The sequence below is a fragment of the Sciurus vulgaris genome (assembly GCF_902686455.1).
Source record: "Sciurus vulgaris genome assembly, chromosome: 17".
Taxonomy (NCBI): domain Eukaryota; kingdom Metazoa; phylum Chordata; class Mammalia; order Rodentia; family Sciuridae; genus Sciurus; species Sciurus vulgaris.
The window spans coordinates 10,247,682-10,319,770 of record NC_136478.1 but is presented as its reverse complement, the minus strand read 5'-3'; positions in this window follow the sequence as shown (position 1 = coordinate 10,319,770).

Here is a 72,089-nt window from a genome sequence, read left to right as displayed (position 1 = left end):
AATACCCCTTCATTATATATACATACCTGATTTTATATATCACCGCAAGCTCAAATTCTTTTATTCCCATATGCATTGTCTTTAATCATAGCACGTTAGTCCCATGGACATGAATTCTAGCTCCATTTTTTGCATCTGTTTTTCTCATGAGCAGAATAACGGGTCCCCATTTCAGGATGAGATCTGCTTATGGGGAGAGGACATGACTGGACTGGTGAATAAGCAAAGGAGAAATTGAAGGTTCTTTGGGACAAAATTTCCATCTCTTTTCTTAGACACTCTTTCTCCATTTCTTGGTTTTCATCTCAACCCATGCCAGACTTCTGGAGTCAGTGAATCATCACACTTTGGGGTACAAGATTTGACTTTCTAGGTGTCCTGCCAGACATCTGGAGGGCATTAGGTCCTCAAAAAGTGAAATTTAACCAACACAGAATGGGAGGCAGAAGGGAGCCAGGCAGAAAAATTCCCCCTCTTCTCTCCAAGTTGAGATTCCACCTAGCAATGCTTCTGGAGGAACCCAAGTCCCTAGTCCACATGCCTGTGCCCTGCTGTGGCCCTTAAGGGATCAGAGTGAAGCAGGGTCCATCATGTAGCACACATCTTTCTTTGATGTACATTATTTCCTCTCACTCTCTGCTCTGGACTTGGGACACCCAAATAAAATGTTGACACCTGAATGCTTTCCTTGGGCTCTGTTTTCTCAAGTTCCTAAACTAGGTCAATTTTGTTATAGAAGCATAACAATTTTGTTATGTAAAGCACAGATTCCCCAAGATAGGTTTTAGGATTTGGATTGCTCACCCATGTGGAAATAATAGTGACTATGAGCTGGTGGGCAGGTGATCCTGAGTACACAGTGGCTGAGTTTACTTGGAAGGAGGTACTAACGCATGGCCATGTCCCGGGAGACTAAGAAAATCTTGCTGTACATCAGGATAAGGGAGTAGGATGACTTTTGACGAAACTTGAGCAAGAGATGACCCTTTCAGGGCAGTCAACTACCCATTTAAGACATGATCTGAAAGTCAGAGTCTCCTTGAGGGAGACTCTCTCGAACCTCAAAGAGCAGTATGCTGAAAATCAGAATCAGGCTCTGACTTTAAAACAACTGAAAAATCTAACAAAATTAAATGCACAACTCTAAATAGATTTCCCATGTCAATGTCAGGATGGAGATATATAAACAATAAGTCCCTCAGACTTGCCTAGGTAAATAAAGGTTATAGATAAACTCCAGACCCTTTGATCCCCAGAGTTCCCTGAGTCTCTCCTTGCTAGAGGAGATTAGTTTTTCCTTGCCTGGGGTCCAAGTGAAGACCTTACTGGATACAGGCGCCACTCAGGATAAAACTTGTTCTGTCCCTACTGTGCCTCATTGCCTGCCAGTCAATAACCAGGGTCAGTGCTTGCTTGATATATCTTGAATGAGGAAATGCAAGCCCTGCCCAGGGAAAGCACAAACAAGGAAAAATGGATTCAAGACATTGCTAACAAGTCAGTCCAGTCCAGGGGTGCCTGGGTGAGGATGAATTTTGAGGAGGTTAGGCAGGTGTGTTGTGTACACACGTGCAGTACAAAATGGAATATGGCAGGATTCATTGACAGGAGCACACGCTGCCATAATTCAGAAGTTAACATTTTAGTAAAAACACCTGGAGCTGATCGTAATGGCTTTCTTTGATGACCCCATGAAGCCTAGATCAAACATTAGTCTACCAAATAAATGAAGTGAAAATGCCTTTGTGTAAAGAAGAAGAAATTGGAAGACTCAGGGAGGCAGGCATGTTAAAATGATTTATGATGTACAGCCTAGGACTCTACCATCTGATGTAATTGACCTGCCTCTCTCTTTGAGGAGTTTTCTTTCTTTGAAAGGTTTGAAAAAGGAAACCAGCAAAAGATAGTTGATGAATTTCATCCAAAAGGCAAATAGTAATGGTATATTAGATACATTAAAGATTCTTTTTATAATTTTTCTCTCATACATTTTGTCCTTGTAATGTGCTTAGAAGTCAATTCTGCATTCTCTGGTGACATAATTTGGAGGTGGGCTATGAATGAGAGAAGATGGAAGTCACCAAGACTAACGTCAATTAGCAATTATTGACAAACATTGAAAATTGAAAAATGTTATAAAATTAGAATATATAAATACTTGGTTTTCTTGAAATGGGTTTATGACTGAGTCTCTACATTCAATTTCTAATGTTGGTTTGTCATTACAAATTTAAGTGATTTGAGGCAACTTGCTTCACTTGACTTGTTTGTAAGATGAGTTCCGAAGAAACTATTGAATATACTTATGAACTACATTCATGTCGAACTTACCCAGGTGGGTTGAAAATGTTGCCAACAAAGGTAAATTAGGACTTCAGAAGCATGTCAGACAACTAAATGGCTTCTAAGATCTCCGAGGGGGGCTAAGATTATGTAGTTCTCGAAGTATATTTACATAGTCAAGTAAATACACTTTGAAATATTAAATCTATAGATTGAGTCATTGGATGCTTTTATCAATAAATCTGGGTTGTTCCTCAAGGACAAAGGGCTACCTTTCATGCTATTATTAATCTCTTAGGATAAATGTTATCAAAATCTATTTCCACCAGTGAAAGAAACCACATATGGTATTAAATAAACTTTAATAATATGATTAACTTTGAATTTAAACAACTCCTATATAAATTATGTACTACACAGGGCATGGTATATTCTAATAGTTTTAGTAAGCCTAGTACTAACTGACCAAGTATGCTTAGTTTATGCAGTTATAGATAAGAATATTTAAGAATATTGCTATCATCAGCTAAAATGAAGTTCTTATGATTTCTAATTATAGGAATAGAGTTAAAATGCCCCTCTGCATGAAGTGATCAATTATTTCCTGAATCTTGCATCTATAATTATAAATACAATTATAATAATTAAATGAATGACAAATTCTGTTGATAGGATTTGTAAAAAAAATATTTTCTAGAGATATTAAGACTAATTGAGTTTACTTTGATGATTGGCATTCTATACATAATGTGAAATTATATCAATATTTTATTTTTGGCTGTTGTTGAAAGTAACTTCATTGAAATTTATTCTTTTCTGTGTAATTATATAGCAAATTTGATTCATAGTGGGTAATTTTTATTTATATCCATTTTATTGATTACTGTTACTGACCTTGTGGGTTTCACTGTGGAGGTTTCAATCCAACTCAAATTATGTAGGGCGAAATTTTTCAGTTATTTCCAGCTGAATGTATATGGACCAATGAATCCTTAACTCTTATGTACCACATGTCTAACTATCTGCTCCCTCTCACATTTCTTTTAAAACCTGCTGATTGAAGACAAGTAGAATTTTCCAGTAAGACCCAGTTACATTAGCAGGATTTTTTTTTTTTTTTGACATACTAGCGATTACTTCTATACACAAATAATTGTGCTGTTTTCTGTGAAAATAATGCTTCAACATTCACATAAGCCAATAATGCGCCTGAAGTATTTCTTGTCAGAGGCCCGGCAAGCCTGATGAGTTCAGTTTTAGAATCAGAAATAATAGAACGGAAATGGGGAAAGTTATTATTCTAAAATTGAAAATTCTTTTCTAACATTTGATCTGTTTTTAATCTTGCTGAAATTGTACTGAGGATTTAGCAATAATTTATACAATTATTTCTAGGAAATTATGATATGGTTATAAAAGACCAGGATAAAATTACTTATTTTTTTGAAACAATTTATTTGTTATTATTTAATCTTTTCTCCAACAAAATTTTGTGATTAGTAGATGTCTTGTTTTATTTGGCATGCTATAACAAAATAGCTTATATTAGGTCATTTGAAAACAACAGAACTGTCCTTTTTTATAGGGACACTAATTCCATTCATGAGGACAGAGTTCTCATGACCTAAGAATTTCCTAAAGGTACCACTGATTACACTGAGGACTAAGTTTCAACATATGAATTTGCAAAGAACACAAGCACTCAGACCCTAACAGTCAGTGGTATTGTTATCCTTGTAGTTAGAGTTTTAAAGAGACCAACCAACTTGGGCTTTGTACAGAATGGTAGGGCCTTCATAGCCACCTGGGATCCTCATTCCTTCATTCAACCATGGACTCGAACACTGTTCATTGAAATGCAGTGGTAAGTGGCAGGGATGTGGTCATCTGCCACACTGATGTCTCTCTTGCCTTCAATGGGTCTTGCGATTTAAGAGAAATGGGACATAGTGTGGTGAGTTCTAGGACTCGGAGTCTGTGCGCTCTAGAATATCTAGCGCAAGCTGAAGAGGATGTGATTCGAAACAGAGGAGCACAGGCTGCTCTAGACCTGTCTGAGGGCCTTCCTGTCCCAGACAGCATTCTCCTGGGTCCAGCTGACAATTACTGAAACACAGACCCTGGGTATATAAAATGAAACTCCAAGTAAATGGTTTATCAGGAAGACCCACATTTTTATAAGCAGACCCTGGTGTCCATTCACAAGGATGCCCTTTTCCTGCCAGCAAGCTCAACGCTAAACACAAATTTTCATCCAACTGCCAATAACTCATATTTGTTGGAAGTGATAACAAAATCATGGTGAACTCTGAAAAATTACCCAGATGTTTTTATATCAATTATTTTACCACTTTGATTTTTTTTTCCTTTCATTTACTTAGTTCAGGGTATATTTTGTCAAATTTAAAAGTAGTCTACCACCCTTGATCTATTTAGATATTCTTCCTTCTCACGTTACAATGCACTAAGATGGTCTGTGACCATACTCAACTTGGACATGAGCACATTTCTGCATCACTACATTGTGAGCATGAGAGAGAGCATGAATAAAAACTGGGTTCACATCTCTGTTCTGCCAACACGTTCACCATGTGACGTCATCAAAAGTGATGAGCCCATTTTAAATTTGACAAGTGCATAAAAAGTCAGGAAGTTTCAAATTGACCTCTGACATAGGCGACAAAGCAGCAGACAGTTGCAACTGACCATCACTGTGCTGCTTATACCATCTCATTTCTATCACCACTACCAGGTTCTCACAATGTGCTGATTTTCCACACATTTGCTCTCATTGACAAACCTGTTTCCAACTTCTTACAGACAATCTGCATCTAGATGATTTTTGGTTATTAATAAAAGGAAGAAGTAGGTGAACATTTTGTAAAAAGCATGATAAAGTTGGGTGTGGTGCTGCACTACTGTAATCCTAGTGACTTGGGAGGCTGAGGCAGGAAGGTCAAAAGTATGAGGTCAGCCTCAGCATCTTAACAAGGCCCTAAGCAATTCAGTGAGACCCATCTCAAAAAAAAAAAAAAAAAAAAAAAAAAAAGACTGGAATTTAAGAACCCCTAGGATCAAACTCTGTTACAAACAAATAATAAATAAATAATAAATAAAAACTATAAGATAGACAACACAAGAGTTAAAGTGGGACTGAGAAAAAAAAAATACAACTTTCAGAAAGTAAAACCTATAGGTGGACAGATAATTCAACAAGGTGAGACAGAAATGAAGAGAGTAGTCTTCTGTTGAGGTAATTTTCATATTCGTTCAGACAAACTTAACCCAAAATATCTTTCTAGAAGGAGCTCTAATTTAAGCACATTTTGCAATTTGCTCTCTTCAGTAGGCCCACCTGGTAACAAATAGAAAAGGAATGGGAAATGGGGAGGGGAGAATAAAGGAAAAAACTGTCCTGATTTGTCACTTTTGCCGATTTCCACGACAGAAACACTCCCACCGTGGACAATTGCAAGCTACCAACTTGATGCATCGACTTACTCAGGAGCTGGCACAAGCTGGTTCCAGCACATGTCTGCTGTAAACCTTGTCAAGAAAGAAAGTGATGGCCCATGGCCTTGCATTTTTAATGGTGACCGCAAAACGAGTCTTGATCCACATGCAAGGACTCTAAGTGGACTCAATATGCACAGCGTTGCTGTCTCTTTATGGGCTTTAAGGTTGCATTTTAGGGATTGTTCATTTCCTCCTGAGTTCCCTGGCTTCAATTACGGTTAATTGTGACCATAAAACGATTAATCATTTGGCAAAGGCTACTTCGGTGTGTGGGGAAATCAAGAGAGTAGATTAACACATTAGGCAGGTAATAATGGCTTTTCCATCATAAAAATTTTATTAGAAATTGCAAAACATAGCACAGCTATCAACTGTTATTATTTATATTAACATTAAGCAAATTTTTAAAAACACAAGCATAGAGTTGCCCAGTTCAGCTCCAGCTGTTTTCATCCGATTAACCTATAAATGTGACTGTTATCTCTCCTGCCTCTAACTAGAGCCCCCGTGATGTGTTTTAAAGAGATTTATTTTCCTCTTCAATGTCCATTCTAGGTGCATCGGTGAGAAGACCAGAGGATGTATAGGAAGTGGGGAGGGAGCTGGGGGCAAGGGTGCTCCTGCAAGAGGATACCGACATGTCTGGCACATGGCTCTGATCAGACCAATACAAAGTGCCCTGTCATCTACCTCAGGCCAGTGGCGAAGGGCTGAGCCTGCCTGGCTGGTCCAAGGCGCCTGCCTCTTACCACAGGGCCCAGAACACCAGGCAGCAGTGGTGACTGGCTGCTTTACTCCCGCTGTGCACCGTGCTGGTTCCCTGGAGGGCCTATAAGAACATGGGCCAGGTTCACTTAGAAGTCTTTTTGTGAGAAAATTCCAACATAGAAATGTGCCTCTTATTTGTGAAGCCTTGTGCGCTGCCCTCTGGAGCTGATATTGACAGGTTAATAGAGAATTATTGATCCTCTTAGAAGCCAAACACTTTTTTTTTTTTTTTTTTTTCTTTTGGGTAAACATGGGGCACTGGGTTCCCCAGAGGATCTGTACCATTAGAGGCTCTGAGAGTTGAAGGAGTTGCAGGGAGGTGAGCTGAGCATGGCTGTCACCAGAAGTGCCTTTGGTGGCACACGGGCAGTCCTTCGGGGAGGAAGTTCATGGTTGCCCAGAAATCTCATGGGACAGTGGTGGTATTCCCATCCTCCCTCAGTGTAAGGGCCATCTGCCCTCATTTAACATTTAACATCCCTGTGAATGTTGCCACCGTCAAGCTAACTGCACATCCAACACCTCAGAGTTATTTTTTTACTTTTTTTTTTTAAATGGTAGATTAACTGTTTTTTTTAATTGATTCTTTTAAGTTATCCATGCCAGTAGAATCCATTTTGATATAATTATATAAGCAATAGGCCAGTTCCAAAAAGCCAAAGACCAAATATTTTCGCTAATATGTGGAATGAAACCTTTATTATTTTCTTGAGAACATTTGAGATCTTGCTTAGCAAATTTCTAGCATACCATGCTCTAGAACTTAAAACCAAAAGTTTGTGACCTTTGACTAACATCTTCTCTTTTCCTCAGCCTCAGTCCCTGGTAACTGGCCGCCTTCTCTGTGAGTCTGGTTTTTGTTTTTTTTTTTTTTTTTTTTTTAGATTCTACATATAAGTATCATCGTGCTCTTTCTTAAGTTTAGGTAAAAACTATTTAAAGTTAGGAATCCTGGGAGGTCTGATTTCTGCAACAAACTGTAAGGATTCTGCTCAATCAGTAGATCAAAGTAGGTGACTCAGCTGTAGGGACCCTGAGTTGTAGGAACCAGTGCTTCAGTACCCTAGAGAGCTATCAGCCTCCTCTAGGATTTGGGTTCAGACACCAGAAAGTCCAGTACCAGGAATGTTCACACATATTTGGAAAGAAGAATTATGACATCATGCTTTTATTTCCAGGTGTTTTACTTAGAAATCAAAAGTCACTGTCCTGTTCAGGTGCCATCATCACGAGGAGACAGAACCATTCTGCCCCAAGTAAATGTGGGAAAACTCTGTCTGAGCGAATGGGAGTTGTGCCCAAGACTTAGAGTTAGGGAGCGACTTGAACTCACTTATGTGAGATACCTAAGAGGCGAATGTTGTACTGTCCCTAGTATTGAACATGTTTATATATGTTAGACATTTGAGGAAATTACCAAACGGCTTACTTAGAGCCTGCAAAATTTATTGGGTTTTTCTATTTTACTTTTGTTTCTAATGCAGCCCAGCTGTGGTTATCAGATGATTCTGGAGTAGAAGTTTCACATTCATGATAAAGTAAAAACAGGAAGAAATTATTATCTGAGCAGAGTAGACCTATTGATTATTTTCCTGTTAAGTACTTGACTATTTGAAACTAATTATTAACATTTTTGTTGTTTTTGTTTGCTTTGGCTTTGCTTGTGTCTTTTTGTCAGGTGGGTTATTTATTAGATGCGAAGGGGAAATTCAGTTTTTAAATTCTGTGATATGTGGGCTGAGCAGATGCTTTGACATCTCCTGGTCCTCAAGGGAAGAAGTGGGGACAGGACAGGCCGGCGCTAGTGAAGGGGTTTAAATGGAAACTGGTCTGCGAGTAAGTGTATATTTATGGTTTAATATCCTGGAAAACCAGTTGGAAGAGCTGATTTAGCATTCTACCATCACTGAGAGAATTGGTTCTCTTGTCCTTGCCTGAAGTCAGATGTAGTTAGATGAGATGAAACTGATATTATTTGTCTGCAGACTCACACGAGCCAAATGTTAACCAGCTATTAAAAACTGAAATAATGTTATCTCTTTCCTGTTTTTTTAAATGACAGCCAGAGCGGAGACACTCAACATCACTCAGGCCTTCTCTGCCTGTGGAGTGTTTACTTAATGTATTTCATTTTAAAGATGTATTTTCTACTGTAAGAACCTATAAAAAGAATTCTCATAATTGTTTTTGCCTATGGAAAAATATCAAGAATGCTCAAGCTAGTGTGGTCCAGTTACTCTTGAGACTTGCAAACACAGCAGTTCCTTTTTACATTTGACTACGCAGCTATTTCCATAAAGTCCTTACAATTATATAAATTCTTGTACCACATAATGAATATTTTTATTTCTTGATTCAATTTTATGGTAGGAAGATCATTATGGCACTAAAAAATGTAGAAAATTCCTCTTCTTTTCAATGCCATCTGGGTGTCTATCATATATGCCAAATAGATAAATTCTAGGAATTATATAAAATTGCTTACTTAATTTCAATCTAATGATCTTTAGAAGGATTTGATGTGTAATTAGCAGATCCATTCTATTTCACTTTACTGGTAACTTTTCAATATTTGTTTTTGAAAAATCTAAAAACATTTAAAGTTCCCATTGAAGAAAATCTCCTATTATTTTTAATGATAAATGCATAAAATTCAGGTGACAAAAATAAATAGTGGACTTACAAAAAGACATTTCCCTAAACATCACCATCCAAAAGTAATCATTGTTTACAACTGGTGACACTTACTGTACTCAGCTTCAAAAGCACCTAAACAAAAATCAGGAGAGCTAGTAAGTGCAGAGAAAAACATATTCTAGAATAAATTATCTTCTATCTTTTAAAATACTTTTATTGAAAACAAATGCATTCCAGTGATAGAAAGTTTATTCTGTAGAGTATAGTTTATCATCTTGTCACCAGAATAAGATGACTAGCAAATGTCTGAGCTGGTAATCAAAAAACAAGACTATTCAAGATGAACAGTAGTACTGTGTATTTGTACCTATATACAAGATAAAAGATTTTAATCAATGGTGGACACATTTGTGTTGTAGAACAATGACTGAAAGTTGTTTTTAGATTAGAAGAGATGAATGGTAGAAGCAAAAATACAGTGATCAGGCTATCTTAATTCTTTTAGTGAGGTATGATAGGATCCTTTGTTTTATCAATAGTCTTTGTTTTTCCTTAGAAAACACATAACATAAACAATTCAGGGCAACAGTTAGCTGTAACATGAAAAATGATACTTCCTAGAATGAAGAGCAGTGTGATTACATAGAAGAAAGTTTCTATAGAAGGAATCTCTATTTTCAACGTGAAAAGTAAGGAAAATAATGTGAGTGTTTATAAGCAATCACAACTTAAGAAATAAAAGTGTCTTGTCCAGAACACAGGTAATTGGCTATAGTGTTTCTACATCAGGGAAAATTTTAGATCTTGATAACATGTTGAAACTCTCAAAGACATTTTTTGTCAATGAAATAGGTGAAGCATATTCTTCAGATGGTTTCTTCATCTGAAGTACTAGAAGAGAATTGATGTACAACAGAAATAATTTGAGGACTATAGCCATGAGAGTAACTTTGCAGCCATGTAAAATCAATGGTAGCCTGTGATACACAATGATGCTCTTAGCCAGTTGTTTGACCAGGATAGGTGACTGGGGCATATTTAACCTAGCATGGAAATCAATATCTTCTTTGTTGTCTTCATCCTCATTATCAACATCACCATGAATTGAGACCAAGCCCTTAAACACATTTGACCCTATGACTCCCAAGAGATGTAGTGGTAATCAAAGACCATGTATGTGCCTCTGTCTGTGTGTGTGTTAGAAGATTTTCATCAATGATGGAAGCATTTGTGTTGTAGCATGATGATTGACAGTGGTCATCACTATTAAAACATTACATCCCCTTCTGTTTCTCTCCTCAAACCCATGAGAAAACATGGTAGCAAGTGATTTAGGTTACTAGCCCCAGTAAATTCCCAAGTTCCAACCCAATGTATCTGGTTCAAATATGTGAAGTTAATTGAAGTAAGGTCCTGATGAAGCATCTTTGCTGCCTGATTCCAAGGGATGGAATTGGACAGGGAGAAGGACGGCCAAAGAGTTGGATTTGGTCTCATTAGAAGAAAAACATCAACAATCAGTGCTGAAGAAATATACATAGACTCCCCAGAGGTGACCCAGCTAAGACCAGGTATTGATTACAAGAAGGGAGGTAGGGCCAGTGGGAACCAGAGAGGGTTCTAAACATTTTACATGCAGTAACTCATCTAATCTTAGAATGCTTTGGGGAGGTCCTGTTGCTCTCATTTCCATTTTACACATGAGGAAGGTGAAATACTGATATAGGTTAATAACTGACCCCTGGCCAAAAAGCAAAAGCTGGGGTTACAACCCATGCAGCAAGCTCCAGAGTCACCCTCTCTCTGGAGATGTCTCAAGCACGAGAACATATGGTTGAACTAAGTGAGTTTTAAGTTCCCTTCTGACCTTGAGACTTGATGATCATAAGCACTCGGTTGACTGACACTCCTCTGGAATATACACACGGCAGCTCTTTGATAGTGCACTTCCTGTCACATTTGGAGATTCTTGAAAAGAACTATCTCTGAAAGTCACGCTTGGGCAAGTGCTATAATGTGAAAGGAATTGAAATCCTAATTTGAAGAAATGCTCCATTTGCATCTACATACAGCTTTATGATTTATGACAAGGAGAGCTTTCAGCAAAGACAGAAAGTTTTACAATCCGGGCAATTTTTCATTTTACAACCTCAACAGGAACTTGGGAATCAAAAGAAAAAAATAATCAAAACTTACTTTTATTGGAAAGAGTAAGTCAAGATAATATTTCCAAAGTTTTCTTATTGCACATACTAGTTTCCTTATCTTGAGTTGTAATTCCATTGCATTAGGTAAGTGACGCTCTAAAAATGACAATATGAAAAAATTATGGCATATCATGTGCAATGTAGTTTGCCCATTCTGAGAATTCCTGTGAATACTTGTAGGCTACTTAGCAACTTGGAGAAACGTCACAAACCTTTCTGGAATTTGATTCTCATTACATAAGTTTCAAAATTCTTTTTCTGTCTTGTTCCCCAATTATTGTGTGGGGAAATACCATTAATGAAATCAAACAGTCAACGAAGTGCGCTATCCACATCTCTACCTTTTGCAACAAAATACGCGATCATTCAGGAATAAACTCATCACTATACATAAATATTTAAATTATTCTTCTTCTAGCAGATTCTTATCTTAATTTAATAAATATGAGATATTCTGCCACTCTTGTGGAATAACATTTTTTTATCTTCTTTTCCCCTCAGTAAGCAGAGAATAGCAGTAGTTACTGAAATGAAGGCAGTGAGATATGGGTGTGAGGGATAATGCCTGATGTGGTTCGTCTAAATAGGTTAGGAAATTTCATTTTCACTATATAATCACTCCTGGAGAGTTGACTTTCTATCTGAGCTGAAAGTTCTCCCTGTCATAAATCATCAAGCTGCATGTAAATGTAAATGGAGCATTTCTTCAAATTAGGGTTTCAATTCCTTTGGAAGGAATCAAATGGAAGTTTTCTGATTTTATTTCCATAGGTCAGCACAACTTGTCAGATTTAGTTATAATCAGTGTTAATAACATACCTACTTACATTAAGCTCATCCAAACTACACAGCTTTCCAGTGGGAAAGTTTTGCTTGAATAAAAGAGAAGTTTAGTGAACCACTGAGTGTTTCATGATTGCAACCAAGTCCTTACAATATAAAGATGGTTAAGCAATAATCAGCTGTAGAGAAACAGTAGCCAACTTCTAATTTTGAAATGATGCCTAAATACATAGGTATTTGTAATTATTCATGAGAAATTTTAAGAATCTGATAATTTTTTTTATGAAACAAAGATATTCCCAAAACAGAATTATCATAAAGTGGAATTTTTGAAGCTGGATCTCTTTATGGCTCAAGTAATTATTTTAAGAGTTAAAGGGACATATGGACGCAGTCAGTTGATCACATTAAGAGGCAGGGTTTCCATGTAATGTATTTCGCTGTACCATATTCTAGTATATTCAAAAATTATTAAAACTATCCCACCAGATTTCATCCACTTTAAAGTAGCACTTGTGGGTAATTTTCTAAGGTTCTTTTCCTTTTTAAACTTCAGGTTGAACCATGTGAAGAATATGAAGGGATAAGAAATTCCAAATTGGCACATCTTCAAGAGAAATATCTGTGCTAAATACCTGAAATAACAGTAGATCAACTAGTGGTAGCTAGAAAAAAACCCACACACAACAGTTTAATTTTTAAAAAATTTCTATTGTTTTATTATTTTTTATTTTTTTATAGACTGCATTTTGATTCATTGAACACAAATGAGGTGCATCATTTCATTCCTCTGGTTGCACATGATGTAGATTCATACCATTCATGTAATCATACATGTACATAGGCTAATGATGTCTGTCTCATTCCACCATTTTTCATCCCCCCTCCCTCTCATTTCCCTCTACATAATCTAAAGTTCCTCCATTCTTCTCTCACTCCCCACCCCCCGCACCCCAACAGTTTCATTTTTAATATATGGGTTTGTCTAAAGTTTAGTGTTCTTCTTGCATCATTCCAATCTCAAGTTCCATTTTTAAAAGTAAGTTTCCTGTTTTGAAATACTATCAACACTATTAATAACCTAATAAAAATGACCTGGAACTTTAATTATTTTTTTGGGGTGGTGGGGTTCCAGGAATTGAACTCAGGGACACCTGACCACTGAGCCACATTACCAGTCCTACTTTGTATTTTATTTAGAGACAGGGTCTCACTGAGTTGCTTAGCATCTCGCTTTTGCTGAGACTGGTTTTGAACTTGAGATCTTCCTGCCTCAGCCTCCCGAGCTACTGGGATTATAGGTGGACACCATCATGTCCAGCTTGGAACTTTAATTTTAGTTTCATGAAGGAGATGATTTATTGTGGATTTTAATTGGTTTCATAGTGCACTTTAGATGCCTAGAATATTTCATAAAAATATTATGTATATATGTGTGTGTGTGTGTATATATATATATATATATATATATACACAAATGTTTTATACTATAGGCATACATATAGCCCAGCTACTTAAAGATTTTCCCATTTAATGAATGGTGTTACTAAATAAAAGCAAATTATTTGCACTGATATTGAATTCTATCTACTGAAACAACTGCAACAAGGAAAGGTTAACAATCATATTTCAATAGTTGCATTAGATCCAAAATCCCTATGGCCAGCAGTTTTATATTTGTCTCTCTGAGTTTCCAGATGGATGCTGGGTTCAATAAAATTGTGTTTTACAGTGGCAATTAGTTTATTCTTAGGATAATTTTTCAATAGTAAGAAGTATGTACACGAAGAAAGATATTCATTTTATTTTGCTGTGTGACCGAGTAATGGCAGTTCTTTGGTAGTTGGCCATTCAGTCCAAAGTGCCAGCTGGCAAATAAATCAAGACAAGTTTTGTTTCTTTTCTTGGCAAGTTGCCTATATGTTGAATGCAAGTGATGCTTTTTAAATTATAGGACTAAATAGAACCTTGGGCCCTAGCCTAGAGATTTATTAATGGTTATTGAGATATCAGATCACAACAGGGTGTGTGTGGTTAAATTCCAGCAACAGGTGTCTAATTTCTCTTTCTTCTGGTGGTTACTCTTTAAAAATATAACTATCAGTTATATCTTAGATGGAGAAAAACCAGATTTGAATATGAGTCTTTGTATAAAATTATGATTATATTATACAGATTTGGGTGAAGAGTATCAAGGAAATATCCATGCCTTATTAAAAATGTGTCCTCATACTTGGGGAAAATGGAGATAGTAAGAATGAGGTTAATTTTAAAGATAGGGCTGTTGAGATGAACACATTTGCACTCCTTAAATTAGAGCTCTTTGTGTGGCTTAAATTGAAGTTAAATTCCTGTCTATGTGGTGGTGTCATGGGTGAGACCAGGACCAGTCATGGTCCATAGGTGAGGGGCAGGCCAGTCCATTCCCCTAAGTGTTTGTGCCCTCATCTATAACCAAGGCTCAGTTGTACTGGCCATAGGGAAATTAAGAGTTGGTTGCTTGTGCTTAGGAAACAGCTCATCCATTGCCCGGCCCACGGTATGAGCTGTTGTGCTTATATGCATATGTGGGAAATTTCTTTTAAAAATGGAATAAATTCTCTGAATGGCCAGGCATCAGACATGGTCAATGGTAAGCAATTATAAACATTTGCTTGTCTAATCCACATGCCAATTCCATAGACAGATACCATAACAACCACCACCACCAATGCCCAGTCTCCAAAATGTTAAATAGCATGCTCAAGTTCACACAGCTACACAGGTGTTGGGTGGCGAATCTAGGATTCCAACGTTTGTTGCTTTTCAAACTTCACATTCTCAGTCAGTGCTTTTCTAGCTAATCATAAATATCATCCATAGGGTCAGATGTAAATATATAAATATCATATATAAAGAAAAAAATATATATATATAGAGAGAGAGACAGCAAGTGGATTTGTGGTAAATTCATTTATTTCTCTTTATAATTTTTTACAGCAGCTGAGCATAATGATGTATACCTATAATTCTAGTTACTTGGGAGGCCGAGACAGGAGGATCGCTAGATTAAAGGCTAACCTTGGCAACATAGAGGGACTGTCTGAATAATTAAGAAAGAAAAGGGCTGGGGTTGCAGCTCAGTAGTAGATGCTCCTGGCTTCAATCTATAGTACTGCGTTTTTTTTTTTTTTTCTTATAGCATATGTAGCTTCAAATATAGATAGGTATAAATATATAACAGAAATTGCATGTATATGTGAGTGTGTGTGTGTGTGTGTGTGTGTGTGTGTGTGTGTGTGAGAGAGAGAGAGAGAGAGAGCGAGAGAGAGAGAGAGAGAGAGAGAGAGAGAGAGAGAGAGAGAGAGAGAGAATTGCCTTATTTTTCTTATTTTCTGTAGAATTTGTAATGTCAGTATTCCCCAGGCTTCAGTACTCATTTCTTGGAAACCATACTGTGTTTTGGAAAGGTCACTGGTCATTGGACTGGGAGTAAGAGGGTCAGAGTTGTAGCTTTACTTTCTTCATTTAGGAAAGAGTTACATCCCGGATCGTGCAAGTTCTCAGGTGGCCTGCTCCTCTGCAGGTCCTAATGCTTTTCTAGTACTGTACCCTGGTGGAGAAGAAAGGAGATGCGTATCGACAGACATTTCAAGAAACATTACCATCTGCCATGACTTTTACAACAATTCAAAAAGAACAATAACAACCGCAAAATTCCTGATCAAAGCCGTGGCTGAATTTATGAATTTGATTTTCATGCAAATTCAGCTCTGAACATGAAGTGAGTCGTGAAATGGAATTTGAAGGGGTCGTGCTCCAGGCTCATGACTGACTGAAAGACCCATCTGCCCAACTCCACCCAGGCCCCATCCTCACACACGACCGTCATTCCGCCTGATGTTTATCAGCTGCTGTAAAATGGAGGTAATCATTTGAGAATAGAAAAATGAAGTTGTTTTTACACTCGTAATGAAATTCCTATTTGTTTTAGAGACTTCTCCTCCGCTGGGAACATTAAAATATTGCAAAATCTTACCTATTAAAAGCTGTATGCAAGAATATTTTAGGAATCTGCTTGAATGCCTAGTACTATAGAAAAATTACTAAAGATTCTAATTTTTCTGCAAAAGTTGTCATAAAAGTTTATGAAAAATAATAAAAGAAACAAAAGGGAAGCAATGTTAGTGTAGAAATTCAACATCTTTTATTTTAATAATAAAGGTGGCAAAACAGAAAACATCTATAATACATGTGTTTGTGATTTTATTCCTGACTTTAATGCATGGAACTTTTAATGATTTAGTAAAGCTGAGTTTTCAAGGGTAGGGAAGGATTTCGGTTTCAAATGAACTGCTTGTTCAGATTAATAATTTTCATATCCTACATCCAAAGGACAGTCTTCAGTGTTCCAGTTCAGTCCAGTCTCCAGTTAAGGTGAGCATAACTCTCAAATTGGAAGAGGCTAATTAATGCTATAACCTATAGCACTTGTTATTTCTGTTTTATATTTCATCTTATATTTTGTGATTGGTTGAGACATTTCAAAGAAGGGCATTTATTCTGAAAGTATTATCATTTTGTCCTGAAAATTCAAAAACAATTTATTATTGTGTATAATTGCAAGCCAAAAATGTTCTATTTTCTGGCTTCGATAGCTTTCATTCATAAATGTATGCTGTTGAATCTCTAGAAAAAGATCAAGAAGTGAAAAACATGAAATACGCGTAAAAGTAACTCCAAGGTTCTAAAACTGAAATTGGTGTCATCGCTCTTTTACATCTAGATACCTGAGATAAAATTCCATCCCTGAGTACTAAGTAATCTCACAGTTACAAGGACAGCACCCATATTTTAAATGTGATTTGTAAAACATGGATTCTCATGGCTCCTCTGTGTTTCTTTTCCCATTCAAACAGAGTAGTGTTTCTGTTCCTGTCAACCTAATAAGCAGAATAGCACTTGCAATATTGTATTTCTAGACTTTGTTTATGTTTTTAATTTTTTTCTTTACCATAGTTGTGTTAACATTATTTAATCATAGGCCTGGATGTTTGCTTTTCTGACAACAGGGTATTATTTATTCAGAACACATACTTTTTGTATTAGCCAAGGCTTTCGGAAATCATTGTAGTGTGTCAGTTGAATGTATAATTAGGCATTTTTCTAAATACACAATAATTACCTAGCAGAAAGTGCTACCATTTCTATTTCTTAGATTTAACACACTCAGTGGTTAGTAACAACAACAACAAAATATAAGACTCCATCCCTCTTTATCTGGTTTTTGAAATAAACTTCATATTGAGGCATAACCTGCATAAAAGATACACAGATCATAACTGTATAGTTGAGTGAATTTCCATAAAATCAAGCATTCAGGTGGCTGCCCCACCACATCACCACTCTAGTTTTTTGTAGCAACTATCCATCCACATGCAACCTGCATTGTGAACTCCTATCATGGGCATTAAATGAATGAGATTTCCAGGTAAGGGCTATTTTGGTTTGGAATTGTTTCACTAGACAAGGAAACATTATCTATCTGAGATCCATCCATGTTGTTGCAGATGACATGGATTCACCTTCATTTGCACTGTATCGTATTCATATCTGTGGAAGAGAACACCACCCTACCAGTGATGGAATAGGACGCTCACCATGATGTTTAAGCAACTAAATGGTATAGCTCATTGCTGTGACATCTCCATCTGTGTGATGTGTTGGGAATGGACAGGAGTGAGTCTCACAAAGTATACTTGGCAGAAGTGGGCATGAGATGAGGAAAACTTGTAACTGGCTTTAGGGCGAAGACAATTGAGCAATTAAAAATACTTTCCATGGCGACTCTGGGTTTTTCTGGTTAGGCATGGGGAAATGGAATGAGGAAACTCTGGAGTCTCACTTTCCCCCCTTGACCAACTAGGTGGATGGAATTTCTTTTAATTGAGATTAGTATCAGAATATCAAAAACATAAAAGTGTCAGTCCTAGGCAGGTGAAGTCTGAGGTCTCTGTGAGGGATCTAATTCTAATTGGCGACCAGGCATTTAACTGAAAAAAGTTGGAGCTCACCAAGGTTAGGAATCTAAAATTGGGAGCCGTTTCCATAGTATTTAAAGCCATGAGAATGGTTGCAACCATCCAGGAAGGGAATAGAGAGTGAAAAGAAGAGATTAAGAGTTAAAAGGAATTCAGTATTTAAGGCAATGTGTGAAAAGAGAAACTTGAAAGAGACATACTGAAATGTATTTCAGGTTACATGAGAAATGATAGGGAGGTGACCAAAGTCAAGAACATTTCAGGAGGAGAATGGAAGAAAGTGAAGCAAATGTTGAGACGATTGATAAAATGAGGACTGAAAAATGCCAGCTGGATTTTGCAAAATGGATCAGTGATTTTGGCAGTCAGGTTGGATGATATGTGATTGACAAGGAAATGGAGACACCATGTGTAACTATCCTCTTTAGAGATCACCCATAAAAGGAAGCAGAGGATGGAGTGTCAATTGGAGAGGTGTGGGGTTAAAGGATTTCTTTTTAGTTAGAAATGGTGAAGTGCATTGGCAAGGTAGGTACAATTTAGTTGAAAGAGATACATGATGCTAAATGGACAGATGCTCAAAAGCCTGAGAAAACTTCCTGTCCATTTGAACATCCAGAACCTACTTTCAAGTTTCCAAATACAGTTAAGGGATTATGTTCCCTAGTGTGTGGCTTAAAGTTTTCTCAAGGAGCCTTTTGACCACCTGTGTACCCTAAGGTCACCTGAGATAGCAGGTGGTAGAGTGGTCTTTACCAAGGAAAGCATTGGTAATCACAGTGCCAGGACAGCAATTAATGAACACCTGAACACTGTGCTTCATCCCTTGCCCCAGGGAAGAGTCCAATTATCCATCATAAATCACACCAGTGATGAACTTTGTTCCAAAGCTTATCCTTCAGGTCTCAAAAGAGAGACAATTTATTTTGCCAACTTTTGTGGAGACTAAAAAGGCCTAAAGATGAAGTACTAGAAGAACCAATATTGATTCAATAAATATTTATGAAACATATCTTCAAGATGTTAGGGCACTTCATGATACCTAACACATGGTAAGTATATATGAGAAAATTCATAAAATAAACTAATGAATTTTGAATGAACAAAGTCTAATAGACGAAGTAATTAGAGTTGCGTTTCACTGTAATTATCTTTTGGGGGCACTTTTAAAAATACCCCTGAACATTGTTGAGTACTGTTTTATCATAGGGTTACTTACTTTTAAAAAAATTATACACTTCTACAAAACATCAAGTCTGTAAGTGGGATTATGTGGACATTTAAAATACCATTTTATTTAATAAATCTTTCAAACATATTAAGCTTTTTAATGCAGTAAGCTGATTTTTCCCTAATCCCATATGATATGCCAATTTAAGAGCATATAAGAATAATCATAGACTATTGAATTGTGGAGTATGCATTCAAACAAAACCTACAATGACCAATTAGCATTTAAACTTGTGCAACAATGAAGGAACCCCATCTTAATGCTTTAAATAATGTTCCAACTAGAATTTCTTAAAATTTACTTATAGTTGTACATATAGGTACAATTCAAGATGGTCACGAAATGATCAAATTAGGCACCCATATATATTTTTCTCTTTTCTTGCAATTAGGTCTAAGATTGTGTGACATCCGAAGGCAGATATCTTGAGTCTTATTTACCACCATCAACTTTTTTATTTAAGAAAAAGCACAATGCAACTCTCCTTCCCTGTTGTACAATCTCAGAAGAGAGTCCAGTGGGTGCCAGTTTTGGTTACACTATGAAACACTTTCCCCATACTTCAATTTGTGTGTGGTTTGAGAACAGAAACCATGCTCCATTCTTGTTCTCTGCCCAGTATTTAGAAAAGCATTAGGTCTTTAAGAGAAGTGTATTATTTGTATTAAATGAATGAATTCAGGAGTATGTGAAGTTCTCCCAGCATCAATACATCAGCAGTAGGTTAAAAGGTGAAGTAATGACCCAGGGTTCATAACCAGGGCCTTCTGCTCTTATCCTTTGGGAAGTAGTGCATTTGGCTGAAAGAGGTTGTGTGGAATTTGCAAGTATTTCCCTTCCAAGGACATGTAAGGGTGGTCTAACATCAGGCCAGCTGCTGGGCTTGTTCACCTTCGCTTCCAACATGCCACTGCTCTCCTCTGTCCGATTGTGGTTTGGCCTCCACATTACGGCAGGGCCCAGGCAGAACCGCCAATCCTAGTGGTGGAATGAGTTCTAGTGCCCCCGCCCCTCCTCCATGCTATCCTGAGATTGGGAACACTTTCAAGTGTCAGGCTCACACTTAACAGAAGATCTTGGATCTAAACCACTCTTTCGAATACAGAGAAAAGGTGGGCTTGGAATGGCATTTAGGAATACACAGCAAGCCTGCATCTCCACTCCAACTTTTCTCCGTGAATTGATAGTGACCTGCACAGTGCCAGATAGGAGGGTTGTATTTCTGACCTAGTTTTAATCCAACCAAGTCACTGTACCACTTTTCTAAGGACCAACTTGTCTTCTGTTAGCCATTCACTTATTCTTTGATCAGATATTCGTGAATGCTGACTCTATGCCAGCCAGTGTTCAAACACACGTGGTATGGAAATAAAAAAAGCAAACCCTCTACACTTGTGTGGCTTCTATTCTGAGATGGGAAACTGAGAGAAGGGGAAAAGCATGCATACACACACACACACACACAAGTACATGAAAGAACAGGGAGTAATATGAACTTTAGAGAAAAATGAAAGGGGTAAGAAGGGTAAAGGATCAGAGATCTGAGCTAGGATCTCTTTTTTTATTCATAGGTATCAGAAAATAAGAGTCGGGTTTGATGTATCTTGGAAGAAGGCAAATCTGGATCAAGCAGAGTAAACAAGGGTGGTAGGAAGTGATATAAGTCAGCAGGTGACCAGGTACATTGGTCCTGGTGGCCATGATAAGGGTTTTGATTTTCTTTCCCTGAAATGACTTAGAATACAAAAAATATCACCCTGGATGCTGTATGGAAAACAGACCTAAGGGGATGAGGAATGGAGGGAGGGTGAACCATTAGCACACTGTTGTCAAAATGCAGTGAGGGGTGGATCAAGAAAGTAACTATGGAAGTATCTACCAGTGGTTGGATTCTGAATGTATATTAAGTGGACAGCTCCAAAGTGCTATTGATGGATTGATTGCAGTTTGTGACAGAAAAATCAAAATGAGAATAAAGAGAATTATAGACGATAATTGAAAACTTTGGCCAAAGCACATGGAAGGATAGCAGTATCATGACTATATTGGGCAAGGCTGAAAAATCAGATTTTGCGTTGGAGGACAAAATGCCTGCAAGAATCCTCACCTGAATACCTAAACAATCTAAAACGTGGGCCACGTTCATGTTTGTGTTTCTCAAAATACCATTGCAAAACTTAATTTTAATTAACACTATCTTTAGAAATAATATATGCAAATGTGTGTAAATAAAATATACCAAACAACAAAAAGCAGTTAGAGAAGTTGACTATTACTCAGCCATAAAGAATAATAAAATTATGGCATTTGCAGGCAGATGGATGAAATTGGAGAATATCATGCTAAGTGAGATAAGCCAATCTCAAAAAAACAAAGGACAAATGATCTTGCTGATAAGCGGATGATGATACATAATGGGAGGTGGAAGGGAGGCAAAAATGGAGGAAGAAGGGACTGTATAGAGGGAAAAGAGGGGTGGGAGGAGTGGGGGGAAGGGAAAAATAACAGAATGAATCAAACACCATTACCCTATCTAAATGTATGATTACACAAATGGTATGCCTCTACTTCATGTACAGAGAACCAAGTTGTACCCCATTTGTTTACAATTAAGAAAAAAAAAAAATAGATGGCTACTCCCCTGATCTAATTTGAGACCCTGATTGTGGTGCTTGGGATGCAATGTCGTTCAGATTCTTCTGATGTATGGCATGAAAATCCTGAATATATGGATAAGAACCAAAAATATATTTTGCTTCCTTAACATTTTTCTCTTGGCTGGAGTTTTCTAAGGGAAAACAACCAAGCTGCAAATAGCAGCTGCATTCTCCCTGCTGAACTGTCAACAGACTAAGAGAAAGTGTAGCAAATTAGAGGAGAGAATATTCTTGCTCCAGTGGTTACAAAGGGATGGTCCCACAGGGCTGAGGCTACAGGTGAGCTCAATGCCTGCTCATCAGACCTGGGAGGAAGGATGTGATTCTCCCCATTCTTAGATATGGACTCAATGAATGTCCAGACTTCTTGACAGTTTTCCCCAGATTGTTCTCTTGCTTTGAGAGTCAGAGTAAGGCCAAACAGAATGAGCGTATCAACACTAGAACACCTTTAATTTAGTCCATTTTATCTTTCCATTGTGATTCCTCTTAATACTTTTACCCTGCCTCCACCAATTATAGTGGTTTATGATATATAATCAATAGACTGTGAAACACAAAGTAGGAATGTTGTCATTCAATATCTTGGGTATAGAAAATAAATTTTTAAAATTGCAGTATGAATATTTAAAGTCATGTGAATAACATCTAGAATAATTGAAATTATAAATAATTAAAATAGGTGGAACTAACAGTGAGAAATGAAATCTTAGAAGAATTTTGCTTTACATGATAAGCTTTTTGAAATTGTATATATTTTTAGAAATGTATGGATTACTTTGGGAATATATATTTTAAGCAAATAAAAAGAATTTTAAAATTTGATAATTTCAATTAAGAACTCTAAGGAATGAATAGCTCTACATAAAGTCGGGAATTTAACAAGTCACTCTCATAGTGTCAACAGACCATGAACAACTGCAAAAAGACCTACATGGTACACTTTAATGGAAATGTCTATATGCAATTACCTGCTGTTCCTTGATCTTTTCTTCTTAGAGACTGAACTAAGAAAAATAGGTCAATAAATGCCTATAGATTAAAAGAGTCAAAAGGGTTTGCAACTAAGATTCAATCTTCATTAGGGACTCATTGAGAGGGGGTGATTCAATGTTGGAAAGACAGGAAATTTTTGTTTAAATTACAAAATTTATTTTCATAAGCGGATGCATTTAAAACCATGCTATGTTTAGTGTTCTAGCATAATTTCCTTATTTTAAAAACATGTATTTCCAACTCCCAATCTGCTGCCAATCTTACTATCTGTTGTTATATACCAAGAAGCCATATCTCTTGAGGACTTTTTAGGGAGAATTGTCAATAAAAATATCATCCAGAATCTCAACATCCTTCTTATGTGGGGCCTAGTGAAGATCAAGGGCCTATGTCCACAACTGCAAGCCTTATTCTCTAACCATGTAGGCACTTTTGTAGGTTATCAGATGCTGTTGATGCTCTTCATTGTATTTTTAATTTTATTCACTGTATTCTCCAGCTTTGAAATTTTGTTTGGTTCTTTTTTATGATACCTATTACTTCACTGAATTCCTCAATTGTTCATGTGTTATTCTGATTTGTTGAGTTGTTTGTGTTCTCTTATGGCTTGCTGAGTGTCCTTCAAAAAATTATTTTGAATTCTTTTGTCCAACAATTTGGAGATCTTCATTTCTTTGGGGATGGTTAATAAAATAATTTTGTGTTCCTTTGGTGGTGACACATATCTTAATTTTTTTTTGCATTCCATGATGCCTTGCATTGTTCTCTTCCAAATTGAGGAAGCAGTAGTCTCTTCCAGTCTTTACTGATTGATTTCAGGAGAGAAACACCTTCACCAAACAGTTTAGCTAGAGATTTTGATGCTCTCTCAAACCTTTTGGTTAGATATGCCTTTTCCATATGCCTCATTCTCTCTGAGAGGGATTCTTAAGATTGTATGCCTTCTCATGATCCTATAATGGCAGATTGGTGCTGAATTCCTATTGTTTATTTGTAGGATGATGCCCTTAAATGTTAAAGTTTGTGCATTTTCTTCCAATCCTGTAGAGCTGAATTAATTACCTGTGCTAAATTCTTGCACTTACTATCCATTGGGGCATGCTTGGGAAGCTGACTTGGGATGGATGTTGAGGTACAAGGAATATTTGAGATGTCCATGGACCAGTTGGGAGAGCCTATAGGCAAGGAATACCACATGGTGTGTGAGTTCCTGATGAAGTCCATAGAGTGATTAGAAGAGTCTGCAGGCTCTCTTCTCTGCATCTAGCCTTTTAAAATCTCAGCCATGTTAATCACCTCAACATCCTAGATTAGGTGAGATAGAAGTGGGCCTCGGGCTGGAGTTGTGCCTGGCATGTGTGAGGCACTGGGTTCAAGTCTCAGCACTGCATACAAATAAATAGATAAAATAAAGGTCCATCAACAACTAAAAAGAAAGGGCCTCTTGGGCATTTCTCACTGGAGGTGTTGGTCATTCATACACTATCTTCTCACCTTCCCATATGCAAGAAATAGCAGGTCAATGGAATCTCTACTGGGACTGAGTTGTGCTCAGTTGTGTACAATGCAAGTCAAGTGAAATTACCCTTGCCCTTTTCATGCATATATTGTTGGATTTTCTTATTAAAGCGGTATGCTATCTCTTCTCACTGGGCTTCCACAAAGGTATCCTCATTCATGAGTAGTCATCAAAATTGATGTTTCTGCAAAAGGTTGATGGTAGAAAGTTCTTCTTCCACCATCTTGCTGACATCTGCAGCTCCACAGATGCCTCTTAGCCATTGCACAAAAGTTTAATGATGTATAGGTATCAATCTCAGGAAACAAATGTATAAAATGTATATGAGGCTCATTTTTGAAGGAGTATATTTTTAAAGTATATTATTGATGGTCTTGTATATTCCTTCAAAAAATATTATCTGCTATGTTTGTTTTCATCTTGAATCAAACATTCAGGAATTATGAGAATAAAATATACACATAAACCCTGTTCTCAATAAAACGAAATGTGTTTCTTTTAGCTAGTTACATGAAATATATAAATCTGGGGCATAACATGAATTATACTGAAAAATTTTTAGCCTTTGGAAAGTATTTAAAGAATATGGTTGAAATGATCATATTGTGGTATAGGAAATGCCAGTGTGCTACCAGACAAAAATGAATGTTGAGAAGCAACAGTGAGAGTGAAGTGTAGTAAGAACAGAGGGAAGTTGGTGGAGTCAAAGGTGGGAGAGCAGTATTTGAACCAGGACTTAAGAATATGAACTAAGAGATCCAGAAGTATTGTAGAAATACTTGTAATGAGAACTTGCTTAGTTTAGTGATCAGACAGAGTGGAGACAAGAAAGAAGAAAGGGATGAGAACTATTTACAACAAACTGAATAACTTGGGTACCCAAGTTGAGCACATGGCTAACTTTTCATATATAGCCTCAATACATTCTAGAGTGAGAAACTTCCACTTGCCCATATGTGTGTGGTCATAAAGAATCAACTGATGCTATTGCATCACGATTTAACATGTAGTACCTTGAGAAAATATGAAGTAACCGCTTAAATTAAGAAACTCAGCGTTCACAAATAAAAGGTTGTGAAATCCAGTGTATTAGTTAGCCTTTACTTAGCACCATACACATTTATTCTCCATTTCTTGTGTCAGGAGTCCAGGCAAGGTTTCATGGGTCCCCTTTCAAGGGTCGAACAAAGATAAATCCAATCTGTCATCCAGGGGATCAGTCTCATCTGAGGTTCAACCTGAGCAGGATCCCCGTTAAGCTTGTGTGTGGTTATTGGCAGGTTGTAGTCCTCTTGCAGGCTATTGGACGGAGGGTGGCAGTAGTTTGCTGGCTGTTGGACAGAGGCCTCCTGCTGTAGCTTATGGGGTGGCCCTCTCCATCGGCAACTCATGATATGGCCACTGGTTCCTTCAAAGCTGGCAAGGGAAATGGCAGCCCCTAGCAAGCCACGTGTTATAATCCAGTATAACGCAGAACAAGTGATGTTTGCTGTGTTCTATAGATAAGGATTTAGTCATAAGTCTGTCCTACACTAAAGGGGAGGACATTTTGTAAGAGTGAGAACATGAAGTGTGGATCACAGGACCATCTTGGAGTCTGCTACAGAAAAATGAACTCAGTTCCCAGGAGCCCCTAGATTATGTTTTTCCTATCTAGTCTCTAATGCTTAAGGATAAGTAATACTTAGATTGAAATGATAGAATCTTATAAACATAACTTTATTTTGTCTTCACCTATCTTATATGTTTGATTTTCAATAGATCAAAAGTTTTGTCTGTAAACTTCAACTGAGTCATTATCTAAACCTAGTTGACTCATAAAAATACAACATCATTTTCCAAAGCAGTGAAAATTATGCTGCTGTAACTCAGGGAATGTCATTGCTAGCAAAGAAAATAGAAGCTTAGAGAAAAAAATGTCTTAGTAACAGGGTGTCTAGTAATTCAATTCAAGTTCTCCAAGCCTCTCTCTATTCTAATATCCTTTGCTATAATCCCTGATGAGTAGTCTGTGTGTGCGGTAACACAAACAGGCTTCAATTTGGAACAATTTGAATACTGACTGGTAAGAAATTTATAGAGGAGATCACAGAGCTGTTCCTACTGTTGCTTGTTTATCTTTTCTACAAAGCCGTATTGAGCAGAGTGAGAGGAAAATAATAACTCCTAGTATTTTTAATACCACAATCACATTAGCAATGAATGTACAAGATGTGTTTTGCTTCCACACATTTCATCATTCATAAAATTTATCTCCAACAACAACTGTGTCATGGCCCAGCTAGCAAATGTCACCATACATTTCCTGTGTAAGGATTCCCATGCTCAATCCGTGGCTGGCCATGTCCTTGCCTAGCTTAGACACAATTGCAACAGATAGCCTCCTTTAATTTTTGCTCCTGCTTTTTCCCTCAGACATACTTTAGGTAGGTAGAGTTAGCTACTGCCAAGTGTTCTGGTAATTATTTAGCTCAAAACCTAGAGTATGTGAAGCTGCAAAATCCTACACTTTTGTTCAGTTGCTTATTTCATTATATACAGAAAAGAATCATAGGACTTAGCAACAGTATGTCATCTTACTAGCATGAATTCTCCAAGATTGATTGGATCTTACTATTGCCACTAAAGGACATCCAGCCAGTTCTTAAGAAGTTGAGAGGAGTTGAGGTTGCAGCTCAGTGGTAGAGTGTATGCTCAGCATGTACAAGGCCCTGTGTTTAGTTTCCAGTGTCAAAATCAAGACGGTGACAGAAGTCTTTTAAAACCCTGTGTTATGTTTTCAGTTCTGTGATGATCATGATTAGCAAAAGAACAATGATAAAGCTAATAAGAGTCACGTGCCAGGCTCTATATAGGGTTTTTACATGGATTATCTAACTTAAAATTGATCCCATTCTGTGCAGACAGGTCAATTATACTAATTTTGTATTGCTGCCTTAACAAATTAACACACACTTAGTGACTTTAAAGCACCAGAGATTCACTGTTTTATAGTTCTGTAGATCAAAGGTCCAGTACAGACTTCACAAAGCCAAAATTAAGCATTGGGCAGGACTGTGTTCCTCTCTGGAGACTCTGGGCCACAGTGGGGTTCTTTGCTCAGTCAGATTGAGAACAACATTCAGTTCTGTGTGGCTATAGGATTGAGGTTCCATTTCCTTGCTGGTTGTTAATCAACAGTCACTCTTGGCTCCCAGAGGCTGCACAGGATGTAGTATAAGGACTTCTTCCATCTTTAAACGCAAGTCAAGTCCTTCTCGTTTTGCATCTGGTGCACATACCCATCTGCCTTGTTCTACTGTTGGGAATCCATCACTAAACTGGGTACAGAGTCATCATTCGGGATAGTCATCCCATCTCAGAGTTCTTGTCCTTCCTTGTATCTGCAGTTCCTTTTGCTGTATAAGGCAATATATTCATAGGAGGTTGGGGTGTGGACATCATTGGTGGCCATTTTTCTGCTAATGCTTCTGGCATTATAGTCATTTAGAAGACGAGGATAGCCATTTCCTATCTGGAATGTAAAAGGGATGGACTTTCACCCCAGGCTATTGAAACTGCTTCCAGATAGAACTTAGGAAACCCTGCATGCTGAGTGGAATGGAGACCCGGAGGTAGGTCTCCATGTTGAAGAGGTTGCCTACATTCATTCCATTTTAGTGATCACCATTTCTTGGCAGTCAGAGTGATGGAAACTGGACTGTGGGATACAGACATGTGAAATGACCTGTCTTCATATCCAGACCCACCCCTACCTCAGGCTTAGGCACAGCAGGAGTTATTTTAGTTAACCCAGACAGAACCAACGAGACTCTTTTTTTTCCCACTACCTGTTAACTTTGTTCCTCTTCTTTTCCTTCCCTTGTCCTTCCATTTATATAGGCTGAATTATTTATGTGCTTTTCAAGAACCAATAAGTACCTTTCAAAACTTCTTATGCTACATGTAGTTGTCACTCTCATTACATGTTTTAATTAAATACCAAAGACTATGATTAAATATGAGTTTAAAGTACAGAAAGTTGGTGGTTCAATTTAAACTAAATTAAAAGCTTGAGAGAGACTCACGAAGAGTTGCTTTAAAATAGCTGTCAAATTAGGTGTTGATGAGGTAACTACAAAAGACCAGAAAAATATTTAGACAGATTCTGCCCTCAGAATGATCTAAAAAATGTCTTTAATTTCTCACTCAATTTGAAATAATGTAAAACTAGGATTCTAAAAGGATGCATTAAGGGTGTGGATTACCAGAAAATTACACAGGAAGACAATCATCGAATCACATTCATGGAAAGGCCTTGTTCCCTTTTTGAAATATTAGGGAATTAATGCACATTTATTTATTTATGAACTTGAAGTTAATAAGTTGGTCCTGTTATTATGATTCAAATTTTAGTTCCATATTTTCTTTTGAGATAGTATATAGCTTTGCTGACCCAGAGTGGTCTGGAACTCCTGGGCTCAAGTGATTCTCCCACTTCAACTTCCAAGGGTTGGGAATATAGGCATATACCACCATGCCTGGCCTAGGTACTTTTATATTTTATTGACATTTATCATTCAAATACCATAAAGGTCACCTTTTAAAGCAGTTTTTAATAGTCACTGGGATGAGTGATGAATAGTCGTGGTGAGAACTGATGTACTCATTTGTTCCTGATATTGAGGGAAAGCTGTCAGTCACTCATCATTAAGAACAGGATGGCAATGAACTTTTCCTTAGATCCACCATAGATACCCCTTTTCATTGCTGATAGGTTTTTCTTTTTAAACTCATAAAAAGGTTCAGGTTTTGTCAAGTGCCTTTTTTGATGTTTATTGGAATGATTATGTATCGCTTTATCCTTTATATACATATACATATATATGATGATTTTTATATAATGTGTCAACCTTACATCCCTCAGATAAATTCTCCCACTAATTCTGTATAATCTCTGACTTATTCTTGAACTTGTTGTGCTAGTATTGGTTGTTGTTGTTATGGTGGTGGTGATGCTAATGTTTTGATGAGGATTTTTGCATCAGTATTCTTGAGGGAAAATGGTACGTAGTGTGTGTAGGTGTGATGTCTTGTGTGGTTTTGTTATCGGGAAAAGACTGATCTCATTGGATGAACTATGGAAAGTTTCTCTTCTCCTAAGAGTGTGTGAAGAATTGGTGTTTGTTCTTTTTAAAATGTTCTGTAGACTTCACCAGCCACAACTTCTGTTCCTGTGTTTCTCTGTGAAGAAAGTATTTTACTTCTAATTTCTTTTCTTGTTACAGGTCCAATCAGATTTTCTATTTTTTTCTTGAGTCAATTTTTCTTTGAATCTGTCTGTGTCCTTCTTAAGATTTGTCCATTTCATTGAGGTTATGAACTTGTTGGCACATAGTTATTAATAGTATCCCGTTGTATTTCTGTGAAATCTGTAGACATAATTCTTCTTTCGCTCCTCCTTTTAGTAACTTGATTTTTTGTTTTTTTGATTCTTGGTCAGTCAGTCTTTAAGTCATTAATTTAGTTGAACTTTCCAAAGAAGAAACTTCGTTTTTTCTTTCCTATTCCTTTTTTTTATTCCTTGCTTCATACATTTTAACTCAAATCTTTATTACTTCCTTCATTCTGTTGTTTTGTTTTCCTCTTTCTATTCTAGTGGTTTTTTTTAAGGAGCAAAATTAGGTTGTTGATTTGAGTTTTGTTGTTTTTTTTTTTTTACCTTAAATAAAATGTGTTCACAGCTATGAATTTCCCTCTAAGTACTGCTTTAGCTGCATGTAGGATATTTTGAAAAGATGCATCTTCATTCATTAATCTTTACGTTTCATCATTTCCCTGTGTTTTTTTATTCTTGAACCATGGGCTGTTTAGTAATGTGTTGTTGATTTCCACATTTTCATGAATATTCTATATTTACTCCTGATAATGATCTCTAATTTAACTGTCTTGTGGCCAGAAAACATCCTTTTATGATTGGGATGCTTCTACATTTATTGGATTGGTTTAAGGGCTACTAAATGAGGTAGTCTGGAGAATGTGCTGTTGTTGAATGGAGTATTTTGTGTATGTCTGTTAGTTCTAATTGAATACCCAATGTTACTTCATATGGCTAAGACAGGATGAACCCTTGATTCTTTCCCTTTATTTGACATTTTTCATGGTAATGACTCATTTTTTATCATCCTTCAAAACTCACCAATTTTAAAAAGAAAAGTTTGCTTCATAGTTGGTAGCTATAGCTATTCCCCCACCAGCACCGTTTTAGGAACCATACATGTAGAATTGGATAAAATTGAAGTCCCTGACTGAGAATTTCCTATTTTCAGATTAAGCCATAAAGTCATTTAGAAAGAACATATCTAAAACATGAACTTTGCTTTGGCTGTATGGAAATTTTGCTCCTACTTTGCACATATCTGAGAGTTCAACACAATTTCAATAATCAAAAATAGCATTTGTACACACAAAAAAAGAAGAGATTGTAGAACTTAGAATAGGGGAAGCTCAGATAATAAGGAAACATTCTCATTTATAAATATAAAAGATCCAAATGTGTTAAGTGTTTTCAAGAAGTGAAATGTGGCACAAGGGATAAATCTAATAATGAACATTTCGTTGAAACCCACTGATGATCCTGAAGAAGGAACTTTCATATTGGGTCTGGAAGAATGAGTAGGAGCCAACCAAGCATAGAAGAGGGAACGGAATTTCAGGCCCAGAGAGCAATGTTAGTGGAAGGAGGCAAGGTGTAAATAACTTGTGAAGACCAGAGGCATCACCCGGAAATGTCAATTAACTTGACATAAAAACCACTAGGTACAGTTTCAAATGCATTAATAACATTGTTTCTTCCCAGGTTACATATTTTTTCCATGCATAAATTTGCTATTGAAAATGAGAGAAAAATTTTAAAAAGCTATACTAACAAATTCTTTGTAATAAGTTCTGGTCAAGTTGTTCCACTTGATATTGAATTTATAGCACATTTCCAAATCTCTAAGTGCAAAAATACTTGGTTGATTATCAGAGTCAGTCTGTTCTTCAATTCTCCTTCTTGAATGTCATACTAATGGATAGGCATGGACTAATTCATACCTTTAAGGTAGGGACTCTTCCTCTTGGCATCTCCAGGATAGAAGGAGTTGTTAGCCCTATCCAACCCCTTGATTTAGTGTCTACTCCTATTTCTAACCATATGATCTTAAACCAAGTTGATTGATGTATTAATTTACCTAAAATGAAATCAATTGATTTTGAATGTATTTAGGTAAGTTTTGACAAATATGCACACCAATGTGTCCATTACCATGATCAAAATATTGTAAATTTCTATTATCCCAAAATGCTACCTTATACTATTTAAAAGTCACTCTCCTCACCCCTAGGTAAGTATTGATATCGCAGACACTATACATCAAGTTTTCTTATTCTAGATTTTTATATAAATAGAATCATAAGGTAGGGACTTTTTAGTCTGCCTTCTTTTTCCCAGTATAATATTTTTTATATTGGTCCAAGTTATTATGTGTATTAATGGCCCATTTATTTTCATTTTAAAGTGGTATTCTATTGAATTGACATGCAGAAGTTTATCCATTTACAAAGTCATAGATATTTGAAGTATTTCCAATTTTGATTTATAGTGAATAAAACTCCTGTGAATTATCATGTAGAAATTTTAGGTAGTTAAGAGTTTTTATTTTGCCTGGGTAAATTCCTAGAGGAAAAAGAGGAGAGGCATATGTTTAGACATCTAGCAAACATGTGTATGAGGAATTGCTAAACTGTTTTCCACTTCATATCCTCATAAGAGATGTATGAGATTCCAGTTTCTCCATATGGTTGTGAGCACTTAATACTGCAAGACTTCCAAATTTCAACTAAGAGAAATTTTATTACATGAATATGCATTTTCTTGATGATTAAAAGTATTCATCATTTTGTTCAATTTATTAGCATTTATGAATCTTCTTTTGTGACTTGCTTATTAAAATATTTCATACATTGTTACAGATCTTAAGGAAATTTCACGTAGCCATTCACTGCTGAGTTTTGTATTTCTGTAGGTTCTTCTTAGATGAGTTTTTTTTTTTTTTTTTTTTTTTTTTTTTGCTCAACTTTTCTTTGCTGTGACCAAAATACTCAATGAGAACAACTTACAGGAGGGAAAGTTCATTGGGGACTTGCAGTTTCAGAAGTCTCCATCCATAGATGACTGACTCCATTGCTCTGTGCCTGAGATGAGGCTGTACATCCTGGGGTAGGACCCAGCAGAGGAAAGCTGCTCAGCTCATGGAAGGCATCAGGAAGTGGCCAGGGTGGGTGCAGAGGCAGAGAGAGGGAAGAGACCACAGGGAAGATGCAGCCTGCAGCTTTCCAGGGATTGCCCGTTGTCCTGCCTCTGCCAGCCATGCCCCGCATGCCTGCTATCACCACCTAGCGATTGCCTCGGAACTACAATGGACTGATTAGGTTGCAACTCTCACAGTCCTATCACTTCACCTCTGAATATTCCTGCAGAAACACAGGCACATTGGGGCACCTCACGTCTAAACCATAAAAGTGCCCTTTAACTGCTGGAGGAAATTCCCTTTTACTCCTAGCTGGCTGAGCAGTTTATCATGGCTGTTAACAAAGCTTAGATTTCCAAAGTAAAACCCAGTTGTCATGCTGCATTATAATTTATAGAGTTCTAGCTTCTCTTTTCTAAATTTCTGTCAAGAGCTTTTGATTCTGTGCATGTGAGGGATATTGGTCTATAGTCTGTTAATATACATTTTTGATTGGTGCTGGTATGAGGTTGGCATTATAAAATGTTTACACTTGGAAGAGAAAAATATTCAAATAAAAATGATTTTAAGTAGAACAATTAGTCTTTAGTGTGTAGGACAAATTCAGTATGAAAAGTCACTGGATGTGAGAATGAAAAAGCACAGAATTATTTTAATAATACAAACACTTTTCTCTACCTAGAGGGACTAAAGATTTAATTGTAGAAATAATACAGTTCCAGATATATAAGTGTAGATTGAAGTAGTATTTAGGAATATATGTATTTAACTGAACCAAATATTATAGAGTGAATTAATCTGAAAGAGATTCTAAACAGGATAATTTGGAGTCTGTGCCCTGCAAAATATAAGCTTTGTGATAATTCTCTTAGCTGGGGTATATTCCCAAGGCCCTTTCTTGAACTTAAAAGATGAAAAGTACTTAACTGTACTCAGGTTTGTTTCCAGTGAGTGATTTATTGGGTAGGCAATCCCATTTATTACTGTCTATCTTACTTTTTAATGATGAGGCCCATAACCTTTCTTTGCCTTGAGGATCTGATTATAAATTAAAAATTCCTTCAAATCAGGCAATCCAAAAAGAAATCCAGGTCCTTATCTGTTTTATAATTCCTTGAGTTTTGTTGCTGCTACTTAGGGAAATGTTGAATGATGCCTTAGATCTTAAATGTTACCTGGTGGTCAAATGCAGTAGCATTATGAATATTATTTTGTTAATACAAAAATACAACTGAAAAAAAAGTTTTCCCTGTATATCAGTTACCTGAAAACCTGAATTCTTATTTCCACCAGCCAATTTATCAAGAGTTGCTCTGTGCCTGTGTGTGTGTGTGTGTGCGTGTGCGCACGTGTGCACGCAAGTGGGTTTGTTGTTTATGCATCAGAGAGAATTCTAGCCTCATCTGTGAAGCCTAACCTAATGACTCTTTTTAAATTGATGATATTTGACAAACACTTCTTTAAAAATACCACCTCTCTTCATAGCAATGTATCTTGGGTTTTTCCTTTCCTTTACTGAATCTTTTCCCGTGACTAGGAAACTCTTTATTGATTTTTTTCCCACCACAAATGGATTCATTGATTTGATTCTGAAGTTGTAAGTTTTCACCATGTGTATAACTTAAATGCATCCCTCTTCAAGACAAATGGGTATATGTATTTTGCTGATTCTTTTGAGCCTGTCAAAATAAATTTGTGTTTATTGCATTATTTTATAAAAAGAACAAAGTATAGAAAACAAGTCCTCTCTTCCATGCCCCTAATTCTGCTGGCCAGAGGTAATGATTAGTAAGAGCTTGGTTGAGTCCTTGCAGGTAGAATGTGCTAGAAAAATAGAGGTAAAGAGATATTGCCTCTCCACATTGAATTTTAATACTACAGATACTTTTATGACTGTATATGTACTGTATGTCCATTTATGCTTCATATATATGAACAATAGGGTTATTTTCTCTGTAAAAAAACAAAACAAAACATTTTTCACCCCATGAAAGTGATACTTCCCCACTGAGAACATATGATTTACATTATTGTGTTTTTATAGATTTTATTTATAAAACATGTAAGCTAGAGTTTTGCAGTTCTGAATATGACTTGATATGAAACAGATTCATGAAAAGGAACCCTAAATAAAAGTTTTTAATAGCAATAAGTTATTACTTAATAATAAGAATGAATATATAAGTGAAACAAATAATAAAGACCCCCATTGTTGATTAGTCTTTCATACAATGGCTCTATCTAAATTAACATATCTTTTCTAACATGTTCTATTTCATGGAACAGTTTATGATGTGAGTATTAGTTTGACTTAGCCAAATGACCTATGTGGCTTTTCAGAGGGGAAACACTCTTCACAGTAACTTTGGGCTTTTCTCCTTTAATTGATTTGCAGAAAAGAATTTGAAAGAGCAGACCTGATGTAACTCTCCTCAGAAGAGCCTATGTGCAGGACTGGGCCTTGGCAGGCGTCTGGGAACTTAGCTGATGGGGAACTCCCTCTGCTGGTACACCTTGACCTGAAACAATAAGTGTGGCTCCTTGTGTCTCGTCTGCATACACAATCTGGTTTAGGTTGTACCTGCTTTCCTTCTTGGAGTCTGGAGTTTCGGTACATGTGAGGCAGAGGATGTCTGTATGACTAGTCCCAAATAAAGGTCCCCTGCACTGAGACTCTACTGAGCCTTCCTGGTTGATGTCACAACTCGGTGTGAAGAAATTCAGGACAGCTTGTGCAGCTGCACTGAAGTGGGTTCTTGGGAGTTTTTATCCCATTTCCTGCGGATTCTCCCCATGAACCTTTTGTGTTTGGGGATTGTGCTGTGTAGCCTTTCACTGTGATAGACCTGACCATCTGTCCTTTGCTCCTAATGATCACTGAAATAGGGGCTGGTCTTAAAGACCCTTAACACAGCCAGCCGGTTTAGGATTCCTATCAGTGTTGCTGCAGAATGAATTGTGTTCCCCCAAAAGATGATCCTAGGCCCCAGTATCTGTGAATGCAACCATGTGCTGAAATAGGGTCTTTACAGATGTGATCAATGAAGATGAGGTCATGATGACTTAGGATATGATGTCATTTAAAGTGACTGGTGTTTTCATAAGAAGAGAGACAGGTGCAGATGTGGAGGGAAGGTAGGAGCTGGGAGAGGCAGGGAGGATCCCCTGACTCCTGGATCTGCAGAGGCATGCAGCCCTCTGAATACCTTGATTTGGGAGAATATAAATTTCTTTGTTTAAAGCTATTCAGTTTGTGGTGTTTTTAAACAGCGGCCTGAGGAAACTAATAGAAATGTCAACTTAGGTTTTCCTTATTTTGGAAGAAAAACCACATATTTTATTTAGATTTCCACATAACCATGTTTGAAAAATCACAAAATAATTATGATTTGGAAATTGTAATAACAAAATCATAAAATAAGATCATAGTTTTGTTCATTTTTGCCTGTATAATAGAAATTCTTACAATGTTCACTATTTCTCAAGTGAAAAGAATCAGGCTAGCAATAGTCGGCTATTGATAGAAATTTGTTAAATAAATATATTCAAATGACTAACTTAACACACACGAGAGGAGACTTGTTTCTGATATGAAAGTTAAAATTATAGGAATATGTCAATAATCTGTTCTAATTTTATTATGGTTTGACATTGAAAATACACCCGTTTATAACTTTACTATGTCTTCTTCTCTGATGTTTACATCAATATTATTCCTTGATATTCTGTTTTAGTGAAGAAAATGAAGTTATTTGGACTTGCATTCAATTAACTTTAATCTAGTTTTCATGATTGGATATTAAATTTCTTTCTTCCTTTTTCAATTTATTTTTTGTTTCCCCTTGTGGCTTGAACATTTTTCAAATCTTGTTTCATCTTCTTCTTTTTTTTTTTTTTTAACTAGTTTTGCAAACATTCCTAATGATCAATCAATGTGTGTGTGTCTTAATTTTAAAATACGAGCTTACCATAACTTCAAGGTGCCTGTCTTCCACTGGAGGGATTGCCTGTGCTCGGCTGATTGCCCGGGCACAATCATTCACGTTTGCCTGTTCAAGGGTGTGCCGCCTGTTTTGCTTGATCAGTGCTCACATTTGATCTAAAATCAAAATGAGGTTCATTCCAAATAGTTGCTAAATATTTTGAATATTGCCCTGCTTGGAGTGTCTTTCTTTTCTTTCTTTTCTCCTTCCTTCCTCCCTCCCTCCCTCCCTCCCTCCCTCCCTCCCTCCCTCCCTCCCTCCCTCCCTCCTCCTTCCTTCCTTCCTTCCTTCCTTCCTTCCTTCCTTCCTTCCTTCCTTCCTTCCTTCCTTCCTCCATTCTTTCCTTTCCCTTTTAAAGAATGTTCTAGATTCACATAAAACACATCTTACCCAGTGTAAAGCTTCATTCATGATGGAGAAATGAAGTAGGTAGACAGGCACAGTTCTTAATCCATATCCATTTCTAGAAATGCTACATCTAACAGACGTCCCTGCCCAAGTCTCTTTCCTCATTGGAAAGCATTTGGTTTTATAGTAACAAAAGTAGACCAGTAGGAAAAGTTAGCAAGGGGAGGCAGCCAATTTTGGGGTCTATCAGCTTATATATATTGATTTTTATTTAACCTGAGTTTGGCTGCATGTCTATCTTCCTTATTCAGGCTACCTGAAGCCCATAAATCTTGGGTTATTTGTAAGCATTCTAGAGGAGTACGGTGGAGAAATATATTGCACAGTACCTATGTCATTTAAAACTTTCTGGTTGCACACTAAAAAAGTCTAAGGAATTGATGCATTTATGAGTTCATTTTAATAGTTTCGTTTATTTGTTGAAGTTTATCCAAAAATAATATTGTTTCAGCCTTTAACCAATATAGAACTATGAATGTGATATTTTGCATGTTTTTCGTGCTGTCTTGAAATCCTGTATGTAGTTTACACTTAGGACACATGTTGTTTGGACTGGCCCCAGTTCACATGCTCAAGGGTCATATGTAGTAGGTAGCTACCTTGTTGGACTGCTGGGTTCTAGTGATATCTTGCCACTTGTTAAGTACGTCTGATTTGGTTATTATTAAAACATTCCCTGAGTAAGAGCAGATGTTCTTTCCCAGAGTCGCTGGCAAGCTGGGTGTTTGATGAGTCTAGTAATGCAGACTCTCCCTTCTCAGGTTGCTCCATCTTCTCTCCAATCAATCGCCGGCCAGGGCCAGTCTCCTGAAACTTAGCTCCCTCTAGTGTCTGTCCGGGGTTTAGTGAGTCTTTTTCAGGATGATGTAAAACTCCTGGAAATGCCATGTCAGCAGTTTTTCTTCTCCAACCAAGGATTCACCATATGCAAAAAGGTAACCTCTGAGTTCTAAACAGCTTCATGAAATCCGATGGCTACGCCAGCTTTGGGAAGTCCAATTGGTAAATGCAGAGTCACTTTGCACAGCCAGGAGAGGATTTAAGGTTCAGACAATTAGGCAGCTGCAGCAGGGAGATCCCTGGGGTGGGGCAAGGGTTTCCCAATGGCTCCAAATGCAGTGAGAAAGTCTGGAACCCCAGGTATAGTGTACTCTGTTTTCAGAATTAATCGACACTCAGGGACCGTACATCTTTACGAGGTATAAAGTTAGTCTTGGATACACCATTTCCTTTTACCACTGAGTTCCATGGAGATGCTTTCTCAGTCTGAATGCTTTCCTCACTTCACCCAAGTCATGGCTTGTGTTTCTGATCTGGGATTATCTGCTTTTCTTGAGGTAGAAATGACGTCTCCAGTCCCCAACTACAAGCTCCCGAGTACATTTCCAAAGGGCTGTGTTGAGCAGCAGCATCAGACCACTTTCAAGCCCCAAATCTCCGCCTCCTCCACTGAGCAGCGGTATTGATTTCTGCCAAGGGCTCTAGTCTGTGTGTGTTCCAGCTGCTGACACCTCGGCAATCGTTTGTGGATTCAGGTCGGCAGGCTTCGGGGGTGCTGCCTGATTGACAGCCCTTTATAAATCTTTTATTTGCTTGTTTCTGTCAGGGCACAATTCAATCTCAGCATTCTTTCTGGTGACTTTGTGAACAGGACTAACAATATCCCCAAATGGGAGATGTGATTTTGCCATAAGTCAAAGAGTTTCTCCAGTCTCTGGGCTTAGCTTCAGAGTCAAGATCAGCTTATAAATGATTTCTTAGAGTATGAAGAAGAACTCTCATGGTTCTGGCTCACCTTCTTCTCCATGTTCTCACGGTCTGGGGTAGGTATGGAGTTTCAGCAAGGTTTCTCTGTCATGCTGTACCAGCAGGTAGATAGCCAGTCTGAATTCTCCTGTATTTCTTTGTCTGATGAGGCAGTTGTACTATCATTGCCATTATCAACTTATTCCTATTGGTTTTCAAGGTCAAGTGCAGCTTCATTAGATTGTGACGGCATAATGGTTAATTGAAATACTCTTTTTGGGCACCGTTAATGTGATCTGGAGACAGTTCCACATGAACACAAACTGATCTTAACTGACTTCTGAAATAGATGCAGAAAAGAAAGCCTAGTCGAAGTTCATATGAACACTGGTCTCCTTTGGTCTGTTGCCCTTCTTCTCAGTGCTCCATTATCTGTATCTATAAATCATCTGTTTTGCACGTTGGCTTGAAAGGGCTGTTAAAAGGAAAATTAGCAGGACTTGGATATAGCTTAGTGGTAGAGCACCTGACTAGCATGTTCCAGGCATGGGTTCAATTCCCAATATCGTAAGCGAAACAACAACAACAGCAACAAAAACCATAGAGAATGCGTGGATTTCCTTTCTCTTTAAGTCTTCATTGTATTCCATCATGTGTTTCAAATTCACTAACCCATTGATGGACAAGTAGGTTGATTCAATTTCTTGGCTCCTGAACATGGGGATGCTGATATATCTTTGCCATACTGATTTTATTTCCTTTGGATATGTCTGAAAGTGAAATTCATAAGTCCCATGATAATTCTATTTTCAACTTTTTGAGGAACCTTCACACTCTTTCCCATTATGGCTGGGCTAATAAATAATCCAGTATATACCAAAGCATCACATTGTGTACCATAAATAGGTCTATCATTTTCATTTGCTAATTTGAAACAGAGAAAATAAGTGAAGCTCAATACCCCTGCTTCAACCATTAATGCTGATATGAATATTCTCTCATACTCCTGGAATTCTGTATTATTTAGTAATTCCTACAGGGGAGCTCACGGGCAATTGCAGAGATTCTCATTTAGCATTTCAACTGAAACCGGGTAGAGGGCAGCTGTGGAACACACACAAGATAAGGATGGAGGGGTAGGTGGGGATGTGGCTCACAGGTAGTGCATTTTTCTAGCATGTGTGAGGCTCTGGCTAGTGAAAAAGGAAAAAGGAAAAGCATACAGGGGCACAGTCCTGCATTCACACGTGGCTTTGTTGGGGTGGCATCCAATCCAGTGATGCTTTTAGGGAGATGAGGGAAAGCCAGAGAACACGTGCCCTGGTCCTAGTTTCCAAATTAGAGTGCGGCTCTGACATTCCTGTCGTCCACCACAGCCTCTCCTTTGTTTAGGCCTCTTGGAAAACCTCTTCCCCATGTGGATTACGGTCGCGTGGGTGCCAAGAGTTAATGAATCCAGATATTTTAGTCATCGCTCCTAGACCATCCCACCCACACCGTTCTCTAGTTTCTGGGATTCCTCCACTGAGGGCTGGGTGAGCAAATCCCAAAATCTTATTTAACTTACCCCAAAATTGCGATTCTGAGAGATTCATTGAAGTCAGCCCTGTTGAAGTCTTTCCCATTCTAAATCGTGTCCCTTATAATTCCATCTGTGCTTATCCATGCTAAGCTATCTGCAGTGAATTTGAGGGGAATTTTTAAGGTTTGTGGCTGTCATGGCCAGAGATAATATTTTAACAATCTATTGTTTCAAAATTACGCTATGAATACCGTTTAGTGATCCTATCCATTCGCCCCTTTCCATTTTGTTCTCCAACAACAGAGACGCAATTCCAGTGGAATAGGTTGTGCATCACTCTTCGCTCCCTTTACCATCTCCTCTCTTAGTCTCACTTCTTACCTGTTTTTCCTTTTTCCCCTCAGGTACTGATGATCAAACCCATGGGCATTTTACCACTGTGCTACATCTCCAGTCCTTTTTCTTTTTAACTTATTTATTTAGAAACAGGGTCTTGCTCAGTTGTCCAGACTAGCCTCAAACTTGTGATCCTCCTGTCTGGGCCTCCCCAATAGCTGGGATTACAGGTGTGCCCCAAGTCCAGCAGTCTCACCTTCTTTTGGACAGTGTCAACATTTTCTCCCCAGTTAATTTCACTCATAGTACCTGCGGTTACTGCCTCTGAAGTACTTTCTGGACCCCTATGTAGAAATATAACTCATATGGAGTCCAAATTCGGAGAGCACCCTACATCATGACATCTACCATGGTTTGGGCCAGCACTACCAAATTATATGTGTCCATCATCTTGGTTGTGGTGGTGATTTGGAGGGATTTTGATACAAAGCTTTTCATGTGTGCACTTTATTATGTGTCGATTATATCTCAAAGCTGTCATAAAAAATGTAAAACTCTCATTGTCACTTAACCAATCTAAACTTGTCTCTACTGTTTTTCCTACTGCTCCAGAAAGATAGTTGAGCATCAGGCTTATGCATAATCATCAACAGATGTGAGACAGGAGCAATTCCATACAGAACATCTGGGAGACTCCAAACCCATGGATACAACTTCTGAACTTCCTTTTACACACCAGACACACTTGATTTTGGAGTCTGTCAAGTCCATGGGGCAAGTTAACCAGGAAGACTGCTGAGTTCTGGAATTTCACTGGGTCCATGGCCTCGTTTAGGTTAATTGTATAATGTCCATGATTCGGCACAGCCCAGGATTTGCAGACTAATTTAACATAAACAATCTAAATGAATCAGGATTTAATGCTGAAATCAGTTCTAGATAAGTAATCAGTGTATAGCACACCCTTTCCAGACCCTCATTTATCTTGTAGTTAGTATATTCCATCAGTCGATATTTGTGAAGAATTCTGGTCAGGGTCAAAACTTCTTCAGGGATCCCTAAGGATGGAAGAATAAATTACAAGGCCATGGTTACCCTTTCATATGATATCTAAAAGGCCATTATGTGAAAAGATTCTCTCTGAAATCTAATTCTTGCCTCAGCCAAGTCAATTTAGAAAAACTAGACTGGCAGTAGCCGGCTCTGTAATGCTGCCCGAAAGATAAAAGCTTGTAGTTTTGAGTAAGGCCCAGACTGTGCTTGGTGCCTCTGTAGAAACAGATGTTCTCCTGTCTGAAAACAGCCACTTGCCCACAGACAAAGCTCCCATAAGCTGGTCATGGACATGGACGTCTGTGATGTTGTTTTTTTCTATAATGTCGCTGCGGTAGGTGGCTTCTTCGATGACCTCCTGTGATTGCTCTTCCACACACAATCCCTGTGCCATCCCTCCATGAGTGCCAGCTGACAGAGTCATTTGTTTTGAACCAACAGAAAATGGCCGAGGTGATGGGCTGTCACCTCTGTGATTAGTCTACATATCATAGTAACTTCCGTCTTAGTAGTTGATGGCTTCCCCTTGCTGCCTTTGACAAGCAAGCTGCTTTGTTAGGGAGGGCTGGATAGCAAGGAACTGAGAGCAACATCTCGCAACTGGCTGGAAACTGAGACCCTCAGCCCAACAGCCCAGAGGGGATGGACTCCTGGGGCGCCCACTCTGGGAGCTCAGAAGCTGGGCCTTTTCCAGTTGAGGCCTCACAGGAGACCACATCAGTGTTGGCAGTTGATTGTAGTCTCATGGGAAACCCTGAAGGAGAGGGGCCAGTTGAGCTCTGCCCAGATTCCTGACTTATAAAACCTGTAGGATAATAAACACGTTTCTTGAGACATTAAATGTGTCATAAATTGTTATATAGCAATGAATAGCTAATACAGAGGCAGCATTCAATGAAAATGTATGGACAAAGCAAGTGCATGCTGATTTTGGCCCTCTGCCTGTCTTGATGATTATTTTCCCTGTGACTTGGAAGGTAAACGCTTTCACTGAGAAGATAATGACTCCAGATAAATAGTGAAAAATGTCCAACAGCTCGCTAGGTCAAGAAAACAAAAAAGGGACATTGTGCAGTAGCATAAGGACCCATGATGACTGTCAAATCGGCCCCCAAGTGATTAGACCATTGAATATGACCCAGGTCATGCCCGTGAAATTACGCCTTCAGTACCTGTAGCGGCTCAAGTACAGCAGGCTCTACCCCAAGTTGGCATTGGGCAGGGAGTCTGGAGACCCAGGGGTTACACTGAGACAAAAACAGGGAAGGACATTTCACCATGGTGAAAGGTGTGGGGGACCAGTGGCCCTGAGCATAAGTACAGCAGAAGCTGAATCCAGGGGGGAACGTGCACTCATTGGGAGGATTCGAGGTTTATAATTAAAAGCGTAGGTTCCATAGGCCTGGCAATTTAAAAACACCATATGTTGCATTGTGAGCAGGAGTTGATCAATTCAGAGGAGAAAAAAACAAAGTCCATTTGTTACATGAAGTAAGCAAAGAAGCATCCCTAAAGTGAATGAGGAAAACACAGCTAAGAGACAAAGATATCTGGGAAAAACAGCTGTATTTGGCATACCGGATGCATCCATATCTTATCTTTTATCAATTCTATAAGGGAAAATATAAAAATAGCAGGTTCTTGGAATACAGATAAACACATTCCTCAACAACAAAAGCATCAATATTTCGAATTACTGTCCTCACCGCTAAGTACAGATAGATAGAGATAGAATGCATGGATCACTAAATTCACCTTCCAAGCTAAGATTATTTCTATATTTAAACTTTGCATATTTTTGCTCAACCATTATCTTTTGTGGAATCTTTAAAATGATATCAAGTTAGCATGGAAATCTAATCTCCTTTCTCCTTTCTACTGCTTCTTATATTCTGATGGAAATTATGAAAATAAGTTGTGAATGGGGTCAGAATATGTGCATACTTATATGAAAGCTAATAGGAAATAAAATGACATAATTTTGAGGATTTTTCTGCTAGGTATAATAGAGACAGGAGCATTTTGAACTGAGAATGTAAGTGTAACCTAGCAACTCTCCCTCTGTTTGATGAAACCATGTCATGTCATCCTGTTAGATATAACTGGAAAGTGTTCTCTAAGATATTTAATGATTAAAAGAGAAAAGAAATTTGTAGCCTAGGGGATAGGGCAGAGTGAACCAAATGTAAACATTTCTCTTGGAGTTCTGTTTGTTATTCATATTAAGTCACCTAGGAACATCCCTAAAACACAGTAAATGCTCAATGAATATGTTAAATATGTCATACACACACACAATTTTCAGTGATTCTTGAAATTCGGGGCCCAAGAACTAAAGACCTAGCATATATTTTCTTTTCTTTTACCTTTTTTTTTTTCTTTTTTTAAACTCAGCAAGGCAAACTTTACTTTGGCAGAAATGTGTGCTAACAAACAAATCTGTCAGGCAGACACGCCTAGCCTAGCATATATTTTCTATAAAGTTAATCTTATATACATTAAGATATTTATTTTTAAACTTTGTTATAGTTTAGGTCCTTACCCAAATTCTTAACTTTTGTGCATTTGCTCTGAAGTCTTTCTAAGCTATTCCCTGGGGTACAGAGTTCTGAGGCTTTCTGAGGCTCTGATGGTGCGTGTGTGTGTGTGTTTGTGTGTGTTGGGGGAGCAGGTGGGGAAAGGGAGGGAGAGAGAAACTTGTAGGTTCTGCAGGGAGAAAGCTTTATATAACTTGTGGTTTTGTCAGGGTCTTCTCACAAAGTGAAATTCTCAGGGCCGGCTGGAAGATCAAATCATAGAAACACAGAGCACCTGCATTCCAATAATTATCAGTGAATATAATTTAATTCATTGAAACTTGCTAGTTCAATTCATTGAAATTCACTAGAAAATAATTCAAGCAAAGAGATAAAAGAGGGGATTGGGGGAGGCACCTGTTCCTGACTGCTGACATGTCCATGTGATGGGAGGTGGTGGTTTATTGGTCAGGCCTGGGCAGCAAAACTAGACTTCCAGGGGCTGTTGATCTTGGCAGTGGAGCAGGAACCTGTCTCAGCAGGGACCGTGGAACTCGGTTTATGTTCTTCCAGGAACACAGAGGAGAGTGACTCCATGATCAGCAATTGGCAGTGAGGTCCTGGTCTGAATTTTGGGTCCCGTTAGCCCCTTGGGATCCTTCTTGGTGATTCAGCTTTTCTTAATGTTTTGAAGGATTCTAGTTGAGCGAAATGACATTTAGATTGGAAGTGAATTAATCAGTCTGTCTCCCTGCAGGGTCTAACTTCTGTCTTCATATTGACTCAGAGGAGGAATAAGCCACGACCCCAGCATTCTGACACCATCATAGGATCCTTTTCCCCAAAACACTATTTTCCACCATTGTCACCACAATTTTAAGGAGTATTTGAATATACAAGGTCAAACCTACATGATGTAGCATAAGGTGTTGTTGAGAAAGTTAAGTGCTTTACATAGGGTCTGCTTTGTGACGCCCACAGAGGAGTTTCTGAGCATTGCCTTGGCATCCTTAGGATAATGCCAAGTGGGAGCCAATGTGCTGTCCCACTGCACTGATGGATGGAGAGAAGGAAGTCAGCTTCTCTGCCCCTCCCCACTATAAATGGAAGAGATTCCATCTTAAATTGCTTCTTTCTATCTTTAACTGATTCTTGCCACTTAATTTTCTCACCATTATTTCAATAAATAATAATTCTCATTAATCCCATTATACCCTCTCACTAGATATACAGTTAATCTCATACTCTTTTGAAAATTGCATAAATCATTTCTGGAAGAAAACTCAAAATAAATTATTAAATTTTCAAGTATCAGAAGTATTAATGTATATAAAATATGTTCGTGCATTAAAATATGCATTTTAAACATATATATTTTATAAATAATAAAGATCATCTGAATGTATTCTAGTACATGAATATATTAAGCACATTAATTTGTTATGAACAAACAATATATTTTCAAATAAGTTTAAACATTGTTTAAACACTGGACACGGTTCTTAAGATATTTATGAGGTGGTCATGGAGTTAGGATTATGAGAAAGTTGATAAGCTAAAAACACTACCTGGGAAGGAAGAGGCATATTTTTTTTTTTTTAAGAGAAAAATAAATGAGGTACTTACAAATGTCTCTTCTGCTACTACTGCTTTGATTTCTCTGTTAACTCTGAATGCACTAAGGATAAACATTGTTGGTGATAATTACTTGCCTTGGGAGATGTTGTGGGTATTTTCTCCTCAGACACAAACAACAGTGTATTCTAGTCAGTCACATAATTTCTAAGACCTCATTCTGATATTTCTCCCAAGTGGTTGGGAATCTGAGGAGGAGACATCCCTCTCTTCAGAAACAAGTTTAGGACACAGGACACTGACTTAAATTAAGCCTCAAGATACCTGAAAAAGAATGACTCCCCTAAGCGGGAAACAGAGGTCAGAAGCCTCTGCATGCTTCTGAAATAGAAAACTCGCTCTGAGGAGTGACTTTTTTTTTTTTTTCCTGTACAACAAGGAAGCAGTGGATTGGGTCTTAAGGTGCATATTTTCTTCATCCAAAACTGTGTCTCTTGTTGTTATTGTTGTTTCTATGACAACTTCCATCACTCGGTACTCTCCAAATGCAAATTTTTGAAAGTAAAGATGCTATACTCTGAAAGGAACAAAAACCCAAAGTCCCTGCAAGGACTTTGAGGCAAAGATAAATTATTTCCCCCATGATGTTGCTGAATTAACTTTGCATGTTTCAAGATGGTTCAGTAATGAACTGAGCCATCAGTGGTTTGGCATGGGTATGGAATGGATGGTGTGGGTAGGTAAAGAGTTGAGTCATTTGGAAAGGTTCGAATGACATTCAATGATCCCAGTACTCTGACTTCTTATGGTCCCAGAAGTAACCAAATAGAGCAGTTGTAAGCCAAGTACTATTTCTTTAAGGTAGTGCAGACATATTATAGACAATTGGAAGGCCAACTGTGCAAAATGCTTGATACTAAGATATTGATTTGATTTTTCCTCTATCAAAATGAAGATAGGCTGCTTCCAGCATAGAGAATAATGGTAAGCATTAGTAAATTCCACTACATCTGATCGGAGATTCCTATTCATCACAATTAGTTCTAGGATAGCTTCTTTAAAGTTGGGCCAAATCCACCGTTCAGAAGGATGGGGAGCCCCAGGAACTCATCCAGGGCTTATGGGAGTGTTTATTCAACCATTGTGAAAAGTAATTTGACACAATAGGATTAAAATATGAGTGTTCAGATCACATTTAAGGAAATACAGGTGAAAGATCGAGGAATAAAGATTTGTTTTTATTTTTTGTAGCTCATTACCGCTTTGAGAAATAGCATTGAGTTTCTTAATGCACATAGAGACTGGATGATCATTTGGACTTTGGTTCTTGCCAGGAAATGTAGGTCAGAAGCCCCTGAAGTACAGAGTAGAGCAAAATATCCTACAGCACTTAGATGCTTTGCATGTCATTTTATAGTCTTTGAGATTTAAATTTTTAGACTGAAAAGGGAAGAATTGGGAAATAGAACTGGGTATCAAACAACCATTATCAGGAAAGAAATACAACATAGTCTTTTATAACATAGAGAACAGATCCTCGAGTTGCACCAAAAAACAAAGTAAGGAATACAAACTATTTTGAATTCAGAATTTCTTGGTGACAGAAGTCAGAGCTAGAAGATGAAAGTATCTAAATACTAAAGTGGACAGCTAAACATTTAGTAAAATGCTTGAATTTCATGATAAAAAGAATGGTTCTGAGAGCAAACAGTCTTTACTGAATTGCAATTATGAAAACTTCCTTAAAAGAGGGGCCAATTTCCTAAGAGAACTTAGAAATTATTTTAAAGCAAATTTATATCTAGTGATGACAAATTATAAAATGATATTTATGCAAATAAGGAAAATCAGAGATGTTGAAGAACTTGTTTGGTTTTTGGAGACATTTAAACAAGAAATTTATAATATCATGTCTCCCCAAAAACAGTTACAAGTAATTTTTGATAATTAGACTTAACACCATATAGTAATAGCTGGAAATCATAGTTGGCTATTCACTTGGAAGACATTGCAAGAAAAAAAATATTAATTATCAAAATGAAATACCCACTTGGACCTATTAATAGCTTTTCAGTGAAGCAAATCAGTATTTTATCTGACTTAAGGATAGGAAAGGTCACATGAGATGAAAAATACCAAGGTTGAAATTTCTTCAGGCATGTACTAATTTTAGAGGATCATTTAATCAGTTTGATTCCACTGAATTGATCTGAGTCCAGGTATTAAGTTTGATTGACATTCAGTGATCCCAATAATCTGCTGAAAGAGCCAGGTGACTATATCGGCCATTGAATGAATAATTTGGGGAATACAGTGATAACACAGCCTCTTTCTCATGTAAGCACTTGGGGTGACGACTTCTCATTAGTCCTAGTCTGTGTCCCTGCCCAGCCTTGGGATAAAAGCTTGAAGTGCTGACCCACTCTACAGCATTGCTATGTAAAGATACCAACCCCTTCCTCATCATTCTGTAGCCCACCGTGAGGAATCAAGGACTATAGAAATAATCTTGGGTGGTGGGTGGTGGGTGAAGACAGCTATGTGCCCTTCCTTCCCTGTACCCCTTGCTGTCACTTACATCAAGAGATGACCTCTGATCCCTTCAGCCTCTTGAATCTGGGCTGTTCTCAATGGCTTGCTTAACTTGTAGAATGCAACAGAATTGATTTTGGAGGCTAGTTATAGAAAGATGGCAGACTCGCCTCAACTTTGCCTTGGGGAAACCAAGCCATGAGCCATGTCTGATAGTGCTAGTTCAGATACCATAGCATAGCTACCATGCTTTGCTAGTTTGCTAGTCCAAACTTACCTTACAAAAAGTTTGCCTAGGAAGAGAAGATGGTTTGTCAGTTCAGCCATCTCAGCTGAGTGTCTGATGTGAGTTTCCAACTCCAGCAATTATCTGATGTCAGCTATAGTATATAACAGACCCCAAGTACAAACTCTGTCAACCCACAAAACTATGAACTATACTAATCAGTTATTGCACTGATGGTGGTAGATTGTGCAACAATACATAACCAAACATTCTGATTTCAAATAGGAAGATTTAGCATTTTATCCTATCCATTCAGAGTTTTAAAAAAAATCTCCAAAAGTATCTTCTTGGCTCTTTTCTTGTTGTTGTTCATCTAATTAGCACCTTGTTAAATTATATGCAGGGGTGTCTTTCCTTCAGGCTACATTTCTTGTGTAGGTGTGTGTTTTCTGCAGGGCTGTCAGCTCAATGATGCTCCAAGCCTCTAAATTCCTTTAAGACTGCAGCACACATTATTTTCTGGCGTGCTTTGATTATATCCCCTTTGCTGTCTGTCCCTGAACTATTTATAGTAAAAATTGATGTAGTGAAGGAAGCCAAAAAGGATCCTGCAAATAATATCAAAGCAGAATATGTATTTATCTCTCTTGTCATATTAGCCATTAACAACACAATCTGTTGATTCTTTCTTAAGATCCATTTCCTCAAAATATACTACTGTTTCTCCTGTGCGAGACTGAAATATTGGCTTGAATTTGCATTTTTCCTGATTACCAGTGAGGTTGAACATTTTCTTTCCACGTGTTTATTGCTTTCAGGTAAACCGCTCATACATATTTTGTACATTATTGATTTTTAGGATTTCTTTATGCTGGTGCCTGAATAAGCTATAAAGATACTCCTTGTCTGGGTCTTGTGTTTTGAATCTGTTTATGATTTATTTTAATGCATAGCTGTAGCAGTATTTCCTTTATAATCATGCTACTTTAAGAAAATCTTCTTTACTCTGATGTCCTAAGGATAATTACCTATATATTTTCTAGACATTTTAGATTAGCTTTACTCATTGGAGTGTTTAGTATATTTGGGCTTGACTTTGGTATGTAATATAAGCAAAGGATATATTTTTTCCTATGCATGCTCAATTTTCCCATTAGCATTTAATAAAAAGCCATTGCTTCCTGGTGATTTGTAAGACTTCTCTTTTTTTTTTTTTTTTTTGTATTGTAAACCAGGTCTCTACATGCACCTAAGTATGTGTCTGAGCTCAGTATTCTCTTATTTTTTCTCTTTGATTATCTGTGCACTAACACCATGCTCCATTAAAGAATATCTTGAGTTTTTGTTTTTAGTTACCTCTCCAAATTTTTCTTTTGCTAGGGTGGATGTAAGTCTTTGATTTTTTTATTACATTTTGTAATTAATTATTGCACTTGACTTTGGTGCATCAAAAGAAATGGCATACATCATCAAAAGCATTGAGGTGGATGTGAGACTGCCTGATTTTTAACCCCTACACTACCAACACCTAGTGACTTTTAATTCTGCCAATTTTTTGCATTTTGCAGTCTGAGGCTAAGTTAATCAAATCAATCGTGTTTAAGGTTATACTATTAAATGATTTTAAAACCTGTTCAACTCTATCATTTGCTAATTCTCTGCATGGCAGACTTCACAAGCATGAGGGAGCAAGCATTTCAGTTAATGAAAAGAAAATGTTATGATTCATCTTAATACTTGAAAGAGAATTTTGCAAAATGATATAAGATATTATTATGTTGTGATTTGTCCAGCAGAGAGATTGGGAAATATTACCTTTGGATTGAAATAGAAATACATTAGTTCTACTGTATTGTCACTTAGGTTTCACTCCAGTTTCTGCTGCTTTACTGTGACATCTTTCTCCTGCCGTGTATGTCTGAACATGCATGTTTGGGCCCTAATAGTCTTCACTTTCAAAGGAAAAAAAGTTTCTTCAATGTGGTCCTTTTTTCTCAAATCCTGGTGATTATTTTTATGATGATCACTAATGATGATCACAAATATTTCTGACTTTCTGCCATCAGGGCACAGGGAGGGTTGTGATTCCTAAAATTCTTGTGCTTTACTGAAGTCATAAGACTTGTTATGACCTATGTAAGCAAAAGAGACCTGTGTCTCCTTGGAAGGAGCATTTAATTGTTGGTGGGAGACCCTGCAAAAGATCTTTTTCCCTTGGGTAATATTTGAAACGATGGCTGCCTCATCAGCCCGTATCCTTGCTTGACTGTGAAGTATAGAGCCACCTACTGCCCGTGATGGGGAAAAATGGAATTCTGTTGTCCCAAGACACTGAGGTTCGGGGTTAGTTATGACCACACCTGGCCCAAGCTGACTGTTATAAACAATGATATGTAGAAGAAGGAGTCTGTGGTCAAGAAAATTAATATATGTAGCTTTAGTGTAGTAAGGGCAGACTGACCATAAACTGATAACTGAAGCCTCTAACAATGGTTATTCATTCTACGCCGCGATAAAAATATTTGGAAAACTGGAGCCTGAAATAAGTTGAGAGGCAAAAATCATAGCAGCTATCCAGGACATGTAGTGCTGGAAGAGGCAACTGCTTTTTATCAAGTGGGGAAAGAGAACACTCAGGAGGCTTTTATTCAATAAAGGAGAATTGAAGGTCAGCTAGCAGAAATCCAGTCAAGAGTGGGATTTTCATCTATTGTTACAACTTCTGAATGGGTTAAAAAGGCAACTTATGGATTATTTTAGGCTACGTGTACATGTGTACACACAGGCCTGTGCACCCATGTGTGTATTAGCACAGATGCATCGTGGGACATATTCTTTCCAAAGGATCATGCTTTTGAGATGAGTTATTTTCATTTAGATCCCAAACTGATTTGGTCATATCTACAGCATATTCCTTTTCAGAGCAAACCAAAATATTTCTTTCTGATTAAATGGATTTCTAAAGAAGCCTCAAACAATTTTTTACATGCTTAATTTATTGGATTTTCTTACTTCTAAAAGACGGTCTGTCTTTATTCATTGTTGTAAATAATTCTGTTTATTTTCCATCCAAACTTATGTGATTCCTTCTGGCAACAAATTGATTTCATTCAGTAGTTATTCAGAATTTTTCACATGGGGGACACTGATTCTCAAAGACATTTGCATCATCTTAATAACAAAATCCATATCTAAACAAGTATTTCTGCTACATTGCAAGCCTCAGAGCTACTCATACTGGATATTGCAATTTCCCGTAGTACCCAGGGCAAATGTATGATGTCATCTTCTTCATCTAAAACTTCATAGCAATAAGAACAAAGAACAATAGAGTATCTTAAATAACACTTAATTTTGACTTTTTATTCTCTGGGGTGGTCACACTTAAGGTGACGTTCAAGAACTTGTTTCCCCCTCAATGTTCATGATCTGTATAATTTCTTCCTCTAGAGTGTGTGCAGAACCTCAGGTTGGATTCTAACCAATAGAATTGGAAACAATTAATGGATTCTTCCAATGTAACCAAGGTCCCAATTGGCTGAGTATGTTCCCTTTTGCATTTCTCTACATCTTCACTTTACCAGAACTATGACTTCTCATACAATTTGAATTACACTCTAGTGTCATTTGCTTTGCCCTTAAGAATTTCTTTTAAGTACTAGATGGTTGAATCAAGTTAATTAACAAATCCCTCACCTTGCTTACCTATAAATTTTTATGGTTAGACATTTGGAATTTACTAAGTAACTTTGTTATGTGTACAATACATTATTTCTCAGGTGGGTCAAGTCATATAACAGCTCCCTTTGGCTCTTGTTTATCTCTGAGGTCAAAATCTCCTCCTTCATTTTTGAAAAAAAAGTTTAGCTATGTATAGAACTGTTGAATGGCAGTTTTTTTTTTTTTCTTTTCCTTTTGGATATGACATAACAGTGACTTCTGGCTTCCATTTTTCCAGTGGGAAATCCATTATCAATTTCATTGTGATTCTCTTGTGTGTGATAAACTGATTTTCTCTTACCGCTTTCAAGATTTAATCTTTATCTCAGGCTTTCAACATTTTGACTGTGATAAGTTTAGGTATGAATAACTTTATGTTTATCCTACTTACAGTTTGTTAAGCATCTTGGCTGTATAAATTTATAATTTTTCCACTCAATTTGAAAAGTTTTTGGTTATCATTCCTTTGCATATTTTTTCTGCCACTTAATCTGATAAGTGGACTTGGTGACCACCCACCCATCTCTGAGGCTGTTTCCCCTTATTCTTTTCTCTCTCTGTTATTCAGATCGAAATTTTTCCTCTTTAATTCAGCAGTTCTTTCTTCTGCCAGCTCAAATCTACTGTCAAGCTCTTTCAGGGAGTTTTTGATTTCACTTGTTATACTTTTCAACTCCAAAAGTTTCCCTTGCTTCTCTTTTTAAAGTTCTGTTTCTTTTTTGTTTTTCTGTTTGAGGAGACATTGTCATTATATTTTCAATTCTTTGGATATGATTTTCTTCTTTTTTTTAACACACAACGGCTGCTGTAAAGTCTTCCTTAGTGGTGTCTATGACCAGTGGCTTCTCAAAGGCAGTTTCTCTTACCTACTTTTTTCCTATATCTGAGTCCTACTTCTCTGCTTTGGTATGGCTCATGATTATCTAAAATATAAACATTGTAGATAATATATTTTAGCAACTCTGGATATGGGTTGTTCTCTCTCCTGGGTTTTGATGTTATTTTAATTCTTCACTTGGTCTTTCCTATATTACTTTAATGATTTGTCATAGCTAACTCTGTGATAACTATTTTCCTGCAGGTCATAACCTCTGATGTCCATGCTCAGATTAAAATAAATAAGTATATTTGGTGTTATAAAAGTTGCCTTGGCTTCACTTCTTGGTCAGCATAAATCATGCTTTGCCCACAGGTTGTGCTTAAGCCTTCTTGGCTAGCTTGGCTGGCTACCTTTTAGCCTTTACTATAAGATCAGTTTAAGGCTTCGAGGCTGCTGTTATACTTCAAAAAGTTCAATCTCCATCCCCTCCCCATGTTCACCCAGGGACTAGTAGCTTGGATTTCCCTCTCCGGTCTCTCCTGGAAGGTTTGGACATGCACACAGCATTTTAGACTGACAGGAGTGCTTGTGATTTTATTTTTACGCTCAGCTTCCTTGGAGTTGCCTCTGGGTCAGGGTTGTTTATTTTTCAGTCAATGTTTGAGTCAGACTCTGCACTTAATTCCCTAATGACAGTGAGCTTCTGCCCTTTGTTGATGGATCTGTGCGTGACTTGGTGAATATATTTCAGTCTATGTCACATTATGTTCTAATTGCTCCTGAGTGTGCACAGCCCAGCACTCTAGAGCCCTGCTTCCTGTGAAGTGGGGGCGGCTCTCATTGGCTACCTCTTTCCGTGGTCCTCTCTACTTACCACTAGGTGCTCTGCCATTTTGTTTGCTGATATAATGATCATGGAACCAGGTACTCTCTACTGCACTCCTCCTTAATCATTCTTTGAACTTGTTTTGACAATCTCCTTATGCATGGATTTTTCCATATTGCTTTCCAAATAAAGCCAGTCCTATCAGGTAGAGCTACAGAGCTTCCCATCTATATATCATGAACAGATACTTCTATGGTGAGTACTTCTTCCATTGTGACACCTTTCTCTTAAAAGCAGGTGCAAGGTGATCAGTAACACCTGTTCTTGATTTTCTCCTCCAGTCTTGAAATCCTGCCTTAAGAGCAAGATGGGGCAAGGACAATTAGTGTCAAGTATTCTTGGCCTACTCTGCTTGGAGTTGAGTCCCCATCCCATGCAGGCAAAGGGAGCCTGTCCTCAGTCAAGCCTTCCGAACAACCCTCTGCAATGAAGAGCGGAAGGAAATGAGGGAGATTTGATGAGAAGGCTGAGCTGCTGGAAGAAGGAGCCCCATATCTTCAGTTGTACTGCACAGGGTAGTCACATAGGGAGAGGAAATAGGTTGGGGCTCAGATGCCATGGATTTTTCTTGTACTCACCAAGATTTGGTTTTTCTTGAATAAATCTTACTCCATTTGCAGTACGCCCTCAGTTCAATTTCCAGAGAACTTACAGGAATTTTTAATAATTTCCTCCAGTTAAATGATTGTTTTCTTAGAAAGTCTGCTGGGCTCTGTCATTCTGGAAGTTGATCCCTCTTATTATGGTTTTGTGTTCATAATTTCACGTTTATGCTGCAAACTTCCTATTATTAATCTATGATCCAGTTTTCAGTAAAATATGTAACTAAGTTTTACTAGGCTTTAAGAATATAGAGAATTATGTAAAAATAACAAAATGTGGGTTTTAAGTGTTATTGTATTAAAGAGGAATTCATCCTATTCAGAAATGAATCTAAACATTGTAACAAGTTGTAAAAATACTATTATTAAATGAAGCATGTTGGGAAGATGACTGGGAAGCTTTTGGAAATTTATTTTTGGGGTGCATATTTGTATAATGAAAAAATAAATATATGCTAACTTAATGATGAATTAGAACACATAAATAATAAATAGAAATTACAGTGTAATTTTTAGTAAGTAAAAAGGCCACAGTGTAGTCTATCATGGTGAATCAAAATTGGAAAAATTGGTCTGGTATTATGATTTCTAATATACTGATGCTAGATCTAATACAGTGCTGCTTATATTTATGTTCATTTTCATGTTTTGTGCAATTCAATAAGACCCAGAAGCATTGGCATCCTGTGATAAGCACACCTAGCACCCTGATCTTGATTTCTATGTGCCATGACTCACTGAAGAAATCAGAGATTCTTGGGCAAATGGCTGATTTATGTGTTGGGGCAGGGAAAGTACCAGGTAAGCCTGTAATATTTTTGTGCTTAAAAGTGAAACAGTGCTTAAATGAGAACAAGTCAGAAGCCAGCTTGTAGGGGCTTCCTGTGGCAAAATCTAGAACAATGTGAACATCAAAACAATGATGTTAGCAGAATTTTTCCCAAATAAGAGAAGCAAATATGAGTCTATGCTAATATACATAAGTTAATGGTGGAAAAGAGAAAGCTCTGTGTATAGTAGCAGACCAACTAGTAAATAAAGCACTAATGATTTATTATAAAACCACCTTCCTGCAAACATCATAGTAATGATTGATTCAGGCAAGAATTATTAATAGATGCTAAAAATACCGGATAAAATTTTAATGAGGTACAGAATATTTGCATAATTTCAAAGTATCTCTTTCAAATTACTTATTAATCACAACAGAAAAAATAGTAACTTTATAGAGAAGAATCCTGGCTGACAACACCTGATGAAGCGATCACCAATAAAGGGGAAAACTGACTTCTATGTCTCCTAAAATCATGCCAGGAGAGGAATACAGCATCAGGTCTACAGGATTCCTGCTAAAAATGCGTAACCCAGGTTGAGCGTTGAGGAGACACGAGGCAAATATAAGTCGATGACATTTTGCAAAATAATTGGACTGTGCTCTTCAAAAAATCTTGAGGTCTTGAAAAACAACAACATAAAAAGGACCAAAGAGTGTTCCATATTAAAAGAGAATAAAGGCATGTAACAGTGAAATGGGATTCCAGACTAGACTATGACCAAGGAAAAATTATGATGAAAGAAATTATTAGGAAATATAGCAAAATTTGAATATGTACTGTGGAATAATTAAAAGTATTGTGTTAATGTTAGGCATCTTGATTTTGATAAAAATGTTATAAGGAAAGCCTAAAAAATCCAAATGCTTATGAAATAATCATCAATTTTGTGGAAAGCTGGACTGTGAAGTCTGCAAGCTATATCCAAATAATTGGGAAATGTGAATATGCACATGTGCGCATATGCATATGCCTTTGGAAATTCTTAAGAAAAGTCATTAGAAAAACACATAGTATTTGACCTAGAACCACCATCATTTTAAATTTACCAGTTCTAAAATAAATGACAATGGAGAAAAATCTACTTGTACAACTATTAAACTACAGGTTAATTTTAATCATGTGTTTTAAGTAGAAATAACTTAAAATTTTCCCATGATGAAAAAATGGTTATGGAAACTATACTTAATCAAGTTGATGTAATACAGTGTATCCGCTAGATATCATCATAAAATATAAGGTAATGGCAAAAATACTTACATTAAAAATCACCCTATAAAAGTATTGCGGAGAGCTGTGTAAAATGAGTCTGTAAGCTTAGAATGGCAAGAAATTTCAAAATAGTTTAAGTTGTGATGGAATTTGAAACAATTCCCTTTACTCCTGTGTAAGTGTTCTTTAATAAAATGGGAATACAAAAGAAAAAGAGGAGATCAGTCTTATAGTCCAGCAAAATTGCACTGCAAATGTTCTGAGCCTGTAGTCATTGGATTCAAGTGAATTCATTTTTATGGGCATTAAATGAAATGGAAACCATGATGGTTGTAGTGTTCAACCAATTTGGATGGAGGATGGATTACCCGTTTGTTAAGGAAATTTAACTTAAATCCTTCGCTTACCGCATTCTCACTCCCTGATCCCACAGTGAGTCTGTGAAAACATGACTATCATTTCTTTTCTTTTGGAGATGGAGGCAGGTAGAGAAAAAAGCACTTTCCAAGTGCCTGACACTTTGGTATAATCATGCTCAGTTGGATACATTTGTGATGGATACATTATATATTGAAGGAGGCGACAATATGGCCCAGGAATTTTAAAAACAACTGCAACAAGCAACAAACCTTACCTTCAAGTCACTGGTATTATAGTCATGAGCACAAAAAAAGGTAAATAAAAGGAAAATTCAGTTTCCGAATTTGTTATAATCTGAAAATATCAGAGATAGGACAAGCATCCTAAAAAATGTGAAAAAAAGAATGATAACAATTTTGTAATCAAAATAATTAATATTAAATAAATATTTGGCTAAAGATAACTTCAATATTATGGTTCAGATATGAAGCATCCTCCAAAAACTAAAGTATGAGATAATGCAAGAATTTTCAGACATGAAATGATTAGATCGGATGGTATAACCTGATCAATGGATTAATCCACTTGAATGTATCAACTGGGTGGTTACTGTAGGCAGACGGGGTGTGACTGAAGGAGGAATTAACTGGCGATGTGTATTTGGGCATTATATTTTGTCCCTGGTGAACAGACTCTGTCTGCTTCCTGGTGGCCATGTCCTGAGCTGCTTTCCTTCCACACACCCTTCTGCCTTGATGTTCTGCCTCACTCTGGGCCCAGAGGTTCATGGGCTGAACCTCTCAAACCATGAGCTAAGTTGCTTTTGTTGGGCCTTTTGGTCTCAGTGATGAAAAAGTCAACAGAAACACTCAGCTTCATTCTTCTAAATTTATTTTCAGATCTAAATGATTATGAATCAAATCAGCATTCTAAACACAGGATTCAAAAGTACTACAAAAGCAACAGGAGCCAGTATAAAAGCCACCCAGTTTCATTTCTTAAATCTGGATTTGTTTATTTGTCAGCTATAACAACAAGCCAGTGAAGAATTTCACTGAGTTGTTACAGGAGGGGCCCATCAGGAGTTTCAACAGCTGGGAAGGGAGTTTGTGGTAAGTTTCTGGTTCCAGGTTGAAAGCTAGCTCTCTGAACAGGGAGGATGCGTCCAGAGGTCTGTTCATGGTGGATTAAGACAAATCCTGTTTGTCTTTGTTCAGGAAAGAGTCTTCGGTTAGGTTCAAGCTAGTCTAGAACATGGGATGGATGTGTATTGTAGGAAAGAAACAAACTTTCCTCTCAGCACCAACACCTCTGTGGTTAGACAGGAGGGCTTTCCCACACTGGCACTAGTTGAATGTCCTGTACTTCAATTAAATTATGACACTACCTGGTGTTTGTCAGATCCCACAGGTTAGAGGCTCAGTCCCACAGGACTGTCCCAACCTACCCTTCAGATGCTAACTTCAAGCCTGGGCCTCCAGCATTTCTGACTAGCGGTGCCTTGGGGCTTCTCAAGACCCACTTCTGGGGTTCAGTCATTTGCTAGAATGATCACAGATCTCAGGAAACATTTTATTTACTATTGCCAATTTATCACAAGGAATATTTTAAAGGATTGCAAGAATCAGCCAGAGGGGGAGAGGCTCCTGGGTGAGAATAATTCTGAGAATGGGAGCTTCTGTCCTGAATTGGGGGGTGGGTCACACTCCTCGCACTAGGTGCATTCAGGAACCTACAAGGTCTTTCACCCCACCCTCCCTTCTGGATTTTTATGGAGGCTTCATTATGCTGGCGTGATCGATTAAATCATTGGCTTGGCAATCAGTTCAACCGTTAGTCTCTTTTCCCTGGGGAGTGGGAGATAGACATTGAAAATTACAGTCCTCCAGTTCCATGGGTGGTTTCCCAGGCAACAAACCCCCATCCCAGGGCTGCCCAGGAGCCCCCATCCCTGTTATCTCATTACCATACAGAAAGACACCTCACTTCAGAGATTCCAAGGGAATGAGGTACCACGCACGGGGGGCAGACACCAAATCTATCTATTATTTCACGGGGGGTCACTGAGAGTTGAAGATTCTTTAACAATGCTATCTGATTAGAATGATTTTAGTGAAAGTGTTTTCATTTAATATCTCTTAGGCAAGGGCTATTGTAAAAGGAAAAAAATTTCCTTTTATATAGTTATGGAGAAAGATATCTAGTAGATTGATCTTGAAGAAGTAATGTCATATAATATTGTCAAAAGTGTTTATTCCCAACAAAATTAAGTTGGAGAGAGTCTATTTGAAAAGCAATTCAATATATGAGTTACATAAACAAGGACTAAAGGAAGCAATTTCAACGGGGAATAATAGCCCACACTTGATATAAATCAGTCATCACAAATTGATGCGCCTACAAATTAGGTGTCATACACTCATCATCTAAATAAACATATATACATAAGTATACACATATATAAGTATATACACATAAACATGCATGTAAAATGTATCAAACAAATACATCTACATAGTCAGCCTCTTTGTAAAGTATTTAAGTAAAAATGAATGAAAAACCTAGGCAGCCCCCTTCCCTGTTCAAGAACTCACACGACACTGGTACCTTTGAATTCTACACATCCTATTGATCTCTTCTGTTGCTGTTACCTTGCTTTACTTCACAGTTTTGTCATGTAAGCATAGATGTTCAAATTATTCTTAGTTCGTTTTCTGTTCTGTTCACCAAATCCCTGAGACTGGGTAATTTACAAAGAAAAAAAGTTTATTATGACTCATAGTTCTGGACGTTGGCAAGACCAAGAAGATGGTGCCAGCATCCACTTGGTTTCTGGGATGGCTTCACAATGCTTTAACTGATGGTGGAGACTGGAAGGGCAAGTGGGTACATGCAGAAGAAGCAACAGGATGAGTGATGGACAGCTGCTCTTTACAACATCCCTTTCTTGTGGTAACCAATCCTGACCCATGGGAACAAGAACTCACTTGTGAGAAAGGCATTAATGCAAAACAGGAAGGCCCGACACCTCCCACAGGGTCCCACCTCCCAACACCTGAACTGAGGACCAAGCCTCAGCTCCAGTGGGTCAGACTATATTCCAATCATAGCAATTCGTATTTTATTTAATATATATTTATATTCAAGTTTACATTTAATATGACATTCAGTTGTGTGCTTTTGAAATCCATAGAAGTAAATCATAATGCATACTTTTTTATGACTTGCCTGTAGGAGACTAAATTTTTGTTTTGTTTTGTAAAACTGTATTCATTTTTGCTCTTGAGCAGTGTTTGTGTTTATTTTTCTAATCCTCTGATGATTGAATTGTATCCTGTTTTTGTTATTTTGGCATTGCTCTTCTGAACATTTTTCTTAGCATGTCTCTGGATGCTGATGTGGAAGAGAGTCTTAGAAATTGTTAAGTATCTATAATAGAGGATCAAAAGTTGGTATTATTTGAAAACTTTACAAATGGAACATTTTAATATTCTTAAAAATAAGTGCTTTTCAAGGTCAAGTGACTGTGAAGTGATAAAAAATATCAAACATCTCTGTGGTGGGTGGAATGGTACCTGCCTTAAAAAATGTGAGCATTTTTAGTGCCAAAAACCATAAATGTGGGCTTTTTTGGGAATAGGGTTATTATAGATTAATTAAGCTGGGATCTTGTTATGAGATATTCCTGGATTATCTGGGTGGGGCCTAAATCCAGTCACAAGGGTCCTTGTAAGAAACACTCAAAAGAGAGACTCAAGAATTAGGAGAGGGCAGTGTAACTAACAGAAAGCATGTTGGGATAATGCAGCCCCCAGCCAAGGAGTACCTGAGCTTCCATAAGCTGGAAGAGGCAAAGCAAAATTTCCCCTGGAGGTTTTAGAATACACACAGACCTGCCAACACCTTTATTTCAGACTTCTGGCCTCCAGAACTGTGAGACAACACATTTCTGCTATTTGAAGTCAATCAGTCTGTGGTCTTTTGTTACAGCAGCCAAAGAAAACTTATACACCTTCCTATGACAGCCATAGTTGAAGGAAGGGGATAGAGAAAGATCATTTCAAAATTATACAAGATTTTACAAAATACTATAATTAACACAATTTAAATATACAAATGAATGCAATTCATTGTGATATCTCATGCACACATAGATCACGCATTTATCATTTCCATCTACTCATTTTCTACCCTCTTTCTGTCCTTGTTCTTCCCCTCAAAATCCCCAATAATAATTATTCTACTCTCAATTTATCTAAATTTTTAATTTTGATTTTCACATATGTCATGGGGCACAACTTAAGAACACACCGATCACCACTGAGAAGTTCAAATTTTAGAGTCCTTCCTTAGCTGACTGGCTATTGGGAGAACAGCCCCAATCATAGTGTTGCAGGGGTTTTTATACCATAACTCAGTACATCAATCATAAGTGTCTGTTGTTTTGATTCAAAGCTACAAACTAACATTGTGAGATCTGAAATCAGCAGAGGGGGAAGTGGGTCAAAATGACCATACTTAGGTATAAATTAAAGAATGATTACTAACATCTAGACAATCCCTGTTGATACTGTTGATGTGGTACATTGTTTAGGAAAAACAGGAATCAAAAAGAGAATAATTTTTCATTATACAAGAATTGCCATTTTGTATTGCCAAACATGTCATGCTAAGCAACTAATGATGGGTACAGAGGCAGGGTGTTCCCATGGGAGAAGTATTTCCTACCTAATGTGGAGTCTCAGGGTAAAATGGAATCTGTTTAGTCATTGCCTATATAGCCTGGCCTATAACATTTCCATGGAGTCAAATATGTTAACCTGTCACACATATAAGAGAAAATGTTCTACGAGTCTTTCTGTGTCTGCCTCATTTGCCTTATTTCTCTTTGACATGTTGTTCTCCAGTACATTTTCCTGCAAATGACAGGATTTTGTTCTTCTTTATGACTGAATAATATTCCATTATGTAATATACACCATAGTTTCATCTGTTGACTGGCATTGAGGGATTTGGAGTACACACAGCCCTGTGTCTTGGCTATGGTGAAGATGGCTTCAAAAATGTGGGTGTGCAGGGGTCTCTTTTATATGCTGACTTCATTTCCTTCAGCTGTATACCAAGAAGCGGGATAACTGGATCATATGGTAGTTCTACCTTTAGTTTTTTTCAAAGCATCTCCATTCAGTGTTCGTCAGAGGTCTGACATTTCCACCAGCACATCTTCACTCGCGTGTGTTATTTATTTACTTATTTATTTATTCATTTATTTTTCTTAATAGTCATTCTAACTGTGGTGGAATGGAATCTCATTGTGATTTTTGATTTGCAAATCCCTGGTGCCTAAATATACTGAGCACTTTTTCATATGTTTATTGAAATTTGTAATTTTTTTTTTCTTTTGAGAGGTATCAGTTCAGATCTTTCTTAAAACAATTTATTGCTTGTTTTTCTGATGTTAAGTTTTTTGAGTTCCTTAATTCTCCATCAGATGAATAACTGACAAAGATTTTCCCCCATGGTATAGGTTGTACCTTCAGTCTATTGAATGTTTCCTTTGCTGCCCGGAAGCTCTTGAGTTTGGTGCACACCCATTTGTTGACTACTGCATTTGCTTCCTGAGCTACTAGAGTCCTGTCCAGGAAATTGTTGCCTGTGCCAATATCTTGAAGTGTTCACCTATGTTTTCTTCTTGAAGTCCCAAGGTTCCGGGTTTTACATAAAGATCTCTGACATATTTTGAGTTGATTTTTGTACAGGATGAGAGATGTGGGTCTAGTCTCAATATTCTACATGGGAATATCCAGTTTTCCCAGAACTATTTCATGAAGTGGCTATCCTCTACCTAGGGTATGATTTTGACCTCTTTGTGGAGAATTGGCGGGCTGCAGATACTTGGATTTATTTCTGGGTCCTCTAACCTATTCTGTTGCTCTGTGGGTCTGTTTTTATGTGAATACCCTGCTGCTTTTGTTACTATGGCTGTTTTCAAATCAGGTATTCTGGTACCTCCATCATTGCTTTATTTATTTATTTATTTATTTTGGTTCATTGTACACAAATGGGGTACCACTTTTCATTTCTGTGGTTGGACACAATGTAGAGTCACATCGTTGGTGTAAACATACATGTGCAAAGAGTAATGATTTTTTTCTCATTCCATTATCTTTCCTTACCCCCAACTCCCCACCCCTTAGTTCCCTCTACACAATCCATCATTGCTTTTTTGTTCAGACAGGATTTCTTTGGCTCTTGAGGGAATTTCTGCTTCCCTATAGATTTTTAGGATTGTTTTTTCTAGATCTGTAAAGAATGTCATTGTTATTTTGAAGGAGATTCCATTGACTCTGTAGATGGCCATTTTAATGCTATTTTTTCCCCAATGCATGGACCTGGGAGGTCTTTCCACCTTCTAGTGCAGTTTCCATTTTCTTCAGTGTTTTGTAATTTTCATTATAGAGATATTTCACAGAGGTAGCTAGTTTTATTCCTAGATATTTTATTTTTGCGTGGCTCTTGTACATGGGATTCGTTTCCTGATTTCTTTCTTGATGAATTCATTATTGGCAGATAGGAAAATGACTGTTTTTGTATGCTGATTTTGTATCCCACTACTTTGTTGAATTTGTCTTAGTCGTAAAATCTTTTGATGGAGTCTGTAGGATTTTCTATGTATAGAATCATATCATCTACACACAAGGGTAATTTGACTTCTTCCTTTCCTATTCGTATGCCTTTTATTTCTTTCTCTTGCCTGATTGTTCTCGCTAGAATTTCCAGTACTGTATTCAATAAGAATAGTAAGAATAGACACTGTCTGTTGTCTTGTTCCTAACTTTAGAAAAAAACCCGAATTTACTGGATATCTTATATTGAGCCTTTATTATATTGAGGTATGATCTTCCTATACCTTATTTATTCAGCGTTTTTATCATGAAAGGATGTTGAATTTATTCAAATTTTTTTCTGCATCCATTGAGATGATTATGTAATTTTTATCCTGACTCTATTTATGTGCTATATTACATTGACTGATTCACATATGTGGAATCATCCTTGCAACTCTGGAATGAAACTGAATTGATCATGTTGTATAATCTTTGTAATGCGCTTTTGAATTTGATTTGCAAGTATTCTGTTGAAGATTTTTGAATGTAGGTACATCAAGGACATTAATCTGTTGTTTTCTTTTTGTGTTACTGTGTCCATGTCAGGTTTTAGTAGCAGGATTTTGTAGAACAAGTTTGGAGGAGTTCCTTCCCTTTCTATTTTATAGAAAATTTGAGTATCATTGGTGTTAGTTCTTTAAGAGTTTGGTAAAATTCAACAGTGAAGCCATCCAGTTCTAGACTTTGTTGGGGGACTTCTTATTCTTCAAACTTGTTACTCGTTATTGGTATATTTAGGTTTTTAATTACATTATTGGTTCAATTTTGGCAGATAATATGTATCTAGAAATTTTTCAATTTCTTCTATATTTTTCAATTGATTGACATATAGTTTCTCAAAATATTCCCTAACAATCCTGTGAATTTTTGTGGTATAATTTATACTGCCTTTATTTCTTCTTTTTCATATCTAATTTTATTTATTTGGGTATTCTTTATTTCTTTTGGTTAATTTAACTAAGGGTTTGTCAACTTTATTTACCATTTCAAAGAACCCACAGCATGTTCCATGGATCTTGTTTGATCTTTTAGTTCTTACTTCATTTATTTCTGCTGTGATCTTCATTACTTCTTTTCTTGTAGTAATTTTGGTTTTGGATTATCCTTGTTTTTCTAAAACCTTGACATGCATCATTAGGTTTCCCTTTTTTTCCTTTTTTTGAGATCTTTCTATTGCTGTAAGCTTCCCACTTAGCACTGATTTTGCTTTATCCCAAGGGTTTTGGTGTCTTGTGTTTCCATTTTCCTTTGATGCAGGCAATTCTTAAATTTCACCTCTGACTTCTTTAATGACACACTCTCACTCAGATGTGTTTTGTTCAATCTCCATGTGTTTGTATAGTTTTAATAGTTTCTCTTGCTCTTGATATCTAGTTTATTTCCATTTTGATTAGAGAAATTGCAGGTTATTATTTCAATTGTATTGAGTTTGTTAAGGCTTGCTTTATGACCTAATATATGGTATGTATTGGAAAATATGTACACTGATGAAAATAAATGTATTTAGTAGCTGTTGGATGCAATATTCTATAAATGTTAAGTTCATTTGATTGATAATGTAATTTTACTCTGAAGTTTCTTTGACTTTTTTTTTTCTGGATGATCTCTCTATTGGTAAGAATGGAGGTATTGCAGTCACACACTTTATTGTATTGGGACTAATTCCATTATGTTCAGTAATGCTAGTTGTATAAAATTGGGAGCTACAACATTTAGAACATATATATTTCTAATTGGTATGTCTTCTTGATGAATCATTACTTTCATCATGACATACTGATTTTTCTTGGGCTCTTCTAACTGATGTTACCATAGTCTATTTTGTCTATTTTGTCAATATAAGTATAGATACTCCTGCTGGAGAGTGGTGGCTCTATCAGGTTGAAGGGATTTACACAGGCACTGTTGATACTGGCTCTCCTATTTGAAAGCAGTTCTGATGCTGGTTGTTCCATTAACATAGTGAAGGGCTTGAATTCTTTTCTTCTGATTGCAGATGGGTGCAGATCTGTATGCATGAAAGGAAGGGGCAGGAGCTGGAATCACAGCTCCGCCTCTGTGGAACTCGCCTTCACTTGATTGACAAGGTGTGGTGCAATCAACGTAACTGAGTCATGCAGATGCAGTTACAGTAACTGTTGTATGTTGCCTCTCTGCTGCTACTATGGGGGTGTCTCTCTAGAGTTGCACCTCAGATTCCCCTTAGTCGTAACTGCCTGGCATCAGGTCAGCAGCTGGAACTTGTGACTTCTCTCTTCTTTAAGTGGAAGTGTTGCTCAGAGTTTGACTGGAGCAGGGCCCTTTTCATCTCAGTCTAACTCAGTGACAGCTCCCTTCTGATGGACATAGACTTATTCTTTAGCAGTGAAGGAAAGAGAGAAAGAGAGGAAAAAGATAGAAGAAGAGAAAATAAAATTTAAAAATATAAAATAAAATACAAATATTTTAAAAGACAAAATTTTCTGGGACAAATGGAGAGGACTCAGGAATCCCCACCAAACAAGCCATGGTGGAATGAGCGCCATGAGGGGCACATACTTTCTCCAGAACTTTCAGGTGGTACAACCAGGTGCAGAAGCTGATGCCCAGACAAATCCCTGCCATCTAAGGAGTAGGAAAGGAAGGTCCTGCCAGGTATGTATTCTCTCCAGGGCTCCTTAGGCTATGTACCTGGGGATGGGGCAAAAGCCAAAGGCAGGTTGAGTTCCCAAATGCCTCCATGGGGTGGTGACAATGAAACCACCAACTTGTTTGCTAGGGGGCTGTGTAAGTCAACTTTTTCTCTGCTGTGACGAAATGACCCAACCAGCACAACTGTAGAGGAGGGGGAGTTTATTGGAGGGCTCACGGTTTCAGAGGTCTCAATCCATAGACATCGAGCTCCATTCTCTGTCTTGAGGTGAGGCAGAACATCATGGCAGAAGAGCGTGGCAGAGGGAAACAGCTCTCATGCTGATCAGGGAGCAGAGAAAGGCTGCACTTTCCAGGTACAAAATACATACCCCCATAGCCATGCCCCATTCCCACCTCCCAGCCTTACCCTACCACTTCAGTTGCCAGTTAATCCTTATCAGGGGATTAATTCACTGATTGCGTCAAGACTCTCACAACCCAATCATTTTCACTCCTCTGAACCTTCTTGCATTGTCTCACATGTGAACTTTTGGAGGTCACCTCACATCCACGTCATCAGAGGGACTATGGGAACTCTCTCACTCTCAAATCCAGTCTCTTTAGCCCTGGACCCAATGTACAACCATACGAGACTGGTCCTGCCCTGTGTCTCAGAGGACAGACCAGCCAGATGCAGCAATTTCGGAGGGCAGTGTCTTCTGTTCCTCTCTGTGTCACAGTGTTCTCCTCTGCATAGAACTTCCGGGAGATTTGTGTCAGCATCTGTTCCCTGAGACAAAACTCTCTGGTGAGGCCATCTCTCACCCAGCCAATGCTGTAGAGTGTCCCTGGGGTCCCAGAGATATGAATATTCTGGGAGTTTTGATGCCTTAAGGAGGACAGTTTCAGACAATAGGACCCTTCTCAAGTTGACTCCTGGTTGTAGCACTCTGAGAGTACACTGGGAGATGCACAGAAATCCTTCTTTATAACTAGCCTGCTATGGGACTCCAGGCCCCTCATTTATTTAAGCTGTAGTTGTACAGGGTGTAGGGTTTTGCATCAAGCTCTGATACTGTCTTCCACTTTTGACTTCTGGGAGGGAGGGTCCCCTTCCCTTGGCAGAGGTGCTGGGGGACCCTGCATTTTTGCTATATTGTTATCCCCGGTCTCTGAATTTCACCAGGGTTCCATCTCTCCGCTTTTGAACCCCAGTACTCCTCCGCCTTCGCTTGCCTCCTGCCACTACACACCCGTTGCTTTGGTTCTATCCATGCAGGAACAGATGGGTGCCTCTCCCACAAGGTGTTTTTAATTGAAAGTGTTTTAAGAATTATTTGAATATAGAACCCTGGTTCTTCGAAACCTGAGATCACATACTGAAACCTCACAGGGCTAAGGCAGACCACTCAGTAGAGCGAGGAAGGGTGGATGCAGGGTGAGTGGTAGTGTGGGGAAAAAGCACTTCATCTGGAGCAAGCATGGCCAAGGGGAGGTGGCCAGATCTTCTGCTTATTTAGAGAGGCTAGAAATATAGTTCTATGTGCAATTTCCTGATTTTCAGTTACACATTCAAAACCAATATATCCTCTGGGTTTGAAGACCTTAATATTAGATTTGGTCCTACAATCTATTTTCATGTGATAATTTCTCCCCCTGAAATGTCATTAATTCTATGAAGTAACATACCATTGGTAAGGTCTTAGAATCTAGGGAACAGGGCCAACAGGCATTTTTACAATCTCAAATAACTAAATATTTAGTATTCTTAGTGGGTAGAGAAAAAATAATGCAATATTTATGAAATCAAGTTTTGGCATTACATAAGAATAAAAGTATACAAAGGGGTAGACAGGAAAAGGGAACTAGGGTGTGGGCTCTGAAAACTACAGTAATTATTCAATGCTTTTATGCAGATTTTTGATCCTTGAAAAAAATGATTAAATAGCAAATAAGATTCCATAAATCTGTGTCCCAGATTGGCTTAATTTCCTCCCTGTTAAAGGTTGCCATTCATTAGTAGACTCTTGGAGCTGAACAGTTTAGCATAATAAAGACTCAGGAAAAGGAAACTGGAAGCAGATTATAATAACTTTATATAGGACTTGGGAAGTTGAAAACCAGGGTCTTGGGTAGAGAGCTAATATTATCTTCATTCCCCCACGTAGAGAGAAAAAAAAAAAAAACCACCAATATCTAGAAAGAAGCAATTTGCGATTTAAGGTGTAGCCAATGATCTGAGAGATAGCAACACATCAGGTGAATAACAAATTCATCCGCTGCAAGCTTTCTTAGCATCTCTATTTAGTGCTTGAATGCATCTTTCTATTTTATTCTCCTATCTCCTACTCCCCCAAAGTATTGAGTACTACACAATATCTAAAGTTATCATTTCTAAGGCTAACGACATCTAATTCTTATCATGCATTGTAGCTTTACCTGCATAGACCTAACTCTAAGAAAAGCTGTACTTCCACATCTCATTTTTTGGCCATATCACAGTGCAAATGTAAATTGCAAATCTGTCTGCCTCTTTGATTGTGTGCTGGGTCCCCTGCAGTTACAGAAATAATACCCTGTTATCATCAGAAGGTCAGAGTCCTCTCACCCATGTGCCCATGGAAAGCAGCTTCCCACATTCCAAATTGGCTCCTTTACTTTAAAAAAGCAATGTCCTCTTTGCCTTCAGGTGCTCCTCTGATACTCACATATTTCAAAGCAATCTTCATTATCCAGAAAAGAAAAATTATGACTGTTTCTGCTTCTTAGAAACCCTAAAGACTTACAAGAACCTAGTCTATGTCAAGTTCTCTGACTTTCCCCACATTAGGTAACAGATTTACTCAGTAAAACTATATAGGATTGTCTCTCAGAGATTTTTTTTTGTCCAAGGAAGATAGTATCAGAATTCCAGGACCCTTTTCTGAGGGGTCTTCTGTCTCCCGGGCTCACTGCTCACCATGGTTAATTTTATGCATCACCTTGGCTAGGCCATGGTAAACATGTGATAGAACACCAATTCAGGTGTTCCTCTAAAGTTATTTTGCCCCTATTTATTTCAGTAATTTTGAGGAGAGCAGTATTTCCCTTTCATATGTGAATAGGCCGTATTCAATCCCTCAAAGACCCTTAAGGGAATTCTATCAACTGACTTCCTTCAGATTTGACTTAATCTGGAACATCAACTTCACTGTGGTCCCCAGCACGCCAGCCTGCTCTGCAGATTTCAAGCTTGCTAGCCCATGCAATTGCATGGCCCAATTCCATTAGATGAATCTCTCCATATTTCTATCTACAGATCTCTGTTTATCTAGATCTATGTTTCCATAAGTCTAAATAGATCACTAGACATTGTTATAGATACAGATGTGACATCTTTCTGTTCTGCTTTTTTGGAGAACTCTGATACATTGCCCTCTCTGATTCTTTCAGCATTTTTTAAGAGACCTCAACATATTGACTGAGACGGACTTAACATTACCCTCAGCTTGACTGAACTTTACACAGGTTTCTTCAGGACTCCATTGAGTCCTTGACCTCCATTTTCTTATATTATTGACTTTATAGAATGTATACATCTTTCTTTGCCCCTTTGAGATGGCCTCTTGCCATTTTTACGACCCATCACCTTGAATGCACATCAAGGAAAACAGCCCTCTCTTGCAGTTCCTATGGGAGCGTAGGATCCTCACTCTGGTGGGTGCCTTACTATTAGGTGAAACTACCTTCTGTCACAAAGATAGGAAAAAGTCTACTTTTCAGGTAAAGCCAATCAGCAAACACCTATGCATGCTCTCTCACTCGAGCATTTACAACATTCTTCCCCTCTTGGTTTCAGTGAAGTTTTGCTCAGACTGTCCTTCTGACCTTCTTACCCTGTGCAGTCGCCTTGCAAACAGCCTTCCCTGGCTCTTCAGCTTAGCCTGGGGCAATCCAGCCTCCTCTTTTCCTGAGTTTGATATTGAAGTTGCTACGAGTTGGCCAGAATCCTCAAACAATGAGGTTTCCGTGATATATTTAGATGTCTTTAATTATTCAGAAATGGTGTACCTGCCTGAAACTGAAGGTGAACTTTCTTATTAAAAAGAAAATGTAAAAGTTCCCTGTACAGGGAAGAAGTAAATAGCAAAAACCCAGGAGTTTAAAAACAGTTTATAGTAAAACAACAGACCTAGAGAAAATCGAGTCACCCTGTGTGTTGAACATCAGGCGTCTCTCTTGGCTTTACCTTCTTCATTTTACCCTGGTTATTATTAAATCCGTTTCCCCATAACCCAACTTTCTTTTCACAGGTCGGAACTTCTCAAGCTCTTCTGGTGAACAAGGATTAAAACCAAACTTTTTAGCCCAACAGTTCTTAATTCTTCCCCCTCCCCGAATTATATAATTCTTGGAAATAAGATTTTTTTTTTTCCCCTAGTGGGCCAATCAAATTCTCCAGAGATGAAAATGTAACTCTTTTGTCTTGTTGAGTCAAAGTGCTAGAAGTTGAACATTTATGAATTTCCTACTAGAACACTCTTTCTATTTTCTGGTAATGAGATGCAAATCATACTTCAAGTGGCTGCTCCACGCACTGTCCTCTTAATCCTGTCAATCCTATCCAAGAGGCCCGCGCCCACTGTCAGGACCACACCCTGGGGGGTCCATTCACTGCGACCTGCTTTGAATCTGTAAATGACTAGAAGACATCCTTTGCTACAGTCATGCACCTCCTTCTACACAGTGAGGCCCTGACGGGTAGTAAGGGTCTTCTACACTCTGTCCACAGGGTCAGGAGCATCAGCTCCACGGTGCCTCCTGCTCGTGGAATTTGTGCTTCCAGAGTGATTTACTCAAGCACTCAATGAAGACCCAGGCTAGAGCTGGGTATTTACTGGTTCAGCAAGTCAGTCCCACACTTGGGCACAGTCACGGCATCATCTTGGAAGCATCAGACACAGAGGCAGAGAGATCTCTTCCAGCTCTAATGAAGCATGTTAAGGGATTTGAGAAGAGACTCGATTCTCTGCCACCAACCATTTTGTTAAAAGGCTGAACCGTTGCAAGCAAAGTTTTCACTGGATATTTGTTTAATTTTGGACATTTTAAGCCTTATGTTTATAAGAAGGGATGACATATCAAGCATCTAATGGTTAGAAATATAGGAGGTTTCATTTAAGAGCAGGATTGCTCAGTGGGAACAGAATTGACTTTTTACTTGGCTGTTATTACATCAGTTTATGATTAATCAGAGATTACTAATCACGTCTGGTAAGGGCAGGAGAGGTTTCCCAGGAGCAGGAAGTACTCCGTTTGTTCTGAATTTCTAGAAAAAAAAAAAATAAAGACTTGGTGATTACATCAAATGCTAAAAATGTGTTTTGATTATTTGAAACTTTGCTACTGACTTTTCAGCTCTATTTCCCCCTTCTCTCTACTTCATTTATTGGTTTCTATCTTTAAAGACCTTAGTTTTCAAATTCTAACAAAGAATAATTCATCATCATTATGAAGTTTTTCTATTTGTTCTGTTTATTTACAATTGCCTACACCCAAAGGGCTTCCAAGAGGCTTTATAATAAAAAAACGTAAATATAATTATGCTA